At 36.9% G+C, this 72,089-nt stretch overlaps 4 protein-coding genes across 9 annotated transcripts; 3 read left to right on the top strand and 1 right to left on the bottom strand.

Moving 5' to 3' along the window:
• Positions 1-22,095: 22,095 nt before the first annotated feature.
• LOC147518254 (uncharacterized) lies at positions 22,096-24,321 on the bottom strand. Its single transcript, XM_086594753.1, has 2 exons — positions 23,699-24,321; positions 22,096-22,647 (listed from the first exon to the last, which is right to left on the bottom strand). Exons 1-2 carry the CDS (start codon positions 24,091-24,093, stop codon positions 22,308-22,310), a joined length of 735 nt encoding a protein of 244 aa, XP_086450879.1. The 5' UTR covers positions 24,094-24,321; the 3' UTR covers positions 22,096-22,307.
• Positions 24,322-29,956: 5,635 nt separating this feature from the next.
• On the top strand, positions 29,957-30,838 carry LOC147518253 (uncharacterized). Its single transcript, XM_086593868.1, has one exon. The coding sequence runs from the start codon at positions 29,957-29,959 to the stop codon at positions 30,836-30,838; it is 882 nt and encodes a 293-aa protein (XP_086449994.1).
• Positions 30,839-34,356: 3,518 nt separating this feature from the next.
• Positions 34,357-57,697, top strand: LOC147518252 (ARM repeat superfamily protein). 6 transcript variants are annotated; one of them, XM_086590147.1, is made up of 31 exons: positions 34,357-34,514; positions 34,619-34,747; positions 34,821-34,978; positions 35,052-35,096; positions 35,173-35,251; positions 35,347-35,420; positions 35,789-35,895; positions 36,268-36,444; positions 39,831-40,034; positions 40,135-40,342; positions 40,435-40,509; positions 40,602-40,939; positions 42,152-42,347; positions 42,467-42,713; positions 42,787-43,120; positions 44,079-44,256; positions 44,347-44,496; positions 44,628-44,889; positions 45,005-45,457; positions 45,919-46,385; positions 47,467-47,606; positions 47,691-47,872; positions 47,990-48,385; positions 48,471-48,596; positions 48,717-48,782; positions 48,872-50,691; positions 50,773-51,052; positions 53,277-53,510; positions 55,548-56,072; positions 56,232-56,364; positions 57,168-57,697. In XM_086590147.1, exons 1-31 carry the CDS (start codon positions 34,446-34,448, stop codon positions 57,422-57,424), a joined length of 8,109 nt encoding a protein of 2,702 aa, XP_086446273.1. In that variant the 5' UTR covers positions 34,357-34,445; the 3' UTR covers positions 57,425-57,697. The 6 variants fall into 6 exon arrangements, with proteins under 6 accessions (XP_086446273.1, XP_086446272.1, XP_086446271.1 ...); XM_086590146.1 differs by having other exon boundaries at positions 42,458-42,713; positions 47,470-47,606; XM_086590145.1 differs by having other exon boundaries at positions 42,458-42,713.
• Positions 57,698-60,706: 3,009 nt separating this feature from the next.
• On the top strand, positions 60,707-64,607 carry LOC147518251 (protein VERNALIZATION 3-like). Its single transcript, XM_086594752.1, has 4 exons — positions 60,707-60,907; positions 61,297-61,358; positions 61,897-61,937; positions 64,145-64,607. Exons 1-4 carry the CDS (start codon positions 60,707-60,709, stop codon positions 64,366-64,368), a joined length of 528 nt encoding a protein of 175 aa, XP_086450878.1. The 3' UTR covers positions 64,369-64,607.
• The last annotated feature ends 7,482 nt before the right edge of the window (positions 64,608-72,089 follow it).

Below are 72,089 nucleotides of genomic sequence, written 5' to 3'. Positions count from 1 at the left end.
TCCAGAAACATATTTTTATCTTGTAAACTCAGAACTTGTGAGTCACAGCCATCTCTGGGCTTTCCATACACATAATCACAAAGCCTCCTTTGGGCATAACAAAATATCAGGTCATTCATGGCACATTCAATGAATACCTTGGGTCATTCTCGCCACATTCAAGGAATACTCATCATAACACTAACGGGCCATTCATGGCACATTCAATGAATGCCCTGAGTCATTCCCGCCACATTCAAGGAATACCCAAACCTACATTCTCACCATACATTCAAGGAATACGACCAACCCCAAGGCTTAATACCTTAGTTCCTCTCTAGGGCAGTCCAAACTATTGGGTCATTCATGGCACATTCAATGAATACCCATCTATCACATGACATCACAAGTTATAATATCTCATTACCAAATCACGAGGGCATGGAGAGTTCTAAAGATGTGGGCTTACACTTTAAAACATTATTATCACTTATAATTATACTAGCATTACTCATGTCAAAAAACGGACCACACATGTAGAGAGTCATTTCAAGTGTCAAGGCAAATCAAGCACTTAAGCATCATTTAATGTAAACAGACTTATAATCAAACAAATACAATTTACATAACCACACTCATATATACAATATTGTAAACAAATAGTTCATTAACCCAAATTCAAGTCCACACACACTAATGTCCAAAACAGATCTACATATACTAAAGTCTATATTCATATACAACTTCTATCTCACACATATATATTTATGTAGTATTAAAACAACAGTACTTTCTAACACAATCACATAGTTATCACACAAACTAATATATATATTATAGATATAGTGACTGCACATGTACATAAGGCTGCCTACGTATCCAATCTTTTAAGATTAGAATCAAGCCTTACGTAGCTCTTAACCAATTCTCCAAATATTTTAATAATCACGATAAAATAAAACATATAGATATATTTTCATTCCACACCAATATTTTCACGATAGTAAGAATATATCGAAAGTATAATAACCACTGACCATCTAATGCCATCATGTAACCACCCAACTATATCTATTTTAAACTTGAGCTAATTCTAACAACCTTGTTAATCCGTGCCTTGACAGACAACCCACCATTGGATCTGCCTAAAATTTGTATATGTCATTTAACTGGATATCAAGAATCTATGGATTAAATTTGAGGTCAATCCGATAATAGGTTGACCTCCATCTAAACAGAAACAAAGGACTGCACCCATCAGTTTTCTGGTGTAGTTTCTACTACGACTAGTCCCACTAATGGAAGCCTCGACAGATATCAAGCCATTGGATAAATCTAAAAATCTAATATGGAAGACTAAAATGTGTCAGGAAACTATAGATTAAATTTCATACAAATCCGAGTACGGAAAGGTCACCATCTAAGAAGAAACAAAAGACTGCACACTGCAGTTTTTCTGGTGTAGAAACACTAGGACCTGTCATGCTTATGCGCACCTCGACAGAAATCCAACCGTTGGATCTGTCTAAAATTTTAATATGTCAGACTACAATGTGTCAGGAAACTATGGATTAAATTTCATACAAATCCGAGTTTGGAAACGACGCCATCTAAGCAGAAACAAAAGACTGCACACTGCAGTTTTTCTGGTGTAGAAACACTACGACGTGTCACGCTTATGCGCGCCTCGACAGAAATCCAACCGTTGGATCTGTCTAAAATTTTAATATGTCAGACTACAATGTGTCAGGAAACTATGGATTAAATTTGAAAGACATCCGTGTGAGGAAAGATCTCCATCTGAACAGAATTAAAATACTGCGCAGACAACTTTTCTAGAATGGTGTTTACTGTTAACTGTTCATCTTCTTCACAAAACTCTATACAATTTATTAATGGCTTTATCCTCCCAATATACAATCCATATGATCACACATAACAAACAACATATCCTATTTCTATGGAAACAATAAAAGAAATAAATATAACTCACCTTATTAAGTCTACAAGATGTAAACAACTATGAATATCAATAGTGCGGTGAGCCCAATACTTTGCGTCCCCTTTTTTCTTTTCTTCCTCTTCCCCTTCTTTTTTATTGGAGGCTAGGGTTTTGATTTTGAATAATCATCTTTTACAGAGAAAAATTCGCAGCTCTTCTTTATTCCATGTTTTAAGTCCGTTTTAAGGTAACCTATGAGCCTCCAATGGGTCTAAAAACACCCAAGGTCCATACCTATATGAATGGGTACATTTTAACAATGTTTTCAAGCCCAAAATGATTATAAAATACCCACATAAGTTCTAACAAACAATTCAAGTAAAAACATTAACTTTTTTTTTTTTGAAAATCAACAATAGCTAAACAAATTCTAGAATAAGCTAGACTTCATAATATAATAGTTATTTTCAATCAAATAATTTAATTTATGTTGTTTAAAAATTGGGGTTGTTATACAACACGTGTAAGGATCAGTACAAATGTAGGGTGGAGATTGTGGAGGTGTGTGAGAACACTACTAGTAGGTCTGCCGTAATGATGGGGATTAGCAGCAGGGGTTAGTAGCTTGAGGCAGTGGTCAGTAGCTGGCGGCAGTGATTTGTACACGTGCAGCTTTAGTCATGATTGCTTCTAGAAGGTAGACTGAGTCATGATATAGAACGATCTGCGTAGTGATACGAACTGTTCTAGAGCGATCTCGTAGCTCGTGGATGCGATCTGGTGACGTAGGTCGGAGAAGTAAGTCAGAGGTCGGTGTGGTATTTCCACTATGTTGAGTACGTGCTTGATATTCCTGAAGGAGAATATCACTCCCTCATAGTTGTGCCAAAATTGTGTGTTCAGTTACCTAGAAATTTTGTAAACCGTGGACATACAAGTTGGTGGGAAATATCAACGGTTATAACTGTTTTGTAATAGCTGGACACGCAATTTTGGGACATCAAAATTCAATTCGTCTAATATAACCATATTCGCGGGTGATATATTCATATTCATAAGTTTAGTGCAATAGTGCTAAAGACTCTGCAGACTACAGGTAACACTTCTCACCACCTTCTTCTATTAATTTGGAGTGGCTATACCGTGCATTATGCACAAACTTGTATATGTATTGTGCATATAGGTGCTCCTAAACAGGAGAATCTGGTATTTACCCCAGAACTGGTCCAACAGATTTGCATCTCATACCAGATACCAGCCACCATTAAACATCGGAGGGTAATTGCCTGAATCAGCCATGATAAATCGACATTGTTCTCCAACCGGCCATGCCTTCTAATTTTGACTTTTTCAACGGGTTTTTGTCCCTTTTGCCATTCCATACAACATTCTCTCTCCTCTTGTACTTCTGATGTTGACATACACAGTGATAATTATTTGTTAAATTCTCTTAGCGATACGTACCAGCGATTAATGACCGTTGGATTTCAACCCAGCAAAAATGAAAACAGACATTAGCTATTGTGGGAATCAGGAACCAGCAACTTATGGACCTACTATCAGCAATTTCTGGCTTGTTTTTGTTGTACGGACATGAAACAACGTTCACCTCAATTTTTGTGTCAAACTATAAAAGTGTTTACAAACCTCCAAAGCTTCTAGTTTTTTTACTTCATCTTCTTGGTTATCCTATCCTTCATGATTTTGGCAAGGTTTTTCATGGAGGACAAGAACACAAATCTTGATAATGGATTTTTCTAAGGTTCATCTTCTTGATTATCCTCTCCCTCTATGGTTCTCATTGTTTATTGATATGTTTTGAACTTTGGTTTGTTGTCTTCAGTGTTGGTTTCTTTCTAGGTCGTCTTGGGTTTGTTTCTTCGTAGTAGTGTATAGAGTTTTTTAAAGTTTCCATAGTTGTGTTTACTATTTCCATGTTGATTTTGTTCTTGTTGCATGGAGTGAAAAAGTATGTAATAGGTGAGGTGAAATTGAGAGTGTTTTATGTGTATATTTTCTTAGAAGGATTCATGTGTCTTGTGGAAGGTTTGTCCAAGCGCATGAAATTGAGTTTTTGTATGATGTACTTGATGAACAAGTCCCTATCTAGATCAATGAAAAAATTGACTACTTGAATATGATTCAAAAGCAGAAGAAGATAGCTGAGCAGTCATTGTGGTGAGCTTGGATTGCCTTTTCAGTCACGGTTCCGCCAGGTTTTAGCAATGAAGACTTTTTGGATGCCACCATAAGCGACACTTACATGTACCGTCAGCAACTTAGGTTTGTTTTTACGTAGTAGTGTATAGAGTTTTTTTAAGGTTTCCATAGTTGTGTTTACTGATAAGCACCCAAAAGTGTATTATGAAACCCCATTGAGACATATAAATTTGGTTCATTATGTGTTTAATAATCATGAAATAAATATGTTTTTATACTTTTTGCGTGTATTTGCAAGTAAACATGGAAATATTGGTTAAACTCGCAATAAAGCACGAGGAGGCAGATATATAAATTTTCTCAAATCCACGTAGAAGCATCATACTTCCAAAGCTCCTACCCTCGAACCGGGACTCGAACGCGACAAGAGAGTCGCTTTCGCAACAATCGAGGGCGATGAACTCTACGATAGGCGGGAAGTTGTAAAACTGCCCAAAATACCGGATCGCCATCGATGCACATGGACCCTATCGCGGGGCCACAAGATTGGATGAGTCATCAATCATGGAGCATGTCAAGACAAAGATAACAAATTATTGGTGCAAAGTTGACACCTTGCATGTAATAAATTAGATTAGGTGTTAATAGTGAGAAAAAGGCAAGGTGTCACTTTGTTTTAATGTGGTAGATAAAAATGAATCAATGTGGTTTGATAATTCACGTGGGAGGAAATGAGATTTCTCTCAAATGGAGAAGAAATTAGACAAAGGTGGGGGATACTCCATTTACTCCCTTGACTTATTTTCCTCACATGGCATTATTTTAGTTCCTTAGTGAAAATGAGAAGTTAGTTTTAGTTTTTTATTTTGCAAAAAGCTTGTAATAGTTTTAATGGAGAACACTTGTTCTTCTAGAGATATAATAGAAGTGAGTTTGGTTGTTGTTAATTCTTCTCTCTCTCTCTTTTTCTCTTTGGAGTTTTTATTAGTTCATAAGTCCTTGTCCCAAGGATCATGAGCTAACTTCCCTTTTGGGGAGTTAATCCAACTCATGTGAGGGAAAAACATTGGTTATGAGTTTGGTAGGTTTTTAGGATGAACAACTAACACTACATCCTATCCCAAAATGATAGTTGGTGTAGTGTCTAGTTAGAAATCAAACAATGAGCTTAGAGATAAGTCATTGTTTGGTTTCACTTGCTAGCATGTATGAGCTCTTAAGTGAGCCATGCATGCTAGGGATCAATTCTATTTTTCCATTAGGGACTTGTCTATGAGTCTAGGAAGAATCAAAACCTTTTTCAAATAAACAACTAATGATAGTTTCACATGAGGAGGATTAACTCTCCACCTTTCTTTTTAGTAATTTGTATTTTGTTTAAGTGCATGATTTCAAACTTAAATGTTTTGCTTTAATGTTTGTTAGGAAGAAACCTAGTATTATAACCTTACTCCTTAGTTCCCTTATTGTAACAGCCAATTTGTAGTTGTTCTATACTTTAGGTAGTTCGAATCCTTATTCTAACTCTACTCAACGAAGATCGTGAGTAAGGAACCTTGATTTCTTTTGCTTCAATTTAGAGAGTTCTAAACTCTAAGTGGTCGTAAAAAGCTAATATCATTTACTATTTCCATATTGATTTTGTTCTTTTTGCATGGAGTGAAGAAGTATGTAATAGGTGAGGTGAAATTGAGAGTGTTTGATGTGTATATTTTCTTAGAAGGATTCATGCGTCTTGTGGAAGGTTTCCATAGTTATATATGTTTACTATTTACATGTTGATTTTATTCTTTTTCCATGGAGTGAAGAAGTATGTAACAGGTGAGGTGAAATTGAGAGTGTTTGATGTATATATTTTCTTAGAAGGATTCATGTGTCTTGTGGAAAGTTTGTCCAAGTGCATGAAATTGAGTTTTTGTATGATGTACTTGATGAACAAGTCCTTTTCTAGATCCATGAAAAAATTGACTACTTGAATATGATTTAAGGCATGATTCAAAAGTAGAAGAAGACAACTGAGCAGTCATTGTGGTGAGCTTGGATTGCCTTTTCAGTCGTGGTTCTGCCAAGTTTTAGCAATGAAGACTCTGTGTATGTCACCATAAGCGATACTTACATGTACTGTCAGCAACTTGGGTTTCTTTTGAAATCCCACTTCCATTTCATAGATCACCTTATGGAGTTTTGGAAGTATGTTTCACTGTATAGGTTTGGGCTTGAATCGATGTAATGATATTTTGTTGTTTGTGAAACGGCCGGTTCATTGTGCTTGAGTGTCAGCACGGTAACGGTTAATGTTCATATGTTTTGTTTGTGATTATATCAGGGGTACCCTTATATCACTGTTGTTGTTTATAAGGAGATAATGAGACCCTAATAGAAAGAAATCTGTATGGAAACTCAATAAGAAGAAAAAAAGAAAAAATGCATTTAGCATTAACAAAATATACAAGAACACAATTAAGACTATCAGGTTGGCTTTAATATACACCTATAACTTATGTACAAAATAGTATTATCCAATAACAAGTTAAACAAAAGTTAACTTTGATAAGTTTATTCAACGCTTTATTCAATATCAAGTAAAGCAAAAGTGTAGCATTTAATAACACATACTGAAGTTGAGTAGTAGTAACTAGCATCTCAGTGCCATGTTTCACCATTGTTCGCACCCAGCTCATTTACAAGCTTGTCCGTAGTTCAATATTTAAAAAGTTTTCTTATACAAATAGCCAAAATGTTAGGAAGTCCCACCCTTTGTAAAATGACCAGACTCAGAAGTTGTTGATAGGTAGTACATTACAATATGTCTGTACTAAGATAAACTGGTGAGATGAAAAATCTAGTTTAGGCGGGAAAAATCTTTGCCACGTGTTAAGAACGATACGATAGAATTAATTATTCGCGTGTTGAAGAAATGATGGTTTTTTAACCTTTAACTGGCACGTGTCAGTAGTAATATGTTTGAGGGTATAAGGACGGTTCAATGTTCATTTTCGGACCAAAAAAACCGCCCAAATTGAATACCTTGAATCCCTAATTTTCTAACCATTTCCAATCTTTCAAAAATGAGAAAGCTTAATTTGACTGTTCGTATGTCACTCAATAAAATGCATAAATTGTTCAAAACATTCACTACTGAAGAGAGGGAAGATTTTGAGAAGTCTTGCTTTGGGAAGTTGTTAAGCATTAACAAGAGAATGCACACCACTACTACGCTAGTGTATGCTGTTTTGGGACACCAAGTAGGTAAACTTTGCTACCGAATCGGTAAGAAGGATTTGGTGTTTAAAAAAAGTGATGTTTCTCTTATAATGGGTCTTAGTGTGAAGCTGGTTTCTAATTCATTCTACACGGCAGACATCAAGATCCCATCCCAATTTCGTGCAAGGTTTTTTAAAGGAACCACGGTTTCTGAAACAGAAATATTGGAAGCTAGAAACTTGGCAAAATCAAGTGTTGGTGAAGAAAGTCAGAATGATGTGTTTAGGCTAAATAGGTTGTATATACTGTTGCAGGTTGTGCTTCCAGGATCTGCTAGGACAGTTGATGGGAGGTATATTGATCTGCCAGAGAATTTAAATGCATTTGACAGCTATCCTTGGGGCACACCTCTGTTTGAAATGTTGGAAGAGTCTTTAGAAGACATGTCTAACCTGGTGAGTATTGGAAAGGATTCTTTCGCAGTTTATGGCTGTTTAATTTGTTTTGTTATTTGGGTATATCTTCACATCCCATCTCTTGGGGATCGAAGACAAGTTGATGGTAGGTTCCCCAGAATACTAGATTGGGTAGACTTGCCTTCCAGAAACATACATCTACATACTTATAAGAAAAAGCTTCAGCCTCTTAAGGGGAAGGCAGTGGTGTTGGAAAGTCTAGATCTTTCTGAAGGAAAACTGAATGAAGAAGTGCTAAAGGATGCTTTGGGGCAACAGCCCATGCAAAGTGGTGCAGCAGTTTCAGGGACATACAATAATGAGGAACTTTTTCAAAGACAGGCAAAAGTAATTAAAGACCTTGTAAGTAACTTGTTTTCTTTACTGTGTTCAATAATGTTGCATGTTGTATCCTAGAATGATAATAGGGTACCCATGATAATATATGGGTAACTAGTTTTTGACATTTGAAGTACTCATATAATCTTATAATGTTATAGAAGTTGTAATATGATAATGGACTTGCAAATTAATGTTGTGTGGACCCATGTTGTTATATGAAGCACTGATAATGTGTTGTTATGGAACTGCATTTTGCAGCATTGTTTCATATATGAGGCAATAAAATATTATGGTACCATGAATGAGCTATTGTTAAACAAGATATGTCAACAACTACAATGTATAAATAGTGAAGTGGGATCTTGCATGTTGAACCCAGAATGATAATAAGGTACCCATGATAATATATGGGTAACCAGTTTTTGACATTTGAAGTACTCATATAATCTTAAAATGTTATAGAAAGTTGTAATATGATATGGGTACCCTATTATATAGTCTTGAATTGGAATTGCAAATGTTGTTAGGACCCATGTTGTTATATGAAGCACTGATAATGTGTTGTTATGGAACTGCATGTTGCAACATTGTTTCATATATGAGGCAGTAATATGTTAATGTACCATGAGTGAGCTATTGTAAGACATGATATGTCAGCCACTGCAATATATCTGTAGTGGTTTACAAATAGTGAAGTGGGATCTTGCATGTTGATCCCAGAATAATAATAGGGTACCCATGACAATATATGTGTAACTAGTTTTTGACATTTGAAGTACTCATATAATCTTAAAATGTTATAGAAAGTTATAATATGATATGGGTACATGCTTGAATTAGAATTGCAAATGTTATGTGGACCCATGTTGTTATATGAAGCACTGATAATGTGTTGTTATGGAACTGCATGTTGCAGCATTGTTTCATATATGAGGCAGTAATATGTTAATGTACCATGTATTTGTAGTGGTTTACAAATAGTGAAGTGGGATCTTACTTATATTCTTTGTTATGTGCTCTACTTAATCTAAAACAGGTCAATAAAGAGGTTAAGGTTGTTGGGGATATACTCCAGAGTGAAATAAGGACTGGCGTGGAAATAATAATTCAAAAGATTGCTCATGGTGGGATGAAAGGTGGTATGGAAAGTTCAGAGGTTGAGGTTGTGAAAGGGCCTGGAACAAGGGGCAGAATAAGGAATATAACAAGGAGTAGGGGTAGAACAAGGAGCAGAAGTTTAGAGGTTAAGGTTATGAAAGGAGCTACAACTAGATGCCCAAGCCCAAGGAAGCCAAGCAATGTAGGTGCTGATGCTAAACTAAAACACCAACAAGGTCTTCCCAGAAGAAGTCTACCCCGAAGAAGTCTTCCCAGAAGAAGGTTCACTCAGAACCTAAGAAAAGGAGTTCATCTGCTTCTAAGAAAGTTACCTTTGAGGTTTCTCCTAGTTCCTCATCTAAAAGAAAAAGAGCATTGGACAAGGATCAAAGCCTTGAAGTTGTGGGAGATACTTCAATACCTGCTCAGATTGAAAGAAAGAAAAGGAAAGTGGTCAAAATTTGTGGTACTCGAGTTCAGCCATCTAGGGCCAGCAAAAATGAGACTATAAAGGCTAGTGAGAGGCAAAACTTGAAGAAAAAATATCAAATCAGTGAGAGAATAAGAGAAAGGGAGCTGAAGCTTAAGGAAACTGAGACACCCAAACAAAGAAGGAAGTTGATTCAGGCTGAGTCAGATGAAGATGAAGATGTTGCACAAAAACAAAGAGGGCAAAATGATTTGGAGTCAGTTGCTGCAAGTGCTTTGCAAGAGATTAGTGAGGTCATACCCAAGGGGACATACCAAGAACATAGTGTGGAGCTGGAGGAGGACCTGGTGGGGGTACAGACTGCTATAGTACCTTATGTTGAATCTTCAATGCTTGATCATGTTCCCTTTTACTCTCCTTTGTCTTCTGCTTTTGTCCCTCCTCTTGGGGATCTTGATGGGGAATCATATCCTTTGGCTTCAGTTTTAGTCCTTCCTCCTGGTGATCTTGATGGGGAAGCAATCCTGAATAGAGAAATGAAAAAATTCAGTTTTGTTTCTCTATTGGCTGGAAGTGCAGAGCTCCCTGACATAACTGTATTACCAGCCCTATCACCATCAGAAGGAGTAAGCACTGAACATGATGTGGCAGCTGTAGATGATGACCAGAACACTGTGGGTCAGCATGATGATGGTGATGTGGAGGATCCTGATGTGGTACTCATTCACACTCAGATGGAGAAGGAAATGGATAAGAAAAGTGCAGAGAGTGGCCGTAGAAGAAGGAGGAGGGAGAAAAAACTGGGAAAAGAAAGTACTAGTTTATAGGAAGAGAAGATGGTAAAGGACTGTGACTCATTAATCAAGGTTGCTCTGTCATCAACCTTTTACAAGAAAACAACTACCACAGGTGAGGTAAATGTTGTCAATTATTACTGGAGAAAGTGTAGTAGGAAGAAGGATCAACAGAGCTCTCCAGATATGAGAGTTTTTGGGTATGATCAAGTTATTTCAGTGCATAATTTTCATTCATTACATGGAAGACAATGGGTGGATGGTGAGGTAATGAATCTACCATTAATAATTTGCTCTAAAACTATCAGCAACTTGGTATTAATGTGCAAAGTAAACTACTATAGAAAGTTAATTGTTACTAATTCCTATTTGATTATTTTATAGGTTCTCAGCTTATATGTCAAGCTATTGATAAGGTGGTATAAGCAGCATTGTAAGGAACATGCCATTCCGGAAGATTAAGTGTATACTGTTGTGGAGGATGTTTACTTTGCTGTGAGTTCTCTATACTTTAATACTAAGTTTCTGTTGAAGCTTACTCACTAATCTTACTTAAGTTTGATAAGCTTAATCATCACTTTGTGGATGTAGAAATTCATGATAAGAAAGTATGGGATATTCAAGAATAAGCTACAAGACCCAAGTTTTCGAGCTGCAAGCCCAGAGGAAAGATTGGTTAATGGTTTGTACCATACAGATGAAATTGTGAAAGAGTATTTGGACCCCTTTGAAGGAAGGATTAGAAATCAACCGCACCCAGTACAGGGTAAGGGAGTAATTGTACCTCTTCAAGTTCATGGTAGTTACTGGATTGTTGATGTCATTAACTTTAAAGAGATGAAAGTGTGCACCTATGATTCTCTTGGTGGAAACCAAATTTCTGATGAACGACTAGCTTTGGAGAGAATGATTCCTTATGTGCTCAGGTGTGTTGATCCAAGCTCTACTGTTGATTTGAACACACCATGGGCTCGTGAATTTGTTAGTGTCACATAACAACCAGATTCCAACAGCTGTGGGTTATATTACCTTGCCTTTATTAATAGTCTTCTTAGAGGTGTTCCTGAGAGGGTAAACAATATTGACATGCAACCATTTAGAATACCGCTGAGGATTGGAATTGACATTATATCCTATGGATTAAATCCAGATGAAGTGGCTAAGAAGAGAAAAGAATTTGAACAGAGGTTGACAGAAGAAAGTCTGCAAGTAGAGAACCAAGTGTCCAAGGATGTAGCAGCTACTGGGACAGAGGTACTGAAGCATGTGTCCAAGGATGTAGCAGCTACTGGGACAAAGGTACTGAAGCAAGTTGACATTGGCATAGAGCTTAAGGATGTTGAAGCAGCTACTGAGATAAAGGATGTTGAAGCTGGAAGTGAGCAAGTGGACAAAGATGTTGAACCTGCTACTCTGAACCAAGTGGAGATGGAGCAATGCCAACAAAGGGAAGCAGATGCAGCTGCAAGTGACCAAGTCAAGGAGGATGGTGAACCTGCTACTGAGTTGGTCCAAGTGGAGACTGAGCAATGCCAACAGAGTGAAGCAGATGCAGCAGGAAGTGATCAAGTGAATGAGAATGTTGAACTTGCTAATGAGTTGGTCCAAGTGGAGGCTAACCAATGCCAACAGAGTGTAACAGATGCAGCTGAAAGTAACCAAGTCAAGGAGGATGCTGAAGCTGGTACTGAGGACCAACTCCATGTTGAACCTACTAATGAGTTGGTCTAAGTGGAGGCTAACCAATGCCAACAGAGTGCAACAGATGCAGCTGAAAGTGACCAAATCAAGGAGGATGTTGAAGCTGGTACTGAGGACCAACTCCATGTTGAACCTGTTAATGAGTTGGTCCAAGTGGGAGGCTAACCAATGCCAACAGAGTATAGCTGGAAGTGACCAAGTCAAGGAGGATGCTGAAGCTGCTACTGTGGACCAACTCAACATTAACCCAGATGAAGAGACTCATAAAGACATAGCTGGAAGCCAGGTACAGCTGCAGGATGCAGAAAACAACAAAGGTAAGGATGCTGAAGATAGGTCTGCTAACCAACAGGAGAAAATAGTTGAAGACAAGAACTAGGGAACATCAAAATGCTCTCATTTTCAGATGTTTGTTATTATTTTGGAACTTATGTGTCTAATCTTGCAGTATGATAAGAGCCCAAAACTGTAGTTTTAATCCCTTAATAATAATACTTTTAGACCAATTATGCGAGTAATAAATAAGAGTTAATGCTAATTACGTGCTTTTATGTATTTCAGGTATTGAAGTCAATTATGTGTAGAAATGTGCCACTTCGGCGATATAAAAGAGCAAGGGTTGGTTGCTAAGAAGTTCTGTGATTAAAGGCCAAGACGAGCAGAAACAGCACACAAAGTCAGCAGAATTTCCGAAGATCGTATCTTTGGACTCAGGCCTCGGAATTGGATATACCTTATGTCAAAACGACCGGCTCGGAAAGAGCTTTCCAATGGTCTAAATCTTAACCCAATCAGAAAAGCATACGTGGACGAAAAGCTTGTTGAAGTCAAAACTAACTGAAAAGTGCCCTGTAGACTGAATAAATTGGGCTTTGGGCTCGATTTTTCGGCCCAAAACATGGACCCTCAGCCCATGCACGAAAATGTGGATCTGGTCTCCTCCATTCCACACACAAGACTTAGCTCTTAAGTTTCAATTAGCTTAGGATAGAAAGTAGCCATTAGAGTAGCCATTAAAGCTTAGTTCTAGATCTAGTTTTTCAATTAATTAATTAGTTGTTATTCTTGTTTTAATTTCAGTATTGAATCATTGTTTATCATTCATTAGATAAATAAAATAGTTAGTTCTTGATAATTTTGATTTTGTTATTTAAAATTGCTTGGATCTAATTTCAATTCTTAGTCGTTAATGATTTCTTAGTTGTTAATTTAGATTTCAATTATTGTTTAGTTGAATTTAATAAAGTTATAATTTTTATATTATGTCTTATTCAATTTCATATGGAAATGATAGTTTGATGAATCAAGGCTAAACCTCTATTAGAGGGGTTTGATGAAGCCTTGATGAAAACTTGATTGTGTAGTATAGAATCGTTGTAAGAGTTTATTCTATTCTAGAAGGTCGTTGATTCGCCATGAGAATGGGTGGACGTCCTCACATGCTAGTTATGAATTGGTAGAGATGCCATGTATAATTAGGGATTAGAACGACCAATTCTTACCGTAAGAACGTAAGAATTGGATTACAATAATCTATGCTAGTTTCTTAAGTTAGATTCAAGGTGGATTCAATTCCCCCCTAATTCTTATTCTAGATTCAAACTTTAGTATTCCGTAGCATTTCGTAGTATAATTCATAAAACTCTCATTGACTTTGGTAGGATTGATAGTCGTAGGAAACTTGAATGCTAAAGAACTAGGAGTGGAACGAATCTTCTATTCCAACTCTACTTCAATAGTATCGAGAGTAGAAATCTTTGATAATCACGAGTATAGTTCAGTTTTAGTTTTACTTGCGTTTAGAGTTCCATCGCTTTATTCATTAGTAAAACTAGCAATTTCACTCTTATCACAGTACTCCATTTTGACAAACATAATATTTTGAAGGGGTTTGAAGTCAGTGGTTTGTTTAGATAACGTCTCTAATTTTCAAGTTACAATCCTAAGTGTTTCAATTGTGGCATTAATTTTAACCCTTAATTTTATAGTATTTTTTTTATAGTATTTGTTTTTTTTTTTGCTACATTACATATTGATAACTTTAATAGAAAAAACACCTGCAAGTATAAACAACAAAATACCATTACATTGATTCCCAAATAACTTACATAGTCATTGAAAGGCCCAAGAAAATCCAGATAACATTACAAGATTAGTTGCTGACAGTACTTATATTCGTCGCTGATGGTTAACTCAAATGTTGTCTTCGTTGGTAAAATCAGCTGGAACCCCAGCTGAAAAGTCAATCCAAACAGCATCATCTGTCGCATTAGGGTAGGTTGCTCTGTTGTGTCCAAGGGCACCACAACGGCTGCACTTTCTCCTTTGCACTGACACACCCTCCCCTTTAGAACGCTTCCTCTTCTTTTGGGGCCTACCAGGCATTACCTCATCTATAGGAGGATGAACCATGATGTTGTAACTTCCCCAATGCCATTGTTATTTGCCTTTCATCGGTGTCCAATTCTTTTGATAGGTATCCATCATCGTTTTCTTTGAGTAGCACGGCAGGCAGAAGTCATATACACAGAACCAACCATCGTCAATGGCCTTCATTGCATGGCTGCAAGGAATACCAACTTGTTGAAAAAAACCACATGTACAACATTTTTTTAGTAGGTCAACTGTATCTATGTGCCCTACGCTGGTAACTGAGTATACGTACTCACTAGCCCTTATTGTAGTGAACAGCCAACTAACATATCGAGAGGAAATGATTACATCCTCAGCTGATTTTGTCAGCTTTGTCTTCAGCTTCGAAGCCATGACCCGATAGTCATAATAGTGCCTCATAATGTTCATTCGAATACCATTTAGCAGAGATGTAATTGGCATAGCTCGCTCAGGCATAATCATCTTATTCCAACTCTCGATATGATTTGTATAACAAATTCCATACCTTCTCATTTCAGCATAGGCAAATGACCACTGTTCCTTCAGAATCTTTATTATTTTTGCGTAACCTTTACTATCACTACACCAAATGCGACACATGATTCTCACAAAGTCAGCTTTATCATAAGTTTCTGCTGCGGCCTTAACTCTCCCTTTGGTGTCTTCTTTGCTAACATTGTTGGAGATATGTTGTGCACAAAAGTAATGGTACGCATTTAGAAGGATTTTTGGCACTACTTGGAGAATGCTTGTATGCCTATCTGATAATAGAACAAACTTATCTGTAGGACCAACTACAACATCTCTGAATTTTTGAAGAAACCAATCCCAATGTTCATTATTCTCCTTTGGGACTACACCAACTGCAATTGGAAAGCAATGACTATCTCCATCAACAGAAAGAGCAATTAGGATGACAGACTTGTATCTACCTTTCATGAAAGTTCCATCGATCATAATCAACGGATGAAGGCACCTTTTGTAGGCACGAACAGTTACGCCATAGCTCACAAACAAACGCTCAAACCTGTGCTTGCTTGTTGTTATTATATCAGTGTGGCAATCTAGATCAATTTTCTTCAGTTTTTTAAAATAAACTGGCAGCATCTAGTATGATTGACTGAAGCTACCCCTTATCTCCATGTGCACAAAATACACCAGTTCATGTTACATATGCCTACCAGTTACACGCCATGACAGATACAAGTTAATCGAAAATAACAACCATGTTCTTTATAGCATACTATAAAGAATAATTCGGTGTACAACTAGATGTTCTTCATAGTATACCCTAAACATAGAATTGTACTAAGACGTTACATACTGCTACTAGTTATCATCATAGTTCCGAGCAGGTTACAATAGTACTCGACCTTTTCTACTTAATTTCTCTGGCACTCCACGCAACTTTATATGTCACATCAGTTAGTTGTGACTATTTCACCTCCAACTGAAGGTTTTTTGCAGTCAGTTCTTCATTGTCTTTAAGCTTGGACATAACAATTTCTGAAACCCACTTTTGGCCTCGCTTGTGAATTTTTGAAACTTGACCTTATCTTGTGCACAAGTGTATGCATCTCTAAAAGTTATAATCACCCACATATCAGACCCAGTTGCAGGTTTTGCATACAAATGAAATGGATAGTTAGTTGCCTTACACTTTATTACCAACTTTTGGGAGGTAGTATTGCAACAATGTAAATCAAACATATGTGCAATTGCGTAAGATTTCATGTCCTTCACAAGATCATCTCGAGTGGCGTAATGTTGACCTACTTTAGGGGGTACAAACTTCAACCCCTCATTACAAGGATTTACAACCTCACTTTGGTTCGTAGTGGTTTTTAGACTATAAGAACTACACAAAGGATCATATCTTTAACGTAGGTCTTCAGAATTCAGATCTTTAGCATGAATAACCCTAGCATCAACCATTCCCTCCAATTTGAAATCAATCTCACCTTCCTCATCGCCATCATTCACAACTGTCATAAGTGTGTCCCCCCACAAATACTCTTAACTTCGATTCGGAGTCGACCATATATCGCCATCATCACAATCGTATTCTTCAACTTGATCATCTTCAACTACCACAACTTCACCCGCAGCAGCATCTTCATATTCATTTTGAAATTCAACATCCTCATTACTTCAAGAACTGTCGATTATGTTTTCTTGAGGACTGTCAGCTGTATCAACTAAATCATTTAGTATTTGAACTTCATCTTCATATTCATTTTGAAATTCAACCTCCTCATTACTTCAAGAACTGTCGATTATGTTTTCTTTAGGAATGTCAGCTGTATCAACTAAATCATTTAGTATTTGAACTTCATCTTCATTTTGAAATTCAACCTCCTCATTACTTCGAGGACTAGCAATTATGTATTCTTCAGGAATGTCAGTTGTATCTCCATATGGATTTTGAGAATCAAACTCTTCATAGTTTGGTTGATTGTCATCTTCAATACCAGTGGGATCATCATCTACATTATAATAGGTCAACCATTAGTGCACGGACTATCAGCGACTGAAACTATAATTATCCTCTGTATTGTTTATACTGCTCACCTTCAATGACAATTGCAAGAGGTATCCTTTCTTCTATTGATTTGCAACTACCAACTGCACTTGAGCTTCCCTTTGGGAACAAATCTAAAACGGTTACTAAATGTGAGTAATTGAACAGACATTTATACGTAACTAACATATTTACAGGTGTACTACTTGTTCCCCATCCCTCACCTGCCATGACCTTTTTGAACGTCTCCAAGCTGTATGGGACATTTTCAACGACATTTTCATTTTCCACATCTTGCAATTGACGAGTTGCAATTGAAGGTTGTTTTAGCGGACTGTCTGGGGAACACAATGTTTATAACCGTCAGCAACCAAACCATTTACTGGAACTAAGAATAACTAAAATAAAATTAGTGATTTACGTATTGGTTCATCCACAAGTTTAAATTGATTGAAAGAATATTTCTGTCGAGCTAGCACTTTTTCTTTCAAAATAGATTGTTTCCTTGGAGAATCAGTAATTGGAATTTCTTCATTGAGTTTCTTCTTAATACAATGTTTTCCACCACTTGATCCAGGACAAACACTCTTTGGCGGAGAAGGTTTAAACGACTCACTACAAACTTGTTTCTTCTTCGTACTAGGAATTCCATAACTTGATCCAGGACTTGCACTTCTAACCATTTCTTATTTAAATAGCTCACTACTAACCGGTTTATTCTACACTCTAGGTTATCCACCACTTTCTCCAGGAGTAACACTACCTTCTTTAAGCAGCTCAGTACAAACTTTTTTGTTCTTCACAGTAGGTTGTCTAGGACTTGATCTTCTAATTTGTCCTGCTCCCATATCATATGGTGTGATGTCGATTGCTTCATTGATAACCCAAACTTTCATTGCCTTCGTTGGAGTCTTCTTCTGCTTCTTAATCATGTTCAAGTAGTCGGTTTCTTCATCGATTCTACAAGGACACTTGTTCATCAAATACCTAACAGAAAAACCCAATCTTATCTTGCGATGACACGGCTTCAACAAGACACATGAATCCTTCAAAGGGAGTATCCACATCAAACACTCTCAATTTCACCTCACCCCCTAGATACTTCATCACACCATGCTTGTCAGATTTCATCTCGCCATCATAATAAATAAGCATATCGAATGAACCTGGAAAAAAAAATACAAAGTTAGCACAATAAAAAGTAGGAGTTTTTAATAAAACAACAATAAAGTTCTTTCGTTTATTGTTCTACATTTATGACATTGTATAACTCTTGTATAAATACCATAACTATGACAACAAAATCAACTTGGAAATGGTAAACCACCATGGAAACCTTATAAAAAAACACTCACACTTCTATGTAAAACTACAAAGAATCAAACCGAAACATAAACCAACATAGAAACAAACCAACACTAAAAACAACTAAACAAACATCAAAACTGACCATTATCGAGGTTTGAGTTTTTTTCATCCATCACAATCCTTAGAAAAATCGAAAAGGAGAAGACAAAGTAGAAGATAAAAAAAGAAGAATTCAGAGAAAAAAGTGTAGCTTTGGAGCTTTGTAAAAAAAACTTTGAGGTTGGCACAAAAAACGAAGTAAATATTGTCTCGTCTTTGAATTACAAAAACAACGTAAAAGTTGCTGATAGTAGATCCATAAGTTGTTGGTTCGTGATCCCACAATAGCTAAAATCCGTTTTCATTTTTGATGGGTTGAAATCCAACGGTCATTAATCGCTGGTACGTATCGCTAAGAGAATCTAACGGATAATTATCATTGTGCATGTCAACATCAGAAGTACAAGAGGAGAGAAAGAGTGTGTTACAGAGGAGAGAGAGTGTGGCAGGAGGAGAGAGAATATTGTAAGGAAGGGCAAAAAGGTCAAAAACTCGTTGAAAAAGTCAAAATTAAAAGACATGGCCGGTTGGAGAACAAGGTCGATTTATCATGGCCGATTCAGACAATTATCCAAAATTTTTCCCAACATCAGATCCTAGATCAAATTTGAATGATTAATGACACCAAATTCAATGAAGACAATACCAACAAACAAAACATTCCACCAACGGCCATAAATTACCCTCTTGGTGTTGTATTTGTCTTCTTCAATACATGCAGGCTGATGTAGGTGCGGGTGCAGGTATAGTGATGACATTTCTGACCACGGTAGTAATACATACAGATGAGGTCACTAGAACTTAGTAGAAGAGATTAATTGAGGAATGGTGGGAGAGAGGGTTTTGCTTTAAAAACAAGGCGTCAGAAAAGCTTTGGAATTAGTGGTGTGCACACGAGGTGGTATGGACAGACGTCAGACAAGGGTCAAAACGGCAAGGAAAAATTCTTTAATTCCATGTACCATTTTTCACACAACTTGATTCAATTTGATGCATTGAAACGGGCCGGTGATTTCATGGTGGCGTGGAAGATGAGTAATCATTATGACGTGGGATCTCACGTGCAAATATCTACATTAATTCTCCGAGTCAGCCCTGGTTTCAGAAACAATTATGTACGACTCAGACGCCAAAGGACGGTCTTAATTATCAAAGTATCCTCGTGGCAGTCGTGGGTATACTCAATAGTGTGTTGGGCTGTTGGCCATATACAATGGACAAAGTGTACATTTTTCTTGGTAGGGGGCCTTTGCAACAGTGTACCACACAAAGCTCAAAAAGCCGAAAGTCATAAAGCCCTTAACAAAACAGCAAAAATGTCAGTTGTCCCAATCCCCTATTCTCCTTTAGCTCGGCCCAATAATCAAATCCGATTCTTAAATCTCTTTAGTAATCAAACCAGTCCATTAACTGAAAAATGTATCAAGAGTCATGATTCAACTGTTAAAGAAAAGCTAAGAACTAATACAATTACATCAAGAAGCTTCGTGATCTAAGACATGCCAATGTGACATGTGTATACCAACTCATTTGGATGCTCAAGTTTCGCACCATACTGAGCGAGCCACGATACAACTCTTTAAAAGGGTAAAGGGTTGATTCAGTAACATCTTTAGAATTTTGATGGATTGAAAGTGAGGCTGCGTGACTGCACATTATAACTGTGAGGCCAAGGATGAAGACGGGAGCGGAGGGAAATCGACCTGAAGCTGATAACCTTCATTATGTAAGGATTCCAGATGCTTACCACCTATTAAGCAGAAACTCAAGAGGACCTATATTACCTGTAGGGAGCGATCACCCCTCACCACGTCAGGCGTGGAGCCTGTTAGTCATTGGCCATGAACGTTGGACTCCCTTCGAGTCCAGAACCCTCACTTTGGTTTGGACTATGAAACTTGACCAGCCCATAGGTATGACTCCATCCGGAGCATGTCATCTTCTTACCAGGGGAGCACTCGACCCTGACTTTTATCTAATTATATCTGGAGTCAAGCAATGATTCGTTGCTTCTGTACTCCCAGTCCTTGACAAAATCCTAATTACGCTGGAGGTGAACTTAAGTAATAGGCAATGGGCCTAAGCGGATAGTAGACACTAGCCACCCCTGAGCCCGGGCACAGGTGGTAGGAGTGTCCCTATATCCGCAAGCCTTTGACTGCATAGGACAGAGGAACTGAGGCTTCCCAATAAGCTAGGTGTCATATTTGACACTAATCAATATACATTATACACACCTACATAAAATAGATATAGAATCTTGGTATTTGAAAATCTAGTAGAAGGAAATAGCGCACTGTACGCAATGGTACTCTGACATCTTTCAAGTTTCCACTGTACATTTGGTTAATATAAGTTCAGAGCAGAAACTTTTGGAGTTGGCAGTTTATAGGCAATGATTCTTATGTGCCAATAGTCAATTTATCATTAATGCACTTGTACAGGGGAGGAAAAGACGCCCTGATCAGGCTCCAGAATAAATGAAGTTATAAGCTTAAAGGCATAGTTGTATCTGGGAAGTGATATAAAACAACAACAAAATTGCCTAAGCTTAGAGGCCAGCTAAACTAATCATGTTTCACCATTCAATTTTACTCAAAGCCGGCTTCAAATATGCTACTACGTACCCCAAATACCATGCATAATTGGGTCTCAGTCTTGCTTTCATAAGAGCCTGAAACAGTATTCTTTTAACTCCTGTATCTACTGGTCTACATCGAACATGATAAAACCACCCAATCAGGTTTCCCTCAGCTTACAGGTCTACTACCTCATTGACAGAATCCCACTTCCATGAATACACTAAAACTTATTTTCTTTCTTCCTAATTTCATATTTTCATTTCATCATCTAAACATCATGATCATTCCATATTGTCTTAGGAACATATTTCTTAATTTCCAAAAATCAAATCATATCATGCACTTACTACAACCTTTCAACCCTGTGTATATTGGATGAACAGCCTCATTGATCTTCTGCCATTATGCATAGTAAGTCAAAGATCACCAATTCAAGGTATCTTCTGGTCACCTTTGCGTATCTACTAAAACTTCAGTCATGTACTTTAACCTTAGTCCAACTTCATTAGAGCCCCTTAATTTTTTAAACACCGAAGCTGCTCAACAAAGTCCTAGTTTAGACCAAACATTCTTGGATGTGCATAGTCGTTCTCCTCTATTACAACCATTGGTGAAAAGTGAAAGAAAAATACACCACCACCACCACCACCACCACCATGCATGTCCTCTTAAGTCTTAACCAAAAGAAGAAATACATAATTCTAATTGCAATATTAATTCTGTAAAGCCGTTCAGTTGTCTTCAGATAACTATAATTATGCCTGCAATGTGTACACCTCTCAATCAAGGTTATAAGTATTTGATGGCACTAAAAGTCAGAGAATAAAGATCAAGAAGATCAAACATCAGTAAGTACTTGTGCCTTAGCCTAAACTACCAAAGAACTACAGCAATTACGAGGGCATACAGATGCCTATTGAAAGAATAAAGTAAAAGTAAACCAAATAAAAAAAGGAGGTTACATAGTCAGTTATTTATGTAAGACAGAGCAGGGTCCAATGAACAACAACTTCACAACAAAATTATGATTATTTCACGAGCACCAATCAGGAAAGACCAGAGATATAAAACATCAGATCACGACCATGCAGCTAATTACAAACTTATAAAATCAGATTAGTTTTCCACAGTGTTCATCAACTGTCAGATTCTGACACTAAAACACAGAATCAACTAAAGGCACCTTGGCAAGTCCGAATGTCTCTAATCCTAGACAATAAGTGGGATTTGTACAAGAACCATTTGGTTCAACAACCTAAAGATTAATTGCTAATAAAAATTTTATACAAAAGTGCAAGCTAGTCATTCAAGCCTGGCAGCTGCAACCCATGCATGTAGTTCAACTCTTCATTTAACTGTTCCAAGTTTGACTGTACACCATTTCTTGGAGCAGCTCCAAACTGGTCCTTTGAGCTAGTAGTTTCAACTGTGTTCTTAGCTTTACTTGGTTGTGACTGTACATCATTTCTTGGAGGAACTCCAGACTGGTCCTTCGAGTTAGTGGTCTCAACTGCATTCTCAGCTTTACTTGGTTGTGACTGGGATTGTGATTGTGGTGCTTTCTTTGCTCGCACACGTAGCTCATCCAGCAAAATCTGCTTATATCTGCAATCAGGAGAGCAAAACGCTCGCAAATAACTGCAATATCGAATCTCAATGTCAGCATTTTATGAATAGGATATTTTAATATGGCTACACAGAAATAAAAAATAACTAAATTAACAATGACAACACAACAATGACAGACAAACAGAAATAACGTATGCATTATGAACTAACAACGATATGTAACCAGATCAATTTAACTGCAAAAATCGTTTTATTCAAGTAGCTGAACTTGTGAAAATCAGCTGATTTTCTTATGTTACTAACTCTGCCTGCTACTTTGGGTTGAGCTGTTTCTGCAACCTTTCATGTTTTTTTCCTTGATAACCTTGTTGGTGCATATATCAAGACCTTGCAATCTGACAAAATATCCCTGAGTCTGGACTCTAAAGTAGTATCTGCATGCCTAACAATCTGATTATCTGAAGTATTCATTACAAGATAAATTACACACTTGATTGTCCTGAACTATGAATAACTTCACCTAGGACCCCCATGATATAAGGCAGTGCAACATTAGTATTGTAGTGGTGTTTTGTTACAACGTGTCTTTGTGTTGCTATCAATTATTTTATGTGTCTAACTCAGCATACTACCTCAGATATTCATTTTGGTGTGTGAATGTGTGTCCTAATCCCACAAAATCATACATTTCTTCAAAAAGTATGAAGTTACCACACATAATTCCAACTCAACAACATAAATATTTCAAATATTAACAACCAATTTGCTATACAAGTGTCACCTGGAATCAACTGGTTTTTCATGTTACTAACTTCTTTGGGATTTATTTTTCTTCTTCTTCTTCTTTGGCATGTGTGTGTGATCAAGAGAGTGTATCCTACTCTAGCTCAAACTCCTTGTGCACATTCAAGTCTCCTACTCTAAACAAAATTTCCAATTCTTCTAACACCATGAAATCAACAGCAGCCCCCTTATCTCTCACAAAATCACAAAAATTCTCAAAAAATCAACTTATCAAATTAAAGATTTCATCACAACAATAAACAAATATCCAGAAAAAACAAGAAACATGCATAATAATCAAGAAAATAAGCTTAAATCGAGAAACAAAAAGACTAACCTGTACATAAAGATATCATCTTTTTCACTAATCTCCTTCTTACAACCAAAACACCTTTTAAAAAACCCACCCACTTCATTCACCCCCTCAATTATCACTTCCTCCTTCTCACAAACAACAACACCATCTTTCTCATCTTCTGAACAAAATATCATCTTCCTCTTCCCTTCTTCTTCTTCTTCTTCTTCTTCTTTCTTCTTCTTCTTCGTCTTCTTCTTCTTCTTCCCAATAACATTCACTGCATGCACTATTTTCTCACTCCAAAAACTCGAACTTGACGTTGAAGACGACGACGATGATGATGATTCACTAGGGCTATTATTAGAATCAAACATAATCACATCTGTTACACTTGATGTTCTAACTATTCTACTTCGTTTTGATGATCTTGACATTGTTGTTGGGTTTTGAGGAGTGGGAAAAAAAACGAGTGTGAGAAAATGGAGAAATAGAGAAAAGAGATGAGGACTCTGGACTCTGTTGTTGCAGAGTGTTGTGTTTTTATAGGTTTCTGTTTGAGGGTTGTGTGACACGTGGGGGTAGTTAGAGAGTTTGTTTGGTTGTTGGTTTAGATGATGTGGTGGTGTTTGAGTGGTGGGAGGTGGTTAAGAAAATTTGTTGCTGGTTGTAGGAATATGGTTTTGGGTAATTTTAAGGTAACCTAGTAAGGGATAATTACTTTTTTATCCTTAGGTTGTTATGCGACTTTATCCGAATTCTGGTGAAAAAAGATTGATTCCAATCTAAAAGGGAGAGATTTTTGGGGTTCAACATATCTCTCTCTCTCTCTTTTTTTTTTTTTTCTTTTTTAATGTAAATTAAAATAGGGACAGAAGTATTAGCACAAAAAAAACATACAAATTTATTTTTCAATAAGGGTTTACACTTTACACCCCAATAGACGCGGGAGTGAGGTGCCATGAATTTCCACATTCCAACAGCACAGTAAGAGTAGAGAAAATCGACAGAGCAATATCATATGTGATGTCCCCCATAACACATGGTAACACACATAGCCGGCCCTGAGGACAGGCGGTTGGTTGGGGCCCCAAAATTTGGTCCAAAACAAAGGCCCCCAAGTCTTAAACCAGTTCTGCCACTAGTGTTCTTTTTCGATCCAAATATATAGCTTTCAACAAACAATAAGTCTACTGTTTTTTTTAGCCCAATATTGAGCTCTTAAATCTAAAATTGTCGCAAACATGAAGGCCTTAAATAAACAAAAAGTAAAAGCCCAAAATATCCACCTTAAAAACCCAACGCCTTCATTCCTATACCATCTATTAGACCGGAGATTCTTCACTTTAAAACACAAAACAAAATAAAATGAACTAGTAAATCGGTTATTCTTCTTTTCAATTCTCTTAGCAAGTCTTGCTTTCCACTCTTTTACCTTTTATTGTTTTGAATTGAGTCCACACTTTAGGAACTCGCCTAGGGCCCTGCAAAAGCTAGGCCGCGCCCCTGGTAACACACTTTGTGGATGATTTGTTTAACAAGCCGAGTTGAGTACTTAATAGGTGCTTAAGCTCCAGCTCGTGTGTTTATAAAGTCATCGAGTGTTAAAAACCTAGATTGGATCAGATTCCAGCTAGAAACAGAAGTTCACCTGGTAGAAGACTCTGGCAAGGGGCAAGGCTCCTATCAACACCGCCAAGGGCATCTCAGGTGGCTGCTGGGTTGGAGAACAGGACAAAGGATACAGAGGTGACACGGCCTGGTCTGACAGACTTCAGAACGATAAGATCAGGTTTGGGGAATACTGAGTCAGTAACCGTTGGGGATACAGTGATGGAAGGCCAACTTTCGGCTGATGTGGACCAACGAATGGTATGTTCGCCCCTAGCCCAGGAGATAGGGGCCCAAGAGGGTAATTTGGAATCGGATCATGGGCCAAAGAAATCTGGAGAGGCCTTAGTAGTCTGGGGCCTATGTATTTCGGAGATGGACCTGGACCAGCATAATGACTCTAATATGGATGGATCTCATTAGGCCTAAGAGGAGAGATCGGGTTCTCTGGAAGAAACAGATGTAGGGCTAGGGGTTTCTAGCTCTGAAGGAGGGTTCATTGGGAACAAGAAACATATCTGTGGATGATCACGCCTCGCCGTTTTTTCTCTCACCTAGTTCCAAGACAATCATACCTTTTCTTGAGAATACCAAGTTCGATGGGATCAAACCACTCCACCAGCTGGACTAGAGCAAACCAACTTCAGATTTATTGGACTACCTCCACGTGGGCGAGGTTTTAAAACTTTGGTGTCTCGAGGAAAAAGCAAGGGGGTTGTTAAACAGAGTGCTGATTCTGAACAAGGGGTTGGTGTGGGAACAAAAGGGAAGCAACTTACAAGATCTGACAAAAAACTTGGTACAATGGACGATGGTGAATGAGAAAGATATTGTCTTAGGATGGTTGCAAAACAATCAAAGAAGGCAAAAAGGGAGGCTGATGATCTGAGGGCTAGAGGTTTGGGACACATGCTTATTCCTGAAAAAGCTCCAGTTATAAGTATCTCAAGTGACAATGTGGAATCAATGGAACCGTCTATTTCAAATAGATCTCTGGATTCTACTATTCCATCTGATATCTCAGGACAAGATATTCCAGAGGTTCAAATACCATCGGATGCTTTTACAGAATGGGGAGAAGATGATTACTCACTAGAGGTTGGTCAAAATTTGGGGGTTCAGAATGTTGGAGTGCAAGAGGAGGTGTCAATAGGAAATGCGCCTGTGGATCTAGTGCAAGGAAGCTTGGAGGGTGGTGGGTATGAATCTGAGGACAGAATCTCTCAAATTAAGTTCCCACAGCCTAAGCCAATAGCTATTTATGACCCGTCAGTGATAAGAAATAGGTCCTCCAAAGGTAAGCAACAGAGTAAGGGAGAATGTTCAGTTCAATCAAGATGTTCTGTTAGGGGTTTAAATGATGATGTTAAAACAAACAGTACGTGTCAGTGGTGAGTCTGGAAGCAGTGGGGGTCTGGGTTCTCCTCTAGGGTTCACGGTAGCTATCCCACAATAGTTGTCTCGTTAGCCATGATACAAGCCTTGAATTGTCGGGGAATCAGTTCCTCCACGACAATTCAAAATCTAAAAGACTTAATAGGTAGGTTTGATCCTGATATAGTATGTCTGTCTGAAACTAAGGTTGGGTGTGATGGGATGTAAGGGATTAGTATGATGGTTAAGTATAATAGTTGCTTCAGTGTTCCAGCTGTACGTGGGTCTGAGTGGGGGGCTTGCAGTACTCTGGAAAGGAGTGGACTTGGAAATCTTGGGGGCAACTCGGAACCAAGTGACAGGTAAACTTAATCACTACCTTTGCAATGATTCTTGGTATTTTTTCTTTATATATGGAGAATATTTAGCTTGCAATAGACATAAAGTTTGGACTGAGCTCAGGGATGTTGCCACCTTGGTCCCTGGCCTTTGGGGATTTCAACACCATTACATCTCTAGATGAAAAAATAGGAGGTAGAAGTATTTTTGATAAAAGCATGGTTAAGTTTAATGGATTGATTAATGACCTTGGGATGATTGATCTAGGGTTTAATGGCCCTAAGTATACTTGGAGTAATAACATAGCCCCGCAGGACCATATCATAGAGAGATTAGATAGAGCTATGACTACTGATGCCTGGGTTCTCCTCTTTCCAAACATGCAAGTTAATAATGTTGTTAGTGTTACTTCAGATCCCCTGTCTATCATGATAAATCTTAATGCTAAAGATGATAATAAAACAGAACATGAGAAACCTTATAGATTCTATAATATGTGGTTTTTTGATAATTCTTGCATGCGTGTGATTGACACTGCTTGGAATTCTATTACTCATGGTATGCATGATATTAATGTGATCCTTAAGCATAAGATGACACAACAACATCTCACTATCTGGAATAAGAAGGTGCTTGGTAACATCTTCACTAATATTAAAAAATTGAAATAAAAAGTTGAAGGATGTTTTGAACAAACCTTTCTCCCTAACCAACTATGAAAGAGCTAAGGGGTTAAAATCTGAGCTGTTTGATTGGTTGGCTTAGGAGGAGAGTTTCTGAAAACATAAATCCACTAATCATTGGTTGAAAGATGGAGGGCAAAATACTAGGTTTTTCCATCTATCAACCATCTATAGAAGAAGGAAGAACAAGACTGAGAAGCTTCAGAAGAATATGGGAGGATGGAGTGTGGGGAGAGCTGAAGTGGGGGAAAACATTAATTCCTACTTTAGAGCTCTCTTCAACTATGACCATCCCCAAACTAATGACAATATTCTCAACTTGTTTCAACCTTGTATTACTGCTAAGGAAAATGAGATTCTAACTGCTATTCCTACAAATGAGGATATTTGGAGAGTGGTCAGGAAGATAGGAAGCTTAAAGGCCCCCGGGCTTGATGGGTTCCAATGATGTTTTTATCAAAACACTTGGGACATTGTGGGCAATAGTATTGTTGCCTTTGTGAATGACTTTTTCATTAAGGGGGAGCTAAACCCCACTTTCAATGAAACCTATATAGCTCTTATTCCCAAAATCAATAATCCTGAGACTGTGGCAAATTTTAGGCCTATCAGTCTTTGCAACTTCTGTTACTAGGTGATTTCAAAAATCTTAGCCAATATGCTTAAGAGTCATTTAAATAAAAGTGTCTCACCCTTTCAAGGGGATTTCATTAAAAGGAGAAATATAGGAGATAATACTGGTTTGGCCTGTGAGCTGTTTAATCACATGAAAAACATGAAAGATAAGAATCATGGGTGGGTTGCTTTAAAGATGGATATGGCAAAAGCCTATGATATGGTGGAATGGTCCTTGGTAAATAATATCTTTGAGAGGTTGGGGTTCAGCCAAAAATGGATAACTCTGATCCAACAATGCCTATCAACTGTATCTTTCCAAGTCTTGCTTAATGAGAGCCCTCTTAATAAGATTATCCCTGAAAGAAGCCTCAGATAAGGTGATCCACTATCACCTTATCTCTTTATCATCATGTTTAAGGCTCTGTCTAGGATGATTGCAAAAGTTGAGGTTGAAGAGAAAGTCCATGGGATTAAGATAAGGAGAGCCTCTCCTCCTATCTCCCACCTTCTCTATGTTGATGATTTGATCATGTTTACCAAAGGCAATCTTAAGGATGGGGGTCACCTCAAAGACATCCTTCAAGATTATTGTGATGCCTCTGGCCAACTGATCAATTTTGATAAATCTAGCATATTTTTCAGTAGAAATATCAACTTCATAAATAAAATCAAGCTGAAAAAGTTCTGGAATATGAGAATGTTTGACCAAAAAGATAAATATTTGGGCATCCTTATCATGCTCTCTCAAAAAAAGGCAGAGGACTTTGACTACTTGGTTGACAATATTCATAACAAGATTAAAGGTTGAAAGGCTAAGGTACTATCTCAGGCTGGTAGGGCTACTCTGATCCAGTCTGTGGTACAAGCCACCCCTTTATATGTTATGTCAATATATATGCTTCTTGTGTCTACCTGTAACAGAATAGACAAAGCATGTAGAGATTTATTTTGGCATGGTACTGAAGATTCAAAAAGTGTCCACACCATTGGGTGGGACAACTTATGTAAACCCAAGTCTGAAGGATGATTGGGGTTCAAAAATATGATGGATATGAATTTAGCTATGCTAGCCAAGCTTCCTTGGAAAGCTGCTATTGATATAAACTCTATATGGACAAAAACCTTTGCCAGCATATATGGAAAAAACTGGATTGGGGATGTTTGGAAACCACCTGGGTATGTCTCCTTATTTTGGAAAGGCATACATAGAACCTTCAACCTCATTAATGGGGGGTTGGTCTGGGGGATTCATAGTGGTACCTCCACATCCATCTTGGATGATCCTTGGGTTGTCTGTAATGGAAAACCTATGACTCTAAGAGAATTAGGAATGGAGGATCCCAGGCTTGAAGATCTCCATGTGGCTAACTTGTTTTATGAGGATAGGATTGGATAGGATGAGGCTAAGCTTGCAACATTATTCCCTCCTTTTCTAGCTGTAAGAATCAAGGAGGTTATGATAAGACCATTGGGCCTTGGAAAGAACAGGATGGTTTGGAGTGAGGATAAGTCTAGGAGATTCACAGTGAAATCTGCCTACAAGTATCTAATTAAGGATACAGTTGTAGGGTAGAGTTCCAACTTTAACTCACATACTGCTAAGTTCCTCTGAAAAGCCAGATTGCCAGCCAATATCCATATGTTCATTTGGAAAGTGTACATGTATGTTTTACCAATGGGGGATAGGTTGGCTTCTAGGAAGATGTCGGGGGATTTCTCTTGCCCCTTATGCTTCAAGACTTTAGAGACTGATAGCTATATATTCTTTGGCTGTGAATGGTCTAGAGCTTTGTGGTTCTCCTTGGGTCTGAAAATGGAGAGTCAGGGCAGGAATAATGCCAAAGAATGGGTTACTAAATTCCTAAGTTGGAGCAATATCAAGAGCCAACACATATCCCAATATGGGGTTCAAGCTTGCTATCTGCTATACAACATTTGGAAAACAATAAATGAAGCAAATTTCGAACAAAGACCTCCAAACAGAGAAAGAACTATCAGAAGAAGTGAGGTGGAGGCTTACAAGTGCTATACTGGACTTGCAGCAAGCAACCTACAGAATAAAACTTCTATCCCTCCTGAGTTTCCGTTTGATCAATCTGAATTTGAATCTATGTTTCCTGTTATTCCTAATGATTGTATTAACATTTGGTTTGATGTCTCCTTTCAGATTACTACAGGAGGGGCAGCAGCTGGAATAATTGCTTGGGACTTTGAAGGTAGAGTAGTAGGGGCAGGAGTCAGAAGGTTTCAAGCCAGGTCAGCAGAGAAAGCTGAGATGGTGGCGGTTGAAGTGGCAATAGGGCTTGCTCTCGCTTCTGGGTGGAATGATGTTTGGGTAGAAGGGGATTGCTTAGAGGTTATTGAGGCACTTAATATCCATACTTGCTCCTGGATGTATGCGAGTTTGAGAGACTATGTAGTTAATTTAAGATATTCTTTTTTATTTTGTAAATTTAAGTGGATTAGCAGGAGATATAATAGAGAGACACATTTGCTGGTGAAATGGGCTTACCATCAGCAGCAAATGGGTCAGCTAGTGGCGGAGCCAGGAAAGTAAGTGAGGGTGAGCCAGCCAGACAAAAACTAAGCATACAAAATAATAATAATAATAAATATATATATTATATATATTAATGTATTAGAAAAAAAAAATCAAATCTAAACAAGTACTTGTTCATAGTTGTCATCGGCGGCCTTCTTTTTCGTCGTTCTTTTTCATATTCTGGAAGCGTTGTAAGATCAACTCGGTATCAATGCTATCAAAAACTATTTTTTCAATGTGTGTTATTAAACAATCATTCAACCATTCATCCGCCATCCGATTGTGCAGACGATTCTTTATGATATTCATAGCAGAAAATGCTCTCTTCACAGTGGCAGTAGCAACAGGTAAAATCAACGCCAACTTAATCAATAAATAAATAAGTGGGTACACAATGTCTTTCTTCATCTCAACCATTATTTTTGTTAGGCCGCTAATTCCATTTATTTCACCAAACTTAGTATTGGAACGTACATCAATGATATAATTCTCAAGCTGATCCGCTAATTCCATCTGATCTATCTCTGAAAAATCATCGGGATAAAGTCGAGCAAAACGGATCAACTTTTGCTTATCGAAAGCAACAAACGATTCACTAGGATCAAGACATGTCATACAAAAAAGTAATTATGTGTTTGCTTAATTAAACTGGTTGTTTAACTCTTGAATTTGCAAATCAATACAGTGATAGAATAATCCAACACGATAGTAATGTAAATTGGTGTTTCCTTATGCTCTTCGTCGAGACCTCCCTCGAGCCATATACTTCTCTTCCATATTTGGAACAACCACATCATGTTTGGCACATAGTGAAAACTTGGTCGGGGAGACTATCCCACCCATCATCTCTCATCTTTCAGAAGCGCACATTTTTATTTTAACAAAAGCCATGGCATTGACAATGTCTTGGTCCTCACGTTGCAAAGCCTTTGACAAATCATTGCTAATTCCTAGTATCGCTTTCATCAAATGTAAATTGAAGATAATTTCAAAAGACTACACTGAATCCAATAATCTGTAAGCCTCACCTCTTTGTTCCGAGCTTGAACCATTTTCCGCTACATTATCAAGCACATCAACTACTGAACCATAAGTGGTTATCATGCCAAGAAGTGTATAATAGTGTGAGCCCCATCGAGTATCACCAGATCGTTTAAGACTAGTCTCTTGATTCAACCTTTTGCCACTTGAAATTTATCTGCTTTGTAACACTGCAACAACTTTAGCCTTCATTGCATCTCACAACATATCTCGTCGCTTACATGATGCTCCAACAGTATTTACCACATCAGAGATAATACTAAAAAGGTTAGCGATTGACTCATGGTTCTTTGCAACTGCTACAAGGGCTAACTGAAGCTGATGGGCAAAACAATGAATATAAAATGCAGACTCATTCTCCTTCATTACAAGTGTTTTTAGGCCATTCAAATCACCATGCATATTGCTGGCCCCATCATACCCTTATCCACGCACCTAGATATGCTCAACCCATGCTTGGAGAACAACTCATCGATTGCCTTTTTAAGTGTTCTTTGCACTAGTTTTCTTAACATGCACAACTCCAAAAATCTCTCAATCTCGCAACCTTTCTTGTCGACATAACGCAAAACAACTGCCATTTGCTCCTTAATTGATATATCATGTGTTTCATCAACTAAAATAGCAAACAATGAATTCACATAATCTTTTAGAATAGCATTTGTAGTTTCCACAGCAGCCGAATTCACAATATCTCTTTGGATATCAGGCGAGGTCAAATTTCAATTTTTATAAGCATTATCAAGAACTTTCTTAATGACTTCATTATGATATTTCAGAAATCGTATAAGTTTAAGAAAATTACCTTTATTGATCGACTCATTTGATTCATCTTGACCACGAAAAGCTAAATCTTGTTTCAAAAGAAACCTAATGCAATCAGTTATTGCAGTTAGGTGTATTCGATAATCCCTTCGAACTTGGTCAGATTGTCTGTGAAGAAATATCTCGATATGCTGCTATTGATTTAACAAAGCCTGTGCTGCTCTGTAAGCAATATTATGAGCACTATTTGGTCCTCCAACGTACCATTTTAATTTGGTTTTTCTTTCCCAATTAGTAAACCCCCTGTGAGAAAAAACATCTCCACCTACTTGTGCCCCCTTATTAGGTTTAAAGAGATAACAATATAGACAAAACGCGGCATCCTCGTGAATACTATATTCCAACCAACTAAACTCCTTATACCATTATTTCTGAAAGCGTCGGATTCTCTTACCTCTTGTTCTTGGAGGAAAAACATGATTAGGCTGGCAAGGACCCCTAAACAAATATGTTATTCTCACCGAGTCTTGATCATTAGGATGATAATATGAATTTTTTTTTCTCAGTGCAGGGTCTCCCTGAAGACTAGACAAGTCAAGTTCTTCACGATTTTCACGTTGAACCCGCCATCCACAATTTCTTGGTGACTTCGCTTTGAGGAGGATCCTACTTCAACACTGTCAACATTATTTGTGTTATTAGGTGGTTGGGTAGGTTGAGCGGGCAACGACTTTCCTTTGATCAAACATTTTAACATATCTGTTTAAATAATTAAAATAAACCATTAATCAACTGAATTGAAATTGCACTAATTAAAATAAACCACCAATATTATTATGATATTTACAAAATAAAATTAAATAAAAATATGTGGTTTAATGAATTCACAAAAAGAATACAAAAAAAACTAAAAAACATGGTTTAGGAATTAACTTAACATGAAAAGATAAAAAATAAGACAAAAAATTTAATAATATTAGGCTTACCTAGCAAACTTTAGAAATTAATCAAATTATGGATAGCTAATTAAAATAACAGAGAGAAAAGTGAAATTGTGGAAAAGTGGGTAAGTGGGGGCGTGGGTTTTGTAATTTTGTATAACTTTTTGATTAGGCAAAGAGTCAAACTTGAGTAAGGTATTGGGTTTTTTTTTTGTTTGGTTTCGGTGTGTGTGCTGTGCTTTTATTTTGTTTATTGTCGGTTTTTAGTTCAAGTTCAATACTGTTGAGTCATGGTCTAAATTCTAATTCAAGTTTAAATACTGTTGAGTCACAGTAAGTCGGTAATAGTCTAAAGTGCCATAGTCTAAATTCTAAAAGACACTGTTGAGTCGTTAAGGACTGTAGTCATTTAGTTAGCTGTGTTTTTCAGTTTCTACAAACAGTAAAACTATTTATTTTTTTTTGGTCGAAAATTGAGGGTGAGCCAGGGCGTACACTGGTCCCCCTCGCTCCGCCACTGGAGTCAGCTACCACAGTGTATCCTGACAGACAATATTATCCCTGTTGTGGTTTAGAGGTTGATTATTAATATATAAGGTATTATGGGGGAAAAAAAAAAAAAAGTCGTCCAGTCCGAGTTGAGTATTTGAGTCGCTTATCGAGCCTACATCTTTATTGGCTTTGGAGTTTGGACATATGGACATAGGTTCCATAGGTTTTGATTCCAGATTTCCAAGTCCAGTTTCTCCTTCCGATATATTCGATTAAAATGTCGGCAACTTATTCTAAAACCCTGCCTTTCTTTCATGTGTATGTAAGTCGGTTCCGCCTCAACTAAAACAAGTCTCTTTTTTCTCTTCAAAAACTGAGTCACCATGGCTACACCTTCACACTCACAAGCCGTCAAGTCACTCAACACATCTTCTGGCCGTAAACGTTTTGTTGTAATAATAATAATAATAACTCACTCTCTCTAAAGTCTAAACCCTTAACTCTTTTTCATTTATTTATTTATTTTTTTAGTACTAACTAATTGATTTTTTTCCAGTTCAAAAACTTTTCACAGAGAATAGAAGATATAAATATCGGCGAAAACGTATTCCGAAGTCTTGACCCATTAAAAGCCGAACCATCAAACGGTTCTTCTTTTCTAAGAGACTGTCTTATCGAATGGAGGGTAATTTTTTTTGTTTAATTTGTTAATGTGTTAATGTGTATGTGTTTTGATATATATATTCATATATTTATAGGAGTTGAATACGGCGGAGGATTTTATATCGTTTTACGAGGAAATGATGCCGTGGGTACAGACGTTACCCCAAGTTTTGTTACATAAAGAAACTATTGTCAATAAGCTTGTTTCTAGATTACAAGTAACTGCAAGATTGTCTCTTGAACCTATACTCAGGTACAAGTAGTTTTGATTTCGACACTGTATGATTAGGTAGTATGTAAAATTAACTATGGCTTTCTGTGTACAGGCTCATTGCAGCTCTTTCTAGAGATCTCCTAAAAGACTTTTTGCCGTAAGTTCCTCCTCTACGTGCATTCCGTTGTTAGTTAATAGTCTATCCTGATTATGTTTTGATCATTTGTATGCAGTTTTTTAAAGAGGATTAGTGATGCAATAGTGAACCTCCTTGATAATGGGGCTGATAGAGAGCCTGAAGTCCTCGAGCAGGTTAGTGCCACGGTTACATATAGTTATTTTTATTTGATTTTAGCTACTTGACATACCAATAAACTTACTACTCTGATCTTGTATCTTATTCACAGATTTTCACATCATGGTCATATATAATGATGTACTTGAAGAAGTATCTTATACAAGACATTTCTGAGCTTCTGAAGTAAGTAAACAAGTGATCTACTTTTACAAATTTTTTACACACTGTGGAGAGGGATTATGCAGAGTTTATATATTAAAGCTTGTTATTTGGTACAATTTTCATATACTCTGTGTTCATGCCGTTAATCCTACCCTCTTGGATCATGTTATTTTGTGACAAGTTATTGAGATAGACACGGAAAAAAAACCCTAGGAGAACAACGTTGAGATTAGGAAAGACTTGAAACTTTTTGGTGCCGCTCTTAGGTTATTTCCGTTCATATGCTATGTTCTCTCATAGACACAGAGATTATATGCTAAAAACTTTAAATAACTAGTCCTTGACATCTTACTTGCTTAACATTTCTAACACGTTTCTCTCTCTTGAAGAATCACAGTTCGTCTACGGTATTATCCAAAAGATTATGTCGAAGAATTCATGGCGGAATCTGTTTCCTTTTTGCTTAGGAATGCACCTGACAAGCAACTTCTTAAAGGTACCATCATAATAGTTTTTTAAGTTAGTTTATCTGGCCCAAAGAAGAAGCAAAAAAAAAAAATAAATGTTTGGAACCTTTTATGATAGGTTAATAACATACTATACATTAATTAAAATGAACACTTGTATATCACAAAACTTGCGTGCCTACTAGGCTCACTAGTATACCAATTCTTTTACTTTTTGTGTCTTTATCTTGATTTGGGGATGTGGCATGATCAGTAATTGATTTGGACACGAGTTGGTTTTAACATGACATTCATCTTTAGTGAGTTGGGCTTGGGGGTTAGCTCGGTTGGTCTATGCGCTTGAAGGATCTTTTGTGCTTTCTATTTATGCATGGCTTGCAACTGAACATCAAATATTGCAGGTATCAGGGATATCATACAGGAAGTTGTAAGACAACCATCAGTCTCAAGGAAATCTGCGGCAAGTGCTCTACTATTTCATATTATGAAAGGAACTTCAATGAAGTTCCACTCAAGAGCTGACCGAGTTCTACGGTTGTTGGTGAACAGTTGCATCATTAGCATAGGTGGCAGGGAAGGTAAGTTATGTTTCTTGTTCAAGTCTTCAAACAATCTCTTCTGTTATAAAGTCTGCAGATATTTTTTTTTCCTCTCCCTAATTATGCCCCTTATGGATGCCCAAACTTAAAAATAAAACCTAGCGCATTTCTTGAAAGTGAGGATAGATCTCAGTAAATATATAAACTACTGAGGACATAATAATAACTTCAAATGCTTAAGTTCCAAACTCTATTAAAAAAGGACACGTCAGCGGTCAATAAAAATGCTTGGGGCAGTAAATTCTATGCGGACCCAGTCAAACAACCCCTTGATGTGTCCTCTAATAGAGGGCCCCCTTTCAGTTCCGTCTCTACTTCTTCAGTGATCTCTTTTGTTCTCTCCCTCTATAAACAGATCCAAATTGAACAACATACGATGCAAAAATTTGAAAGCAATCAAGATTAAACTCTAGTGTTTATTGTCACCTATTTTTTTTTTTTAAATTTTTTTGTTAGCAAGTAAACAAAATGGCAGTCCATTATGGCTAATGAGGCAAGCGTTGGACAAACATGTGAAGAGCTCACTAATTCCAACTGATGGTAGATGCAAAATTTTGAGAAAGAAGTAGAAATGACGAACCAAGGAGTTCAAATGGATGTGGAAAATTTAACAACATGGTAGTGGGGATTGACATCCATTACTCATTCTTCCACAAACAATTACAAAAGTTTGTAATTTGCTCAAAGTTGGATACTTTGTTAGTGGAAATCACAAATAAAGATAATGAAACCCTACCGATTTTGTCTCTCAGATTTAGTTAGTTACGTTTATTTTTCATCAATGGAAAAAGAGAAAATAAAAGGAGAAAAAAATGAAAATTGGTGTGCGCAAGCATGTCATTGGGTGAGTCTCTCACTGTGCTGTTTGACTGGGCTAGAATGTCTGGGTCCATGTATAAAATTTCATAAAGAAACATGCGTAGCTTGGGCCTTTTAGGTAGTCTTACTATATATAGTCCTCTAAAAAGTAGCTACTTAAGTTAACTTAAAATAAGTACGTAAATAAAACTTCACCTAGAAAATGAATTCAAACTTAATTTTTTGTTGATATGATATACTTAATATTAAGATCATCTCCACAAAATTTCAACTCATTTAGAAACCTCTAACATAGATAAAAATTGTTGTCATTTTTAAAAAGAAATCTAACGGTCCAGAAATGTCGAGTTTTTGCAATCATTTTTTGCTAATGTTAGAGGTTTCCAAATGACTTGAAATTTTGTGGAGATGATCTTAATGTTGATTATATCATATCCATAAAACATTGGGGTTGAATTCATTTTCTAGGTGAAGTTTTACCTACGATTAAGATCATCTAGAAAATGAATTCAACCCCAATATATATGGGTCAGGCTACGTTGACATCTTATTTTGACACTTTATTTTGACATCTACAACTTACACAATGAACTAAGGGATGATTTTTGGTAGAGAGGATTTTCTTACCATGGATAAAATCTCCACAAAATATCAAGTCATTTGAACATGTCTAACATTGTCAAAAGTTGTATTTAAGTTCGATATTTATCTAATGGTCCACAATTTTAACACTATTTTTAATAAAGCTAGACATATCCAATTGAGACGAATTTTTGTGGAGATTCTATCCATGATAGGAAGATCTTCTCTACCAAAAATCTGCCCTTAGTTCATTGTGTAAGTTGTGGATGTCAAAATAAGATGTCAACATAGCCTGACCCTAAATATATATAGGCGTGGGCGAGCAGGTGAGCTAGCCGAATAGCCACTTTATTCTTCTTCTTCTTCACAAAACACTGATATGCTTAAAAGACTGTTGTGCTTTTGAGCCGCTACAGTTCATGGGCCTGCTTATAAAGATTGGTTACCATTTATATCATTGTTTTCTGTTTCCCTTTTTTCTTTTGATAAGTGAAAAAACAATACTGGGTTAGATTTCCATTTCCAAATACTCTGAAACCAAATAATGTGTTAATATACGTTTCCTTTGTCATACCCGCATTATTGTTATATTTGGGCTACCTATTTCCTTTCATTCTTCGGTTATATTGGTTTCATTTCCACGTTATATCCATATAACCATATGTTATGTTTTCATATCCAAGTTGTTTCATCTTTGTGTATATGGTTATTGAGATTATGAGATAGTTGAAGAAAATGAACAAGTGTTATACAGTGTGAAAAAGTAATATTTGGTGGTGATATTTTCAAATCATATGCTTATCAGATATGATTGTTATATTTTTTTTCATTTTCATTCATCAGTTATAAAGTGTGGGGAATTGATATCTAAGAATTGGACAAAGTGGTAGTGTTAGAACCTTAATCTTTTTTATTTTTGTGCTTTCCAAGCAGATAGCTCCTTATCCGACCATATTTAAACTTTTATATGAAGTTTAGGTTGTCCTCAGTTAGCCATGTAGTGATAACGCTCTGATACATCTTATCTTTCACCAAATTGCCCGACCTCTTGTTTTAGTCGTCCATATGGGGTGATATTACCATCAAGAGGAAGGTCTGGTGAATGTGTAACAATTGTTGGACTTTGGCATTTTTGTGTGTGTGTGTTAATGTCGCCAATAGCAGGGGTGAGATAACATAAATGCTTGATGAAAACGAAGCAAGAGAGGAGGAGGAAGCAATGAAGGAGAATTGGAGTGATGAAAGTCGATATTATGAGGACTTGGAAGACGATGAACAAGAGGAGGAAGGTGCAATGGTGGACCTTGAGTACTCTGGTGGCAAGGGGGAAGGATTTAAGCTATGGAGGAAGGAGGGTAGAGGGTGGGGTGAGCGCAGCTGGTGGAGGCTGAAAGATGTAATGAATATAGTGCCACCTTGGTGGTGGTTAGTGTCTATCTTCTAAAAATTGGCTTAGGCGGCCTGCCTACACGAGCCCAGATGACTTGCCTGGGATTCCAACACCATAGTAGTAGTGAAATCTGTATACATTAAAAAAAGATAGATGTGAAAATAATTCAGTCTACCCACCTCTCTAAACAAAAGATGTAACATTAACAAGATACTAAATATATAGGTATTGAATACATTACATTTATGAAATGTGCAGGCATGTGATTATTAGTTTTTTACCTTGATCTAAAACAATTAGTGGTAAAAAATGTTTAGAGGAAATAACCTTTAGCATGACTGTATGGTTCATCATATTTGATAGTGGCATTGTTCTTAATTGAATGCGTGCCTCCAAACTGTTTTTATGTCAGTTTTGGCATCTTAATGGTTTAAGGTTAAATTGTGTCTGCTTCCGTAGCTTAGCTGTTGAACGTTAGGCGCTGCAGGCTCAGTTGAGTTGGCTTTGTAATGATGTCGTGCATGAGTTGTTTACCACCTTTCAATTATGCCCCTAAATGTTAGCTTAATTACAGGTTCGTTGATTGTTGTTGAGGTAGTAACTGCTACCTTTCGAAGACTATGCGAGGAACTTCATTCCAAGGAGTTGAAATTGATGTGGGATTGCTTACTTGATGAAATTTCTGGCTCTGTAAGTGATGCAAATTTGTTGCATCTGAGTCATGTGTTGGCTCTTCTTGTATCCAGTATTCAGTTCAGTAATGGGGGAAAAATTTCTGGTGAGTTATTAATTTAATGTTTCTTCTTGCCTATTTCTTTCAAGTTTACTTTTTCCAAACTTAATGATATTAGGTGTAATCTGCATGGTCATTTATACAGACTACCAGCCAATGCTTGATCTTGTGAAGTCGCTCATACATAAATATATTGTGCCTGGCGATGAGGCTACTGCAGATCATATTTCTGAAGTTATTAACGAGGTGCTGCAGTTAATGCTTTGCCTTCTTGATGGGCTTTCTAGTGGTCCATCAGCAATCACTTCTCTTCCATCTAAATGGGCTCCTGTATTTGAGCTAAGAAATGAAAGGTAGGGCATCTAAAGAACTATTTCTGCCTCATATTCTGAACATGCTAGACCTTTTCTTTTTGATAACTCTAATTTGTGGCTGGTGCTTTCAGTTTGCTAACTTTTCTTAGAGATCTCGTTCAAAAGGATCCGTGTGTATTGGAAGCATTTAGAAGCCAGATCCTGAGGTTTGTGTTGAGGGCTTTATTGTTTGTGAACTTCTCGTCTCTGATCTGGTTTTTTTCGTGCTCAATGTTTTCTGTTTGTCTCATAATTCCAGTGCAATGAATCATCTAGTTGAGGCTTCACCATCGGAGGAAGTTATAAATTTGATGCTGATATTCTTTGAGAAGCTTCAAGCAACCTCCTTCTGCTTTAGTGAGGTGTCTGAAGAGAAGGTTCCAAGAGTGTGCAATTTCCTGCAGGAATCTATTGCTAAGGCAATAGAAGATATTAGACATATGGAGCAGCCGTCAACTATGCACTTTAATGAGTCGAAGTTGGCTTTACTGTGGGGAGTTCTTAGCTGCTACCCCCATATTTCCTGGCCGAAAGCAGACCATTCCTTGATTATGGATTTGGTGGCTGCACTTGATCAACTCCCTATAATTGAAGCAGGTGAGTTTACTCTTATCTGTCTCCATCTTGTTTACAACAAAATTTGTTTGTGAGGAAACTTGTAACTTGAGTATAATGTGCACGTGGCAAAGACTGTTGTATGTGCTTGACTGCTTGGTGTCAAGCACTTCGCAAGTATTAGTGAAATTGACTTATGCTACTTTGACATGCAAAGAAAGATTGATATCATTAAGAATCTACCTGGATGCAAAAATTTAAAGCCAGATGGTACATATAAGCAAGTACTTATATCGTTAGTTGCTGACCACATGGATGCATGATATAAAGGTTCCCAGTTTTTGTCAGGAAAATGTAATCCTTGACCCTCAACCAAGATTCTGTGTTTTCTTTGAATATATGAAAGTTCACTCGATTGTTGAGAATGGAGATTCATGTACTGATATTAAGTGTTTGCGTTTCATTTTATATAACTTTCAGCTTTCATGCAGTATTCTTCAAATGAAAAAAACTGTAAAAATACATGGAAATAACAGTAAGGATTGTGTGATTGAGCACACTTTGGGGCTTGATTTCGACACTAATCAGCCTATCATAGAGAGGGAACATGAAGATGATCCTATAGACTAACTGCATTTATCGCTAGTGGTGTCATATTTACTAGAGTCTGGGTAGTTGATTGGGAGCTTGTATTTGGGTCGCCATAGGAGGCGTAATTGTTTTAAAGGAGTTCCTTAGAACGGTCTTTAGGTCTTGGTGAGGATTTTGGTGGTGTGAATTAGGGTTTCACATTAATAATTGAGTCCTATATTAGTTTCTATTTCATTAGGGAGTACTAGAATTGGATCTAGTTAGTATTTTTATGTTATTTTGTATAAGGGTATTTTGGGGTTATTATTAATTTCGAATTTAAGGTGTTTTAATTGATTTAGAAGTTGTTTTCCTATATAAGGAGTTGTAGGCCTTTGGCCAAGTTAGTTTTGGAGATTGAATTGAATTAGTTTTATTCAGAATTCGTTTAATCGCAATGAAACCCTAATTCACATCATTTGGTTTTCCAGTGTATAGTTGCTGCACCCTGTTAGTGAGATTCTCTCTCACATTTGTATCCTTTTTCATCCTAATCAATATATTTTACTTATCAAAAATAAAAATAAAATAATGGACAAGAGTTGATCAGATTGTGCTCACTTTAGGCTTACTGTACTGATATTTTATGATATCTGGCACAATACTTACCATAAATTCTCTCAGACAATGTGGCAGGTGTTTCCAAACGCACATGGCAGGGTCTAGTTGGTGCTGCCCTGACTTCCTATCACAAATTGTATTTAAGTGAAAAGTCTGCCCTCGCAGAAAAAACAAAAACATTCTTGGACTTTGCACAGAAATACAAATCATCTTCGCAAGTTTTGTTTGCTGTAGCTGAGTTTTTGGACTCTGTTCATGGGTAATTTCTTTGTGACTTAATTCGTAAAATTTAGTTTCCCATTTTTCTTCATATTCAAATAAATGACTTTTTTCTGATGGATGTATCTGAGAACTCATCAACCTTGATAGCCATGATAGGTCTTCATGCGAAGAAGATACTAGCTGTAAGACAGTTAAGTCGGAGCTTGATGCAACAAATGCTATCAAGGCTATCCATGCCTTTGCTGATAGTTTGAGCCTTCCAGAGGATGTCATTCGCATTTCAACTCTGAGGATATTGTGCAAATATGAAAGTCTAGATGGACTTGAATGTGATCAGCCTGCTCAAAAGAAATTGAAGTTAGAGGGTTGTCAGCCATGCAATAAGGATACAGATCGAAATAACGTATGTACTATGATTATTTTGCTGTTCTCATTTCTTACTACTGGTTGTTGATTGTTGAACTTTATACAACCAGGTTACTCAGATACTCCTTTCAATCGAGGCAACTCCTCTGTCAATTTCCACAAGCAGGAGGGTTGTTTTATTAATCTCCCAAATACAAATGGATCTCTCTGCTGGAAGGATTTCCGAAGATTATGTGCCTCTTCTATTGAATGGGATTATTGGCATCTTTCATAAACGTTTTGCCCCTCTCTGGGTGCCTGCACTAGAGTGCCTCACGGTACTAATAGAAAAATACACGGTCCTTGTATGGGATAAACTCATAAGTTATCTCGAACAATGTCAATTGCGCTTTCTCACCTCTGGCAATCAATCGGTGAATGTTGTATCCTCTAAAGAATCAAAGGGTATGATCCAATCTCTAAATACATGAAATTTCTTTGAATGCACTTCCCTTCTCCTGTTCTTGTTCCTTTTCTGATTTTTGGGAGTTTCTTTTGGGTTCGGTTTCCTCTCTTTACTTAAGGAGTGTATTAGTGACGTTGGGGGTAGAATATTGGTCTCAAAACATTAGCTTCTGGCTAATAATTCAAGTGTTGATGTATCCTTTGGTTTTGCTAATATATAAATTCTACGTATCAGAGGAAATGCGCCTGACAAAGAAATTAAAATTCTAGGTGTCTAGTTGTTGTACCAGGTTCTGGGGAATTTAGTTCAAATGTGCAATATAAGAATGAGTCACATAAAAGTAAATAAGGTAGAGTGTAAATCCTCTTAATTCGCCTGGTGGTGGTGGCGTGTTTGTTTGTTTGTTTTTTTTTTTTTGGGGGTGCCCCATGTATCCCCTCTCAAATGAGTTTTAAGTCCTTGTACTACAGTCCTTGACATTTTAGCAATACCCAACTGTTTATACGTGTGTGGGTGGAATGGGGTTTGGGAGATTCAGAAACTATACTGGCTTCATTTCATTCTTCACAAAATTCCATTACTTTTGGACACTGAATTTTTTATTTTATTTTTTGACCATTGCAACTTTACATAGGGACACCCTTAAAGTCCCCTTTTACCGACAAAGGTGGGATTCGATCCAAGACCTCCCAAGGCTTGACCAGTGGGCCACTGGTCGCAGGATTATGATTGTTCATATCTCGAGTTCTAGTTTTCAATAGCCAATTCGAATCCCAAATGATCGCGTACTCCCCAAGAATGTCACATCTCTGCAAGTTAACGCATACTACTCTTCTACTTATAATGACATGGATGGGGCTGTATGCCTCTAAAATGTGTTTAATTAGTAGCGTACATAAATATTTCAGTTGATTTGTGTACCTGACGGGTCTGCTTTTGCCTTGGTTTTGATTTCAGATCTGGTTGACTGCTTCAATGCATTTTTGAATCCTCCCACTGATAGCACACCGCGTACCATGGTATTGTCTCTGTTGCTGCAGTCACTGCAAAGAGTTCAGAGTATTGCAGAATCTAAGTCTCGGAGACTTGTGCCTTTATTCTTGAAGTTTTTGGGGTACAATGTCGACTCTGTGAGGTAACCAGCTTTTCTTAAAATTTTGACTGTTAATGTATCCCTTCGACTTTATAAATTTTGCTGATGTTCACTACTCTTCTTTTGGTTAAGAGAATGTAATGTGAGATCATTTAACTCACATTCCTGTAACGGCAAAGAATGGAGGGTCGTCCTCAAAGAATGGCTTAACTTGTTGAGACTGATGCGGAACCCTAGGTCTTTGTACTGCAGCCAAATTCTAAAGGAGGTTTTGGTCCAGAGGTTCGTATGATCCAAAGGAATGAAAGGATTAGATGCTATAGTAATTTGTTTTACAAAAGTTCATGGATTTCAATTGCTTCCAATTGAAACGTCAACCGACCGGTGCTCTAAAATTAACCTCTTTTCTCCAGGCTTCTTGATGAAACAGATACTGAAATACAGTCAAAGGTTCTTGATTGCCTATTGAACTGGAAAGACAACTTCTTGCTCCCATATGAGCAACACCTCAGAAATCTGATTATGTCCAAAAATTTGCGAGAAGAGCTTGCGACGTGGACATTGTCGAAAGATTCTAATCATATTGAAGATCTACATAGAGGGCAAGTAATTCCTATTGCTATCCGACTGCTAATACCGAAAGTCAGAAAATTGAAAACACTTGCCTCACGCAAGGTATGCTTTTATAGTTTTATTATTATCTTCTTGCTGGATCACTGTTTATTTGCAGCTAATTGGTTTATACTTTTGTGTGTGCCTCATAAAATCTTAACATAATCTCCATTCTCAGCATGCAAGTGTGCATCACCGGAGGGCAATACTATGTTTTCTGGCACAACTGGAGATCACTGAGCTTCTTCTCGTTTTTGTGTTGCTAATAAAGCCTCTGCATCCCGCATTAAATGGAAATGAAGGTTTCAATAATTGGTTTTGGAGCTCGAGTGAAATTACTTTGGAAACATTTCAAGCATGCAATGTTTTAGAGTCCTTCACAGTTGACAAACTAATGGAGATTACATTGAAGAAGAGATATGGCTTCTTGCATGTTTTTGAAGACACTGTTAAATCATTTGATGAATTGCATCTTAGGCCCTTCCTCAGTCTATTAATGGGCCTCGTTGTTCGGATATTAGAAAGCTGCACACTTAGTCTTGATGCAGCAAAGAGCAATGAAGCTTCTCAAATTGCAATTATCTCGAGTGAGAACTTAACCATACATAAGGCAGTTAATGAAAATCCAATGGTATTACTCGATCCTACTAATATTTTGTGTTTGGGTGTTAATTTATTACCGTTATTGTTATTAACTTATTATTGTTAAAAATAATTTATAGCATATTGGTTTTCTCTTAAATTTGTTTTGCCCGAAAGCCTGAAACATATATGCACTAAAATAGAACTAGTTCTACTTGCTATTTGGTTTTCCTGACATGGCCATCAAATCTGTGAGCCTGAGAGTTGAGTTACCAGTTTTATGGATAGACAAATCCTTGTAGAGTTGGTGAGTTCTTACCAAAATTTGGACAAATGCTTTAGATAATTCAATGTGCTATTATAAGAAGTATCAGTTGATCATTTATTATACAAAGATAGCTTAAAAACATTTGCTACACTTATGGAGTGATACATATGCTAATTTTGTTAGTTACTAGGCTTGGATCTTGCATACAATGATGATTTTAAAACCAACTTTCTCCTTTGCAGACAACTACAACTGTAAAGCAGCTCAAGGATCAGAGATCTCTATGTTTGAAAATAATTTCTTTGGTTCTCAATAAGTATGAGGATCATGATTTTGGTTATTCATTCTGGGACATATTTTTTAGATCTGTAAAAACTTCGGTCGATGCTTTTAAGCAGGAGGGTGCTAGTAGTGAGAGACCAAGTTCGTTGTTTTCATGTTTTCTTGCACTGAGTAGAAGCCACTCGCTTGCCGCACTTCTTCAAAGGGAGGAAAGTCTTGTCCCTGCTATTTTTTCTATCCTGACTGTGAAGTCAGCATCCAGTGCAATTACAGCTTCTGTACTTACCTTTGTGGAAAATCTCTTAAATCTTGATAGCAATATGGACAACAATGGAGATTTTGCAATTAATAGTGTCGTTTTACCTAATCTCGGGCCTCTTGTCAACAGTTTGCACATTTTCTTTCAAGGCGACAGGGATTCCAAAAGGTAGAACTTGTTTTGATTTGGCTGTTCCTATTTCCATATACCTTTTGTAAAGCTTATATAATTGGCAGGTATTACCTGTTTTTATATACCATAGATAAACTTATGTAAAGCTTGTATATTCCCTATAATTGGCCCAATTAATTATGAACATCTTCCTTCTTATTTGATCTATGTAACATGGATACGCCATATTTCAAAAATAATCCGTGTCGGATACGTATCCACGTGTACGTATCGAAAACACATGGACACATATCTCTACACTAAAAGATAGCCGGGTCTTTTGGAGGCACACTTCTCAACCGAACAATGTTTCTAATCTCTCTATTTTAAGATTTTAGAACCACCTCCCTTAATTACTCTAATCAGCTCCCTCATTTTTTAAACAATTTACAAAAAACTCCCTCACTTTATTGAAATTAAAAATAGCTTCATATTATTTAAAATAATTTAGAAAACCTCGTTCATGTCACTAAAATTATATTCAGCCCCTCCTAATGTTTTTATATTATTTTTTAGATTAGAACTTGAATTCAAAAAATCATACTATCCGAGAGATGTTAGAGCGACAGGTTTAAAGACTTGAAAAAACACCGATGCGTAGCACGGTTCGCATATTTGTTGTATGTAGTATACCTCAATTTTTTATATTTCAATTTAACTTAGGATCTAATAGGTCTAATAGTTCCATTTATCTATTTTAATTTTAATATACATATTGCCCATGTATTCCTTGTTGGCCTCACTCCATCTGCCTTATATGACATATTTATATAGCAGAAAGAGAATATTATGCCGTACAGAATATTACTAGCTTCCTGAAATATTCTTTAGGATGCTGTAAATACCTATATCTCCGTGTCTTGCCAAAGCTGGATTCTTATGATTCTTTGGTATCAGAGAATATTTTGGCTGTTGGTGTGGTTATTTCAAACTTGTTTTGCATGCTTCTTTCTTGGGGAGATAGTTGTAGTACTATTTTTTCTTCCCGAATCAAATCTTTGGGCAGGGAAAGTAATGATGACTTTGATAAATTTTTTTTTGGGTTATGTATTCTCTTTTGACCACCACTGTCATAAAGTAGGAAGTCGTTCAAATGGCCTAAGAAGACAGAGCTTAGGATTTTCAAACTACTGTCAAAGTATATAACTGAACCTCTGGATGCAATAAAATTTGATGATATTTTGCTACCGCTCTTGTGCAAGAAAGCCCTAAATTCTGGTGAGTTATCATACTGGCAACAATTTCGTTCGGCGTTTTTTATTTTATATCCGGATCCGTTTTATCTTTAGCTGTTTACTGCAGATGAGTGTTTGGAAGTTTTGAATGTCATTCGAGGGATTGTACCAAGATTGGGAGCTGAAGTTACTGGGAAGATTCTCAATGCAGTGGCTCATCTTCTTGTTTCTGCTGGACTTGGTGTACGGTTGTCCATTTGTGATCTTCTTGACGACCTTTCAGTAAAAGATCCAACTGTAGTCTCTTTGGTAATGCATTTATCAGCAACAATTGTTATTAATATTATTGGCATTTCTACTATTGCTATTGTTAATACCATACTTCTTGTTATTGTTGTCATCCTTGTCTTGTTTCTTGATTTGTAGGCCAAACTTCTCCGCGAACTGAATGCAGTCTCTGTCTTGGAACTTGATGAACTTGATTACGACATTAGAGTCAGTGCTTACGAAAAAGTCAACCAGAAATATTTTAGTACCATCAGAGAAGACCATACATTAGTCATCTTGTCACACTCTGTCTTTGATATGTCATCGGAAGAACTGATTTTGAGGCAGAGTGCATACAGGTTATTTGTCTCATTTGTTCACTTTGCTGCGTTAATTTTGGACTTTGATGGAAATAGTAAACCAGAAATGCCTGAAGGGATGGAAGCAATAGAGTCTGGTTCGTGTTGGACAAAAGCATGCGTTCACCGCATTATCAAAAAATTCTTTTTGAAGCATATGGGAGAAGCAATGAACAAAGGAATCTCCGTTCAAAGGGTACTCATATTAGAAATTTTAGTAGTTTAGGCCTGTAATGCACTTTCTTTACCGTCTTTCATTGTAGCGCTGTTTATTATTTTAGGAATGGATTTCTTTGCTTCGAGATATGGTGTTGGGGCTTCCTCAGATACCAACATTAAATTCAATTAAAGATCTGTGCAGTAAAGATGCCGAAGTAGATTTCTTCAACAATATTCTTCACTTGCAGGTGCTTTCTTGTGCCCATTTCTCTTTGTAAATAGGATCTTTCTTGTTGTTCTTCTCCACCGTTCTTTTCTTTCCTTTAGGTTATTTTCATGTTATAGATATATAATTTTTCCTTTAACAGATACATAGGAGAGCAAAGGCATTGATGCGTTTCAAGAAAGCTATTGGTGCGGGTGGCTTTTCAGAGGTAATTCCCCCCCCCCCTCCCCAGCTTGGTGGTTATTTGTCTAATGTGACCTGCCTAATGTGCTGGCTGGCTCTTGCTATAACCTGCAGACGATCACCAAAAAAGTCTTTGTCCAACTATTCTTTAAAATGTTGTTTGATGTACAAGATGGACAAAGAGAACATCTCAGAATTGCATGCTTGGAGTCCCTCGCTGCTATAGCTGGTCACATGCAATGGGAGTCGTATCATGCATTTTTACTTCGATGCTTCCGTGAGATGGCATTGAGACCTGACAGACAAAGGGTTCTATTACGGCTTATATGCCATGTTCTGGACCATTTCCATTTTACAGACGCTCGTATCATTCAGGAGACTGAAGATAATGTTTCTGAGGGTACGAGCACTGGTATAATTGGAGCGACTTCCTTGACTACGTCGCACAGCAACAGTTCCAGTTTCTCTTCTTTGATACAGGGTCGTCTTCATAAAACAGTGCTTCCGAAGATACAGAAGCTGCTGAGTGCCGACTCTGATAGAGTTGATGTTACTATCAATATCGCTGCGTTGAAATTACTGAAGTTGCTACCGGTGGACACCATGGAGTCACAACTTTCAAGCATTATACATCGTATTTGTAATTTCCTTAAAAATCACTTGGAAAGCATACGTGATGAGGCCAGGCACGCTTTAGCTGCATGTTCCAAGGAACTTGGACTGGAATACTTGCAGTTCATTGTTAAAGTCTTGCGAGCTACTTTGAAGCGAGGTCGTGATATGCATGTATTGGGATATACTCTCAATTTCGTATTGTTGAAGGCTCTTGTTAGTCCTAGTACAGGGAAGCTGGATTATTGTTTAGAGGAGCTTCTTTCTGTGGCTGAAAATGATATAATGGGAGATGTTGCCGAGGAAAAAGAGGTTGAAAAGATTGCGTCAAAAATGAAAGAAACCAAGAAACCCAAGTCTTTTGGCACCTTGAAGTTGATTTCCCAGAGCATTACATTCAAAACCCATGCTTTAAAGCTGCTTTCACCTGTTAAAGCTCATTTGCATAAGCATCTCACACCCAAATTGAAAGCAAAACTTGAGAAAATGTTGAACCACATAGCTGAAGGCATTGAACTGAACCCGTCTGTCGATAACACTGACCTATTTGTATTTGTATATAGTTTAATTGAAGATGGGATAGTGGAAGAAAATATTCAAGGCAGAGATCCTTCGACTACCAAGTCAAATAAAAATGTAACAGATGGAGTCTTTGACAAAAGAAAGTGTTCCCCATGGATAAGCGGATACAAACCACAGAGTTCTCATCTAGTTACAGTCTTTGCTCTCCGAGTGTTGCACAATCATTTGAAGAGCATGAAGTTGGACAAGAAAGATGAGCAGCTGCCCATGTTAGATCCCTTTGTTAAACTTCTGAGCGACTGCCTGACTTCCAAGTTCGAAGATATCTTGTCTGTAGCTCTAAGATGTCTCGGCCCTTTGATAAGGTTGCCTTTGCCATCGCTTGAGATCCATGCTGATAACATCAAAAGCTTGCTACTGGATATTGCCCAAAAGTCTGGAAGTACTAGTAGTGCCCTGTTGCAGTCTTGTCTAACCTTACTGACAGTGCTCTTGCGAAGTACTAAAATAACACTTTCACATGATCAACTTCATATGTTGATCCAGTTTCCACTTTTTGTCGATCTTGAGAGGAATCCTTCTTTTGTTGCTCTTTTACTTCTTAAGGCAATTGTTCGTCGGAAGCTAGTAGTCAAGGAGATATTTGATGTTGTTACTCGGATTGGTGAGTTGATGGTAACAAGTCAAGCCGAACCTATTCGCAAGAAGTGTAGCCAAATACTGTTGCGGTTCTTGCTTGATTATCCAATGTCTCATAAACGATTGCAACAACATCTGGATTTCTTGCTTTCAAATCTACGGTGAGGAACTTTCTAGGAAATGCATACGTAAGTTTTTTCTTTAGTTTTCAGTCACTCTTATGGTGACTTCACTAATTGCAGATATGAGCATTCAACTGGAAGAGAAGCAGTGCTTGAAATGTTACATGCTATCATTATCAAGTTTCCAAGAAGTACTTTGGATGAGCAGGCCCAGACATTCTTCTTGAATTTGGTGGTTTGTTTGGCTAATGACCAAGACAATAAAGTCCGTTCAATGGTTGGTGCGGCAATCAAACTTTTGATTGGACGGACTAGCCAGAGTGCTCTCAATTCCATATTAGAGTACAGTCTTTCATGGTATATGGGAGAAAAGCAGAACTTATGGAGTGCTGCAGCACAGGTAAGATGATGATGATGATGGCTCATAAATTGTATGTGCAAATTCTTGAATTTTTGGTGTTTTTGCCATGTTACATGAAAATAATCCTTGTTGGATACGTGTCCCAGCGCGGACACATTGTATGTGATATACCTCAATTTTTACATTTCACCATGTCAGACACATCGTATACTTGTAGGATACGGACACACGTGTCTGTGTCAATGTGTCAATGCAACTTATTGTTTGTTTGTTTGTTTGGCTATTTTTTGTTTTTTGCTTTTGTTATTTTGATATACTGGCCAGATGCATATGACTTTCTGGTAAATTGTTAACTTCTCACAGGGTTCTCTTCACGAGTGACATGGGGTTTCACGTAAAAAACAACCAAATACGTTCCTATAGGTCTTGGGGGTATCAACATGTCTCCTGTTAACTGTGAAAGGAGAGTCCTTTTCTGTTTCTAACGAACATTTCAAACAACAATCCTAGCATTTACTTGTTTCTTCACTTTCTCTTCTGTTCTACACTCTTGCTACTTTTTTATGGTTCAATCTGGAGTGGTCACTTGCTAGATCTGATTCTGACTTGTGTAGATCTACTTCAACTATGGGATCAAATAAATCAGGAATTGTAGCACTAGATCTGGGTTGATGAGGGGTCCTATGCTGTCAAAGGCAATGCGGAGGTCGCGCTTCGGTACCGCCTCACATACCTTGCTTTCTGTTATATTTTTTAATCTTAAAAAGAGGAAAGCTAGAGTTCCCTCTGGGGGGGAGGGGAGGGGAGGGGTGTGTGTTGTAGAACCATCCTACCTCTTAAAACTTAAAAGACAAAAAATATTGACCCTTGGCATAACAGGTTACAAAAAAAAAAATTAAAATTTTCAGTTAAAACTCTCTCTCAGATAGAGGTGGTCAACCATGGCTACAATCATCATTGGCGCTATCCACATACTTGATTCTTTCATTGACTAAATTGTTCAGTTGGAGTTCATAATCTAATAAGAGTTTTACCTCTTTTTAATATTATTCAGGCCAAATTTGAATAATTGATTGGTTCTTGTGTGTACCTCATTGTACACCAGTTTATTTTATTTTCTATGAGGTCCTTCAATGCATTTGAATTGGGTATCTAATGCTATGTTGGTACCTTCTTAATTGTTTCTGTGTCTTCTTAATTCAAGATAGTGGAAGCATTTTGAAGTGGTGATAAGAGGGGGAAAATAGGTTGGAACAGGAAGTGCTGGTAAGAGGCAGTAATGGTAGCAGTGGTGAGGTGGGGAAGATGAGTCAACTGACTTAATTTTATCCTGTTTTACATGATAAACCTTTAGAATAGGTCAGCAGGTAACTCTTTTTTGTCTCTACAGGGTTACAATGGTTCTACCCCATTAAGGGATAGGACGCTGGCAATCTTCACTTAAAAAATGAGAAAAAAAGCTAAACCTAACAATGTGCACAATTTAATGAAATTACTATACTTGGGTGTTGTTAATTTGAGGTTGTACACCATAGGATCCCTGAAAAAACTGTAGCCCTAGGCACCGCCTAGGCGTTCATGGACAGTCCCTTCCTTGCCTTGCGTAACGCCTTTGACAGCAGAGGTGAGGTCCAGACAAGGAAGTCATTGGAACTACAATGGAGTGGAGTTGCAGGTTGTTTGACGTCGGGGTGTGGGGCTGTGGGGTTTGGTGTACCTGAGACGGCACGAGACAGGTGTGGAGACTTGAGGGTGGCTTGTATTGGGAATAAGGAGCATCCTACTTTTAAGAATGCACAGGATGTTTGTTAAAGAACACGTTTCTTCTTAGCAGACTGGTCCCATATTGGTTTTTTTTGGTATGTTTTTAGATTGCAGCATCTAATGGCCTTTCCGTTCATTCTTTTGTTTAATGCAGCCTGACCTATGTTACATGGACACACCATATTTGAAAAATAATCCGTGTCGGATACGCATCCTCGACACGACACGGACATATATTTTATGTGATATACCTCAAATTTTGATATTTCGCCGTGTCAGACACATCATATCTGTGTTGGATACGGATACATGTATCCATGTTAGTGTAACTTAGATTCTGACATTTATCATTCTTACCATAATTTATTCATGTATGCACAATTGTTAGACATTCACATGCCACTGTATATGCTATTCTTCGGGTCCTAAGCTTCACTTACTGAAAAGGACGTTATGCACAACCTTTTTGCTCTTGCTGATATCTCTGAGTGTTATACAGGTTTTAGGATTGCTTGTTGAAGTCTTAAAGAAGAGCTTCCGAAGACATATAAATAATGCTCTGCCAGTGATTAAAAACATTTTGAAGTCAGCTCTTTGTATTGGTGATACTGAGCTGGCAAATTATGCAAATGAAGCTACAATTCCATTCTGGAGGGAAGCTTACTATTCTCTTGTTTTGTTGGAGAAGATAGTGCTTCACTTTCCAGAACTCTATTTTGGAAAGGATATCGAGGTATGCTATATTTTTCTGGAATTTGTATCTTCTTATACCTTATGCCTGTTAATATATTCAATGCAAGAAAAAACTGTTAATTCAGCGCATTTTGTGTTCCCATATCTACTCTATTGACATGAGCAAGGTTAGAAAAAATGCATTGAGGGTTAAGCCTCAAGGTGCGCCTTAAGCCTTTTAGGGATTTAGCGCCTTGAGGCTTAAGCCTCCATGTTTTTATACTTTATTTATTTATTTGTTCGGTTTCTTGATGACTTAGCCCCTCACAACTTCTTTATAGTTTAACAAATCCTCATTAGTTATGTTTTGAGCATCAAAACAGCTTATTCTATTAGAAATCACAAACTTCCATCATCAAATGCCATTTTCCCTTATTCTATTATTTTTATTTTTATTTGTTGAGGATTAAGCCTCAAGCGCCTCTGAGGCTCACAGAGGCAGTGAGCCTCAAGGCTTTGATGTGTTTTTTAAAACACTGGACATAAGGGTTTTGTTTCTTCTTTTTGTCCTAAATTACCCAATCAGATTCAACGCTTGTACTTTACCGTACAAAAAATGTAATATTAACTCGAATGTAGACTCATTTGCTTACAACTAATTGTCTAATTATGACAAAGTACAAAAAATGTAATATTAGGTCGAATGTAGACTCGTTTGCTTACAGCTAATTATGACCTGTTCATAATATCTATACAACCCTGCTGAACGATGTATCTAATGATTCATGTCTGGGTAGTTCTACACTGTCACTATCTGGTAGAAGTACATTATTTTAAGAAAGGAACTCTACAGGTTTAGTGTTTTTTGACTTGTTCACTGCACTTTCAGTAAATCTTGTATGGTATTGAAAGAGACACGCCAAGCATTTACACAAACTCAAGTAGATTCTTCTTGCTGTTTGGTGAATATTGCAAGTTGTCCCTGCAAAGCAGCTGCAAGTACCGATCCTAGAAACACAGTTAAATTTTCCGAGCCTGCAAATTTTGTCCAATTTGTTAAAAGTTAAAACTTTGATTCTTTTGCAAAAGTGTGGTAAAAAGTCTACAAATTTGAGTAAGATATTTGTCAATTTAATGGCTTCAGAAGGCCATGAGATGGCTAGTTGTGTCAGGAATGAAGAACACATTATTTATTTCATTGGAGTGTTCCCCACCCTGTCATTTGAACGAGTTGACATTTTATTTAGTTCAAAAATGATATATGGATACAGAGTAAGGTGAGTGAGGTCTTGCATAGGGAACAAAACAAGAAAGATAGACAAAAGAAGCAGATGGAACAGAACCCAAAAGGTGTACAGCAGTAACATGACTCGACTGAAATATCAGTTGCTTGAGTAAATGGCCTCCAGCTTCTTACAATTTTCAGTATAACTGAATTAGGAGTACATGAATCGTGCATATACATGATGCTATCATAGTACTTAAGGTATTTAAATTCTGTGGTGAAGTTCTGATCCTTCTGTTTACTTTTGGCGCTTCTATTAAAAGATAAAACTTTGAAAAAAAAATTATTGCATTTAAGGGAGTTGAGATGTGGAGCTATTTCAGTCTCAATGAATGATCCATATTTGCTCTTGAACTTGTGGGCACAGCTTTCGACATTGGTACCCAATAAGTTTCTTGGGAGTAGAAAAACCTGACGTAATAATGTATGTTAAATTGATGGATGCACTAGTTGATACTTGATAGATATATTTTAAGGTCGGTTATAATTTAATTTTAGGACAATGTGGTCTCATTTTTCTATCAACAAAAGTAAAAATAGAAAGGAAACAAGCTGATCAATGGGGAAGTGCACATTTGACTGAACTCAATGTTATTTCCTGTTCAGTTGGAATTCAACCATGTTCACGATTTCATCGGGGACTAGTGCTATAAAATATATACTAAACTGCTGATTGCTTTAATTGTCGTGTTTGGCATCAGATGAAGGTTCAGAGGTATAGCTCGTCTGTGAAGGGTGTCAATAGCACTAATATCACAAGTATTCTATGTTTTCATAAACTTAGGTGTCTTTAATCTTGTCTCCTTTTCCCAGGACATATGGAATGCAATTTGTGACTTTCTAGTGTACCCACACATGTGGATACGCACCATATCAAGCCGCCTCATGGCCTCATATTTCGCAGCAGTGTCAGAGGCTAGCCGGGAAAATAGTGAAAAGTTGATGACAGGAGCATTCTTGCTCATGAGTCCAAGTCACCTTTTTGCTATAGCTGTTTCCTTTTGTTGCCAACTTAAGGCACAATTAACTGACGATTCAGCAAACGTGCTCATCACACAAAATCTTGTATTTGCAATATGTGGTGTGCATTCACTTGTCAGACAAAAAAAGTGCACGAGTCTGCAAGAATTCTGGTCTACTCTTGAAGTGCATGAACAAGGTGGTTTTGTTAAGGCCTTTCAATTATTGGGTTCAAAAAAAGGAAAGGTCATGTTAGCTTCCCTTTCTGGTGTAAAGGTTCAGAATGAAGAGGACAATACTGAGGATATACAGTCATTGCTCATCTCACCTTTGCTGAAGAGACTGGGAAAGGTGGCACTTCAAAAGGAAGATGTTCAGGTAGGTATATGATTTGCTTATGTACTCGAAAACGTTTCGTGCATATACACAGTTTGCATAATATCTTATAATAGTGATAACACGATTTGTGTCCCCATTCCACCGTAAGAAAATCTATTTACTTTGCTAATATCTTGTCATGTTACTTGTCATGCACAGATGAAGATCGTGTTCAATTGCTTTCGAACTATTTCATCACAGATTGGTCAAGAGGGTTGCCAGTGCTATGCCGTTGACATACTGTTTCCTTTATATAAAGTCTGCGAAGGTTATGCTGGGAAAGTCATTGCAGGTAGTTATAATTTGTAAATTGTTTTCCCCAAGTTTGAATAGAATCTGTTTGCCAATGCTCCCTGACTAGTAGATCTCTCTTCTATAATTTATGTGGATTACATTGCTACAGAATATACTCACATATACAATGAAATGAGAACTTAGTTTATTAGATAATTAACGAAAGGTGCTGGAGTATTTGTCGTCATGATATTGTAGGCTTTTTTTTAAAGAAATAGATTAGATATAAATTTTGATTATTTCTAATATAATGCGGGTGTTAATGTTTGGCTGGTTTTGTTATTGGACTTTTGAATCATTGGCATTGTACGGATGTCTCGGAATTAATTTATGTATTGAGCCCCTGAAATTCCTATGGAAGGGGTAATTGATCTCGCTAACATTTTTTTTTGATTGGCAAGCCTGTTGATACTGGCAGGGGATTCGAGTCCCAGACTTTTGGTATCATCGTCCAAAGGTTTAACCAACTTTGCTAGTTGGCACCTGCTCAATTTGTGGGCAAGCATGTTTTTAAAGAGATTAGTAACTCGATAGTGTGCAAGCGTTGGTTTGAATCCCAGACGTCTGGTATCATCATCACTCAAAGGTTTTACCAACTAATCTAGTTGACACTGACCCAACTAGTCTTTGTTTTCTGGTCTTTATCCCTTCCTAATTTCCGGCCTTCATTAATTGTGTATTCTGTCACTTATTTATTCTGAACTTAGATTGTGATTTGCTAAAATTGTAAGAGTTGTTGTACCTTTTTCTTTTTTGGTGTTTATCATATATGACGTGTTTGTACCTTATTTCGTATTCCAGATGATGTTAAGCAACTTGCAGAAGAGGTGCGAGATAGTGTACGAGCAACTTTAGGTGTAGAGAATTTCGTGAAGGTGTATAATGAGATTAGGAAGAATCTCAAGTCAAAGAGGGACAAGAGAAAACATGAAGAGAAGCTTATGGCTGCCGTCAATCCAATGCGCAATGCCAAGAGAAAGTTGAGGGTTGCGGCCAAACATCGTGCCCACAAGAAGAGGAAGATCATGACAATGAAGAAGAGAAGGTGGAATTCTTGAAAAAAGTAAAAAAGGGTCAGCATCCTCCAACAAGATATTTGAAGTTTGTAATCTAAGCAGTGTATAGTGCTAGTCATTATAAGTTTATAACCCTTCTCAAATACTATTTAATTTAAATAATTCTGTAGTGGCCATTGTTGTAGTTACGGAAGTTACGTTTTGACGCATGTTTTCTCTGCTTCAAATTCTCAAGCTGTGAAATTTTGTTGTATCGAGATTGGGAAAATGCTAAATTTACATATATAAGTTGAAATTTGTAAGTTAGTCACTTTATATCCTCCGTTTCCTGATCTTATATATTTTCACCACGCACTACGTAAAATTGTTACCCTTCAGAAGTATGACGCGTCTTATATGTTTTTATTTTATGCATGAATTATCAAGATTTAAGTTCTAATTATGGGGATTATGAATCAATGATAAATTAGATTGGGAACCACACTTTTGGGTGTTATTCTGTTAAGTAGGTTTCAGGAAGTCCCATCTCTCGTTCTTCTTACAATGATGACTTAATGCTTGGAGGATTCGTTCTTGTCTGATATCTATGAATCTATGATAGATATTTGAACGTCTTTCTATTGTGATTTATAAAATCAGGTCGGACAGTTAAGAATAGGCTTCACCATATTTATCATTAGGATTTAGAGAACTCTTTAACTTCTCTGATCCAAACAGCGAAATGACTTCTACTTACTCTCTTCATGGGTTCGTATCAACATATTTATGGTGAAGGACTAACGCCTTAAGTGTTTTCGTTATTCAGGGCTGGTCATTTTCTATGACTAGGCAACTATGAAGAACTGTTATGAAGCAATGCACGGTGATAGAGATGTGATCAATGTGCATCCAATTCATCAAATTTTTCCCGAGACAAATCTTGCTGGTAAAAGTGTTCTCCAACTTGCTATCAGTATGTTGGGCCATTGTTCAATAAGTTCTGTTTCACTTAAAGAAAGAAACGTACAAAGGGAGTAGATGTACTTCTAAGATAGGAAATTGTGTGGTTCTCTCTCAAGTCTTATCTAAGGGCCATTTCATTTGAAATATTTGAAAGAAAATGAAATTGGGTTTTGGTGGGGTTTCCCCAAAAAGATGCTAAAGGAGAACGAGTTCCCGGCCTTGCTGGTGCATTCCTAATAGTAATGCCTATGCTGTATGTAGGGCTGATATATATTAGACACTCTGCTCGATTAGTTTCAGGAATTAGGAATTAGGATGAACACAGGTGGTCAGAAAGTGTTGAGAAATGATTGATGAAAAGAGTTGCATTGAGATAACCCAAATGAAACATGGCTAAACCTTTGTGGCCTGGTAATATGACTTTCCGATTGTATGGTCAAGCATTATTCAGCCGGTTCCAGTATTCATTGGTGGTCAGACACTGATTTTGCTGTTTCTTTCTTAATCGCAAGAAAACTAAGATTAGTACGAAAAAGCTTTCTGTTTATTTATGTGTTATTCAGCAAAAACTCTAATAATTAATGTACATATCTAAAACACTCACTTCAGTCACTTGCGTACATAACTGCTAGGCTGTTATTTTAAAACGTGAAAGCATCCATGTTTAATATCTTGAATGTTACAATCTGCACTTTACATGACCATTTGGTGACGAGCACTGCTCTTCTCTTATTCATACTTCCTAGCTTCTTCCTTGACTTCTCTCTTCCTGGCATGATGACAGGTAGGCATGCCATCTCGAAACGCCCTCCCCCTTCCACGACAACCACTTAGCTAGAACGCCAAATCTTGCTCCCCTCCACCAGAAGCGTAGCTGGACATCTAAGCAATTCTGAGCAAGAATGTCAGATTTCAGCATGAAGTCTCTAGGGGTTTTAATTTGACAGGCTACGCACGGACCTTTCGGCCCCCTTTATTGGCCACATTTCCTTTCACTTTTACTTTTTACAACTTTCTTCAAAGTTTTGATCGAAATGCCATAATCTGATGGAATGTAGCATTTTAAGCTAATTTCTATCTTACAAGGTTGATACTACAGAAATCAAAAAGTTAAGTACTAATGCCTCATGTGTCAAATCAATTAGGCAATTACAGTGCACACAAGACTAGGGCATTTGTCCCACTAGAGTACGTCCTCAAGTAGGGCATATGGAATAATATTCCAAGAACTATTGGTTGGGAGTTCATGACCAGATAGATGAAGAACTCTTAAGTTCTATTGGCTAGTTTTCTGCATGAAACATGGGCGCGTACGTTTTCTGCATGAAAAATGGCGATGTACATTTTATTTCCAATGATGTAAGTTAGTAAGTATGCATGTGACTATGTGAGTGGGTGTTTTGAAGAAAGACCACACAGTACGTTCTTAGGGTTGGACAGTCCAGTACGTGTCATAAAGAAAAAGGGAAATGCCAAATTGCCAATACTCTTTCTGATATGTATCGTTTCCTCGAACTCTATTGAATCATGATCAGCAGTCTTAGTTACACAATTATCAGATTCATGATTCTCTACTACATTTGGTGGTGTTTGAGTGGGCACGGATCAAAAAGGGTTAAAAGGTAAAACTTCATGATTCTCAAATGCGTGTACAAGGTTTCCAGGTAAATCCACAAATTCGCCTTCTAAAGATATGGGCAAGGTGAGTCTAGCTAGATTTCGACATTTGGAATATATTGGACCCACTGGCCTATAAATGAGATTAAAGAACATTATATTGGAAAACCTGATACACCACAATACCACATAGCTAGGTTATATTATATTAGAAAAAGTATATTCCTATGAATGTTGATCAATGTTTCAAAAGATCGAAGTGGATGGATGCTTCTCTATGTACTCAGAGGCGGGAACCAGGAATTAGTGTGGGGGTCCTGTATCAAGCATGGCACAAATCATTACTTGTTGCCAAAATGTGACAAGTAAGTAAGAGAAAGAGAAGACAAATTATTACTTGTTACCAAAATGTGACAAGTAAGTAAGAGAAAGAGAAGACGTAGTAAGAATGGTTGACAATACTTCTATAGCATGTCAAGTATCCCTTGGTCAGCAATGTAATTGGTAAGGCATGTCAAGTACAAAACTAGCTATTAGTATATATATATATATATATATATATATATATATATATATATATATATATATTTATTTATTTTCCCCAAAATTTTAGGGGGTGCTATAGCCCCTCCTAGCCTCCTAGGTTCGCCCCTGTCTCTACTACACTATATATAGTCCTTCATTTCTTTCCCAAACATCACCACCCGCCATAGTAGACCATTTTCACAGTAGTAATATTGCTCTTTCTTCATCACTCTTTCTAATATGCCTAGAGTAAGGGATCCATTGGTTGTTGGTCGTGTGATTGGGGATGTTTTGGACCCTTTCATTGGGTCTGTACAACTTAGGATTTCTTATGGCGCTAGAGAAGTCAGCATTAATGGTTGTGAACTCAAACCCTCAGTTCTTGTTAACCAACCCAGAGTTCAGATTGGAGGGGAGGACTTAAGATCCTTCTACACTTTGGTAAGTTTTGCTGCGCGCACTGATCTTGTATATATGATCATGCATGCACCACGCACAGTCTACACGCAGTCGATCTATATATATAGATCATCCTAGTGACCATGAACAATGTGTTTCTAGTAAAACTTGGAATTAAAAAGGATGCCTTTCACTCAGAACGAAACACAAGTGGTTGGTCACATGCTATTCAACATATATGGATATATAGTGCAATAAGATAAGTGGACAATCAACTCTGATTTTTTTAATTTACTATAAATGTCACTAGCAGTCTGGACCTTGTTTTCCATTAAGGGTATATACATAACCTGCCTTAATTCTTAACTTTGGTTGTTTTGCGCGCAGTCCCTCATTGTACGTGATCATGACCTGTTTGTATTAACTTGCAGGTTTTGGTCGACCCTGATGCTCCCAGTCCAAGTAATGCATATCAGAAGGAATATTTGCATTGGTAATAACTTAAAACCGTACCTCTTCCAATGGATCTATTTCTTGGAAAATTACTCTCCTTCCCTCTACTCTTACTATTGTGTTCGAGAACCATATTAAGTTACCTGTTTGATCAATACACTGTGCCTTTCTAACTGGAGAGAGACGATACAAATATGATATATATGTTCTCTGAGCCACAATGTGATGGGTCACTGCAAAGTTCACCAATGCAAGGACGATGGCAGACATTCTATTAATTTTGTGATCTCTAGACAAAAAAATTTCCTAGAGATATATGTTTATGTTTAATAATTGGTTTGATGTCATTCAGAACTACCTTTTGTCATTCTTCATGGTGTACGTTCAGTTATGTCGACGATGATCGAGGTGGCTCATTATTTTTCTCATGAGCAACAAAAATACCCCAAGCATATATAATCAGGCATTTAGCTAATTGCTTTCTGAGAAATAAAATTAAAAACCATAACAACATAACTAGGGTAGTCTATAAGTTTTCATTAATATGACACTAAATTGAATTTACCATTGAATTTTAGGTTGGTGACGGACATTCCAGGGACAACTGATACCACATTTGGTAAGTCGAAATAACCTAGACGCCCTCAATCTATTTTGATGTTTTTGTTTGCAGGAAAATTGTGAATATAATAATAATAATAATAATAATAATAATAATAATAATAATAATAATATAAGGTTACAATATAGGAGTTAAGCACTGCCTGGGCTGGATTAAGTTCCCACTTTGAATACAAAATCAAAACCAAAATAAACTAGTTTCCAACAAAAATACTAAAGGTTCTGGTGAATAAATCTAGTTCATTTATATCGTGCTGGAATATTTCTAGTCCTGGGTGAAAGAGGGGTCGGATCCACATCTTTTCCCTGTAACATATTTCTATTTTGATGTTTTCTTTGCTCTTAAATTTATGTTTGTGTATTTACGTCCATCAGCAGTTTAAAGATTAGTTGGGAAAGTTGTTGCATAAATAACATTTGCAGTCCATTTAGTGTACCTTTTAAATATAGAGTTCATATTACAAGACAAACTTTATATTTTGAGGTACTGTTAGACTGTTCGTTAAGTGCGTGGCTATATATATCGATCAGTTTAAGTTCCTAACTTCCTATTAATTAGTCGATCAATTCTTGTTCACTTGAGTAAACTTTACTAGATACAGTTCTTTTGTGCAGATTGCACTTAACATATGACATTGGTTTCCCATAGTCAACGATATTGAATTTTGGTAACTGAAAATCGATTTGAGGTAGAGAAAGTAGGTAAGCAACTAAGAATAGAATAACTGTTTTCAATGAAATTGCAATATTCAGTGTTTTTTTTTGGTAATGAATATTCCATAGAAATTGACACTTATTTTCACAACATGATACTTAACATTAGAAAATAAGCGAGGCAAAAGTGATAAGCCAAAAACGCAACAACTTGTTCCATATGAAAGCAAAGTGACGAACAACTTAAAACTTAAAGTTCGTGATATTATTTTTGAGCCAACAATGATACCATCGTCGGGTGTATTTTGAATATTCTGAGAAACATTTGTTACTAACTCACTACTGCACATCTTCAATTCGCAGTGGAAAAAGTGTCTAAAAAATGTTCTAGAATTCTAATTAGAATTTCATTGGAGAAATGTCTTTTCGTGCGTCGCCTGTTTGCATTCTTCTAAATGTTATTCTCATTTACATCTATCAGCGACACAGATTTCCTTCTCAATTTCTACTAGAGTCATACTAGTGATTTAGAGTCTACTAGAGTAATAAGAAAATGTATCCTTCTTATTATGGCTGCCTCCTTAACATTCCTAGGTTTAGAGAAGTCCACGTCCCTAAAATTTACGAAGGAACAAGAAGTACATCCCAACTTTAGCTGAATACACTTATCCTGTAGTCAAGTCTGTTGCAGGTTTATATGGCAAAGTACATATCCCACTTTAGCTGAATACACTTATCCTGTAGTCAAGTCTGTTGCAGTTTTATATGGCAAAGTACATATCCAACTTTAGCTGAATACACTTATCCTGTAGTCAAGTCTGTTGCAGTTTTATATGGCAAAGGCAAACTTCAAAGTGATTGATACAAAGTTGGGACCTTTAGTGATAGCTGTAAGTGGGACCTTAGAAGTTTGATTGGTTGTCATGCCAAATAGTAACTACAGTACCACACATTGAATCTCAATCTCCTCCACTGGATCCTTGATATATACAGATAGACATTGGTGACAGGAGCCCAGGAATACTTTTTTGGGGGGTTTCATTGTACTGCACATTATTTTTGCCAATGCAAGTTTCAGCACCTTATCAAGTTCATCTCTTATCAATCGAAAGCCTGACACCAACTGGTTAAAAGGTATAAACATTTCGATGTGTGCCAAAGATGGAAATAAGGAATCAATTATAGAAAGAGGACAGTACGAAGTAGGAAATTAAATCTAGTTAGAGTTTACAAATTGGATTATTGTGTACTGAAATTTGCTGCCTCCAGGGTATGACCATTTAAAAAAATTGAAAATAAAAATATATGTGGGGCCGGGGGAGGAGTGGAGGACTACAATCTAATAACTTGCATATGGATCTGCACGGCAACTGCCTTAATTTGAAGTTGGATTCAACGTCGTTCATTCCATAGAAGTCCTACTCCCAAGCTAAAATGGTTGCCGAATGAATGAGAATGCTTTGGGTCAATTTTTTTGGTATAGTAGTATCAAGCTCTTTTAGTCTTCTTCTCTAATTGTATTAAATGCATGGTTATATATGAAACTGCTAGGAGACGAGATTGTTTGTTATGAGAGCCCAAGTCCTTCAGCTGGAATTCATCGCTTTGTCTTCGTTCTGTTCCGACAACTTGGTAGGAAAACTGTATATGCTCCGGCATGGCGACTAAACTTCAACACCAAGGAGTTTGCTGAGCTTTATAACCTTGGCTTGCCTGTTGCTGCATTTTACTTCAACTGTCAGAGGGAGAGTGGTAATGGAGGACGACGATGTTGATCTATCTATCTATCTATCAATCTATATATATATAGATTGCTAATTAATCATGGTATGTGAAATAAATTATGTCGCAGTGTTATATAAATTAACACCTACATACGTTGCTGCTTGTGTGTGGTTTATGCATTTCCTTCCTGTGGTTGTAAGAGTATGTTGTAATTCTCTTTTGATCTGATAATAGTTATGATCATGATAATATTTAGGAAAGTGTTCTTAATGAAAAGTACCATTATTTATTCTGTGGAATTGATTTTCACCTTGGTGAATTATGAGGTATGATATGGGCATATGGCAACCTCATATAACCTACCGCAAATTTTGGTAACCTTAAAACGCAAAAGAATTGCTAATAACCACAGATTATTATGTCCCTTTGCAGTAGCTATATTTGCAATAGAATGCTGAACAGTCATTTGTATTCTTGTCTTCATTTTAGGCGTTTAATTTGTACCCAAATCTCATATACAATAGAAATGCATGTAGTGGTCGTTGGGTATTAATGTTTATCAGACTTCTCCAAGAAAAGATCGGTGGATAAAATCTAGTTTTAGAAGAAATGGAAAATGAATATTTCAATCTTATCAAAAGGTACTTACCACTTAGGCTAAGCATCTGCGATATATCACGATATGTCATGGTATCTACCAGTTTTTTTAGAGCAGGCGTAGATTTTGGAATATCACGGTGTCTTCCTATTTTTGGCCTTTTTTCGGCTCTTGGTGTACTGGTGTCCATATTTCCAAAATATCACAGTTTTCAAGATACTGATATTCCACTTCATTCAGTTCATTGGGTTTTAGTGGTTATTTCTCAAAATAGCCAGTGACTCTCAAGGACAAAAATGCCGAAAAAATAATTCTCAAGGACACCTTTTTATTTTCGTAACTCACAAGGACCGGGTAGATGAAAGGTCAAGTATACCCTTGATGCGAAATAAAAAACGGATCGGGTAGATGAAATGTCAAGTATATCCCTGACTCAAAATAATTAACGCCCCGGCCCAGACAAAACAACCCGGTGTATTTAGTATGAACATTGAATGTTCATAGTGAACATTGATTAGGTATGAACATTCAATGTTCACAGTCCTTTGGGTATGAGCATTGAATGTTCATACATGAATATTCAATGTCTATACATTAACATTCAATGTTTATAGTCCTTGGGTATGAACATTTAATGTTCATAGTCCTTTGGGTATGAACATTGAATGTTAATACATGAACATTCAATGTCCATACATGAACATTTAATGTTTATAGTCCTTGGGTATGAACATTGATTGGGTATGAACATTTGATGTTCATAGTCCTTTGAGTATGTACATTCAATGTTCATAGTCCTTTGGGTATGAACATTGATTGGGTATGAACATTCGATGTTCATAGTCCTTGGGTATGAACATTGATTGGGTATGAACATTCGATGTTCATAGTCCTTTGGGGATGAACATTCAATGTTCATAGTCTTTGGGTATGAACATTGAATTGTGTATGAACAATGGATGTTCATACCCACCAAATATAGGGTATTACGTGTCACGTCCTAAATAAACGGTCCAACTACTCTTTTTGCACACATTTCCAAAAAACAGCAAAAACAAAAAGAAAACTAACACAAAAACAGTAAAACCCTAGATTCATTTTTAAACCAAAATTGTCTCCAAAATCAAAATCAAAATATATAAAATGGACGAAGATTTGTGCAATACTGAGAATTGCAAGAAGCCTAGGTATGAGAATGACATTTACTGTGAAGAACACAAACAAGAAATATCAAAAGTCGTACAAATTATTGTAAATGATACCGTTGAAGAAAAAGGTGGAGGAGATGAGGAGGAGGATATAACAAAAGAAGGAGTTGTTGAGAGTGAAGATGACAAGAAAACAGATACCGATGATGATGATGGAAATGCAGAAGAAGATGAAGAAAAAGAAGAAGAAGAAGAACAAGGAAAAGAAGAAGAAGAAGAAGAACAAGAGGAAGAAGATGCAGAAAAAGAAGAAGATTTAAAGGTTTTTTTTTTTTTTTTTAAATTATTGTTTTTATTTTTTGCAAGAAAGTGGTATGAACAATGAGTGTTCATACGTCTGTTTTTGCATGTTAGGTTTTGAATATGTTAGGACTGCGTAAAATAGGAAATAGGCATGAACATTCATTGTTCATACTCATATTAGACTATGAATACTCATATTCATGTAGTATAGCATGATATTAAATATGTATGAATACTGATTTTTCATAACTTTGTTTTGCATGTTAGGATTAATTTGAATGCTGGAAACCAAGAAGCACATCAACAACAAGATGGAGGAGAAAATGATTTGGAGGTTCCAATAAAGGTACATTTACATTAGTGATTACTTATAACTCTGTATGAGCATTAATTGTTCATAGTCCACTGGGTATGAACATCGATTTCATACCTTTACAATAACAAAACTATGTTTATAATTTGCATGTCTGGTCTTCAATTATTTGCAGTCCTTAATCCGAGGAAGGACGAAAAGAAATATGGAGAAGAAGAAGAAAGTCGATAAGTCCCCTATGAGTAGATTTGTGAGTAAAAAGTTATTTTTGAGATCTGACACACCAAACAAAAAATTATGTTTGAGGTATGCATAAAAAAAAGGGTGAACTAGTGTTACCCCCCTACTAGATGAGCCAATTAGGATTTCCCCCCCCACTAGATGTGAAATTAGGGACTCCCCCCTAAATACACACAAAAAAAATTCGGTCAACCCACTTTGACTTTTTTTTTTTGTGTATTTAGGGGGGAGACCCTAATTTCCCATCTAGTGTGGGGGGGGGGGGGTAATACTAGTTAACCCTAAAAAAAAAGGAAACCGGAGTCGAGCAGCGCTGCCGGCCAATCTAAAAAACTTAAGACAAAGAATACTAGTAAAGGGAAGGTTGTGGTCAAGAAAACTAATAAAAGGAAGGTTGTAGTCAAGAAAACTAGGAAAGAGAAGGTGGTGGAAGAGAAGGAAGATGAGGAAGATGAGAATGAGAATGTTAAAGGTAGCACAGTAGCACCTGTGCAGCTGCGAAGTACCTTCTCACACATGATAAGTTTGGTATAAAAACTCAAAGAAGTGGAGATTCCAAAAGAACATGTCGATGAAATGATGAAGACACCGTTCTGATTTATGTTTGATGCGTTATACAACTGTGGGATTGTTGAAGGAAACAAATTCAAGCCAAACAAAGAAATATTATATCTTTTGGACAATTTCAAATAAGAACCTGAGGAGGCATTTGAGATTGGTAAAGCTAACTGTAGAGGAGGTTAGTCTCATGTTTGGGCTGCCTATCACAGAGACTTTGGTGTAGTTAAATAGGACTGTTGGAGATGATGAAAAGAAAAGCACCTTCATTAAAAAGTACTTTGGTGATGCCCACACCAGGTATTCCAAGTCTCATGTTGAAGATGGCATAATGAGGACTTTGGCAACCACTGATGAGCAATCAGCTGAAGATTTTGCAAGGCTGATGTCGCTTTTCATGTTGGTTACATGTTTCTTCAACAATGCCAATTACAGAGCATCATGGCCATTGATCAAGGCTGTTGACAGCTTGGATACACTTAGAAGTCTGTTTTGGCCAACTGCCATACACAAGGAGTTAATAATGCTGCCATTGAATACAAAGAAGCAAAAAAAAAACACACAATTAATGGATGCAATATAATGTTTTTGGTATATTTCTTTAACTAAATATCCTTAATTTATGGCTGTTTGTTTGTTTTTATAACAATTTGTGGGTATGAAAATTTGTAATGTTCATAGCTATTGGTGGGTATGAACACTCAATGTTCATAGCTATTGGATATGAACACTCAATGTTTATAGGTATTGGTGGATATGAACAATGAATGTTCATACATGGATACCTATTGGTGGGTATGAACAACCAATGTTCATAGCTATTGGTGGGTATGAACACTTAATGTTCATAGCTATTGGTGGATATGAACAACCACTGTTCATACATGGATACTTATTGGTGGATAGCTAATGCTGGGTATGAACAATCCATGTTCATAGCTATTTGGTGGGAATGAACAATGAATGTTCATACATGGATACCTATTGGTGGCTATGAACAACCAATGTTCATAGCTATTGGTGGGTATGAACACTCAATGTTCATAGCTATTGGTGCATAGGTATTGGTGGATATGAACAATGAATATTCATACATGGATACCTATTGGTGGGTATGATCATAGCTATTGGTGGGTATGAATACTCAATGTTCATAGCTATTGGTGGATATGAACAACCGATGTTCATACATGGATACCTATTGGTGGATAGCTAATGCTGGGTATGAACAATCTATGTTCATAGCTATTTGGTGGGTATGAACAATGAATGTTCATACATGGATACCTATTGGTGGCTATGAACAACCAATGTTCATAGCTATTGGTAGGTATGAACACTCAATGTTCATAGCTATTGGTGGATATGAACAACCAATGCTCATATCTATTATTAGGTTATAAACATTTATTGGTTTAATGTTTTGGTTTATTGGTGTGTGAACTAATATGGTTTTCGTCATGTGCATTGCAATTTTGGTTTTGTGAGCACTCTGTAGTCATCAAGAAGGTAGAGAACCATGAAACCAAATTCCCGAGGTGTGCAAGGTGGAATTTGAAGAACTTACTTGATGCGTCCTGAAAGACACCAATAACAGAAATAGCTGCAAGTCAGATTATTGTTGATGCTGAAGTAGCAACGGAGGATGAAAAGACTTTACTTCATGATATGTACAGTGATTTAGTCACAAACCATGAAGTAACAGTCCAGTCTACTGTAGAAAACATTGATGCATTGAAAATGGAGAACAAAGAACTGAAGGAGAGGGTCATCGAGCTTGAAAAGCAAATTATGTCTTCCAGAGATGAAGTTGAAAAGTTAAAGGAGCAGCAAGAGAGGGATATGTTTGATGAGGTTAAATTGCAACCTAATGAAGTAATAGATGAAGTCCACCTACTAAAAGAATTACAGCAGGGGCATCCTGATGAAGTCACGGATGCAGTCCATCTGGCTGAAGTGCAGCAGGGGCATTCTGACGAAGTGGCAACTGAAGTAACGGATGAAGTTCACCCACTTAAAGAAGTGCAGTAGGGGCATCCTGATGAAGTCACAGATGCAGTCCACCCGGCTGAAGTGCATCAGGGGCCTTCTAACGAAGTCACAACTGATGAAGTTCAGCAGAGTAAGTATGTCGGAGAACCCTTTGATGGTCCATCATTTGATCTTCGCGTAACCTTGTCACCTCCAGATAAAGATGAGGATAAGGATGTTGAGGGAGCCAAGAAACCTTGCTCACTTGTAAAGCGAGTCAAGGAAAATAAAGAAAGGAGAAGTAAAGTGATTGGTGAGGATTTCACTGGTGATGGGCGGAAAAAAAAGAAGAAAGGTGACAATGGCAAGGAAACTCTTGTTGATGACAGTACCGTTCATCCTATGCTTGACCTGAAGACATGTCAATACTATATGGGTTTGGAAGAAACCCATCGAGAAGTCATTGACACGTTCTTTAAAATTGCGGACAGTGGGTAAGTTTAAAATACCAAAAAATAATATTTTGAGTAAATATCTTGTTTGACTAATGGTTATTTCTTATGGTTTTTGAAGAGCTATTGCTTAGTCAAATGGAACATTACAAATTCAAGGTGTTCTAGTTGAAGATGTTCTCTTTGATAGAGAAATTGATCACTAGGTGTTTTTTATTCATACCACAATTAGACTATGAACAATTATTGTTCATAGTCTTTAGCTATGAACACTCATTGTTCATACCCACAATTGGACTATGAATAATCATTGTTCATGCTCCAGCAATGGGTATGAACAATTATTGTTCATACTCTAGCAACTTGCCAATAATCTTGTAGCTATGAAAATTCTTTGTTCATACCACAATTGGACTATAAACATTCTTTGTTCATAATCATAAGCTATTTATGTGATGCCAATTTAAAATAAACTTATCCATTCAACAGGTCATCGACTGGTGGGCGATAGAACTTCAACAAAGGAAGACTGGAAAAACAGAGACTTGTCTAGTATCTGCAAACTCTAAGGTGAATTTTTTTATTACAAAAAAATATTGTTTCATTTATTATTATTGTCACATTCTTATTATTTCACACAATTGTTGACACAGAGATTGTTGGAAGAAGTAGGATTGGAAACCATATTGAAGAGCATCGACTTCTCTTTGAAATTCATTGCCATTCCAATTCATTCGGACAATCATTGGACTCTTCTTGTATTGGAGTTGGTGGAGGGACAACAAGCAAGATGGTATTACTTCAACTCCCTAAGCCACACAAAAAAAGGGTTGGAAGTTGCAAAATAATTGGTGAGTTCGACAATAAACACTTAAATTACATAAATTTTTTTATGTTGAAATATAAAGAAATAACTTATTGTAATTTTGCAGAAGAAGGTACTAGTTGAGTCAATAAACAATCTTATCACAAAGGGGGATTTGAAAATCCAGTCTGTCAATAATAAAGGAAGAATTCTTTCACCAAAATGTCCTCAGCAAAACAATAGATAATTATTTATTTACACTCTTGTGTTACATGTGTGAACTTTGATTGTTCATACCTCATATAGCTATGAACATTGGTTGTTCATGCCTCAGATAGGTATGAAAAATTATGAATAGAATGACTTTTCATGCATCAGACAGCTATGAACAATCATAGTTCATACCCATAGGAACTATGAACAATATTTGTTTATACACCAATACGTATGAATACAATGATTCCTTATATTTTAGCACTGATTATGTATTCTCTAAATTGCAGCGTTGATTATGACATTCATGTCTTCAAAATGATGGAAATTTTGTATGAACAAGGTCATATGGATTTCTCTTAATTGATAAATGAAGAGGAAATACAAAACTTGCGCCCTCACATTGCATGCAGAATGCTTTTAGACTTGCCGAGAAGCTGGAGTAAAGATGATCATGATTTTCAGGAAAATTTTAGAAAGGGAATGTTTGTTGAATGAATGTGAGATTTTAAAAAGGGAATGTTTGCTGAATGAATGTGACGAAGGCAAAAAACAATCTATTTTGTGGTGTGTTTTGTGCACAATGATATTTTGTTTATGAAAGTTAAATATTGGTGTTATTAATGTGTTCTCTTATTATTATTTATAACTAATGTTCATATTATTTATATTCTTGTTCATAACTGATGTTCATATCTGTGGATATGAACAATTATTGTTCATACCTGCTAAAAGGTATGAACAATGAGTATTCATATCTGTAATAGGTATGAACAATCAATGTTCATATATGTTTTGGGTATGAATAATCAATGTTCATATTATTTTCTTTAAGCAGGTATGAACATTCATTGTTCATATACCCTCAATTACGAACATTAGCTATGAACAATGAGTATTCATACCTATTGGAGCTATGAACAATGATCCAATAGGTATGAACATTGATCCAGTTATGAACATGGATTGTTCATACCTATTTGGGAGTATGAAAAATCACTGTTCATACATCAACAATGTTCATACATCAAACACGAACAATCATTGTTCATGACTACTTTGATTTCAAATATAGTATGAACAATTATTGTTCATATATACCTCAACATGTGAAAAGACATTAAGCTATGAACATTGATTGTTCATACTTACGCATACATGTGAAAAGAC

The sequence above is a fragment of the Coptis chinensis genome, chromosome 2, assembly GCF_015680905.1.
Source record: "Coptis chinensis isolate HL-2020 chromosome 2, ASM1568090v1, whole genome shotgun sequence".
NCBI classification, from domain to species: Eukaryota; Viridiplantae; Streptophyta; class Magnoliopsida; order Ranunculales; family Ranunculaceae; genus Coptis; species Coptis chinensis.
The sequence above is the reverse complement of the archived record's forward strand: the minus strand, read 5'-3'. Positions and strand labels throughout refer to the sequence as shown.

Coding starts and splice junctions, on each gene's coding strand:
- LOC147518254 (XM_086594753.1), bottom strand. CDS start 24,093: ATGTCAAGATCATCAAAACGAAGTAGAATAGTTAGAACATCAAGTGTA. Junction 22,648..23,698: donor GATGATATCTTTATGTACAG/GTTAGTCTTTTT, acceptor TCGATATTGCAG/TTATTTGCGAGCGTTTTGCT.
- LOC147518253 (XM_086593868.1), top strand. CDS start 29,957: ATGGGGGATAGGTTGGCTTCTAGGAAGATGTCGGGGGATTTCTCTTGC.
- LOC147518252 (XM_086590142.1), top strand. CDS start 34,446: ATGGCTACACCTTCACACTCACAAGCCGTCAAGTCACTCAACACATCT. Junction 34,748..34,820: donor ACTGTCTTATCGAATGGAGG/GTAATTTTTTTT, acceptor ATATATTTATAG/GAGTTGAATACGGCGGAGGA. Junction 36,445..39,830: donor TAGCATAGGTGGCAGGGAAG/GTAAGTTATGTT, acceptor GCTTAATTACAG/GTTCGTTGATTGTTGTTGAG.
- LOC147518251 (XM_086594752.1), top strand. CDS start 60,707: ATGCCTAGAGTAAGGGATCCATTGGTTGTTGGTCGTGTGATTGGGGAT. Junction 60,908..61,296: donor TAAGATCCTTCTACACTTTG/GTAAGTTTTGCT, acceptor ATTAACTTGCAG/GTTTTGGTCGACCCTGATGC. Junction 61,359..61,896: donor CAGAAGGAATATTTGCATTG/GTAATAACTTAA, acceptor ATTGAATTTTAG/GTTGGTGACGGACATTCCAG.